This window comes from Cavia porcellus, unplaced genomic scaffold (genome assembly GCF_034190915.1).
Source record: "Cavia porcellus strain 051 isolate PalLab524CR breed Dunkin Hartley unplaced genomic scaffold, mCavPor4.1 scaffold_18, whole genome shotgun sequence".
Lineage (NCBI taxonomy): Eukaryota > Metazoa > Chordata > Mammalia > Rodentia > Caviidae > Cavia > Cavia porcellus.
Window position 1 is genome coordinate 39,208,630 of NW_026947501.1, and position 71,262 is coordinate 39,279,891.

At 47.0% G+C, this 71,262-nt stretch overlaps 1 protein-coding gene and 1 long non-coding RNA gene across 2 annotated transcripts; one reads left to right on the forward strand and one right to left on the reverse strand.

The window, feature by feature from the left end:
* Positions 1–32,175: 32,175 nt before the first annotated feature.
* On the reverse strand, positions 32,176–37,670 carry Foxi3 (forkhead box I3). Its single transcript, XM_063229697.1, has 2 exons — positions 36,886–37,670; positions 32,176–33,493 (listed from the first exon to the last, which is right to left on the reverse strand). Exons 1-2 carry the CDS (start codon positions 37,583–37,585, stop codon positions 32,889–32,891), a joined length of 1,305 nt encoding a protein of 434 aa, XP_063085767.1. The 5' UTR covers positions 37,586–37,670; the 3' UTR covers positions 32,176–32,888.
* Positions 37,671–39,847: 2,177 nt separating this feature from the next.
* On the forward strand, positions 39,848–47,915 carry LOC134471321 (uncharacterized). Its single transcript, XR_010040699.1, has 3 exons — positions 39,848–42,285; positions 44,787–44,899; positions 47,436–47,915. It is a non-coding gene; the product is annotated as an uncharacterized LOC134471321 (long non-coding RNA).
* The last annotated feature ends 23,347 nt before the right edge of the window (positions 47,916–71,262 follow it).

Sequence of the window (71,262 nt, forward strand, 5' to 3'; positions counted from 1 at the left end):
GAGCTCTGAGCCAGGGCACCATGGAGACTCGGAGTGGTCCTGGGGCCCCGTGTCTGGTGGCCCTGCTGACAGTGGTCCCGGTCCTGTAAGAGAATGAAACCTTCCCAGGGCCTCCTAGGGAAGGACCGCCTGGCCAGTGTGCACACCTGTAGTCCCAGCCCTGAGGGAAGCTGAGGCAGGAGGGTCACAAGTTCAAGTCCCACCTGCCAACTTGAGGCAATGTAATGAGACGCTGTGTCAAAATGAAGTCCGAAGAGTAGCAGATGTAGCTCATTTCGAAGGCCCTGGGTCACATCTCCACAATGTGGGAGCGCACACAAGTAAGGAACAAGAGCTTGAGGCCAGGTCTGTGTGCTCTTGCAGGGCTCCCACCACCACTGGGGGCAGCACAGAGCTCAAAGTTCACTGCCTGCAGCCTGCAGTGCCTGAAGGGAGCACAGGGCACTCGAGGGGACCTGGCCCGGCCACCAGGGCTGGGTGATGCAGGACAGGAGGCAGGACCCTCATCAAGGGCAAAGCCCCGTGCTGTCCTTGGTGCTAGGTACACACAATATGCGGAAGCCCCAGCACAATCCCAAAGGTGCAAGGACCGCCATTTCTATATGAAGAGAGAAAACAGCGGCACACAGGCGCACACAGGGTCATCCTGGCACTTGGAAGGCTGAGGCAGGAGGATCGCTGAGAGTTTGAGGCCAGCCTGAACTACACAGTGAGATCCTGTCTCAAAAACCAGACCAAAACAAAACAGAAAGCGAAAGAGAAGAAAAGAAGGAGAAAAAAGCAAAGCAAGGATCTTGCCCAGGCCACAGTGATCCGTGGGAGCCCCAGGTTTCCCTCACGGAGGTGCAGGCATCACACAGCCAGGGCCACAGCAGGTGAGTGCAGAGGACCGGGCCCGGCACACCCTGGGACGGGTGACCCCGGAACCAGGCTCCGATCCAAATCAGTGATTGTGCAAATGGGAGAGCCCGGCCTGGGCCTGTCACCCACATCCGGTTAAGCAGTGGGAAGTGAGTGGGTTTGGAAGAACACGGCTTCCACGCGGAAGAGTTTCCCGAGCACCCACCATCTGCTTCCTGTGGCCCGTCACTGTCCATACCCCACAAGACCACCTGATGTAACAACTATAAGCACACACGTCACAGCTGGACCCGTTGCACCTAAAACAACTACAAACTCCCTTTAACTACAAATGCTCTTTAATTATGCTTACGTGGTCGTCCTTCTGAGTCTGCTGTAAACACTTCTAGAAAGCAGTAAATGGGAACAGCCATCATGTATGCAGTGCGTAACCTACACAACCATTCCTGCCCAGCCTGCCTGTGCGGTTAGTGTTATAGGTGCAGAGAAAAAGGCTTCGCTGGTGATGCTCTTTCTGTATGGACCATCGGGATTATCTGATCTGGCTGCCTTTAAGGATGCACAAGGAAACACCTCGCTTCTCAGGAAGGCGGATGCTATTGCATCACCTTTCAAGCAGACTCCTGGGCATTCCTTCATTTATTAAATAACTCATTTAATGAACACTACCTGGATAACAGCCATGGCTCGGGCTCTGCGCTCGGCCCAGGGAAAGATCCAGACAAAAATAAAGACAACTTGAAATTAGCCTCCTAGAGGAGGCTTAGACAAGTAAGAGTGTCAGAGAAAACCTTGATTTTCTTCTTCTTTTTTTTTCTTTCTTTTTTTGGCACCAGGGATAGAACTCACGACTGCGCACTTGCCAGGCAGGCGCTTATGCCGCTGAGCTAAATCCCCAGCCCAAAACCTTGACTTTCTATGCGGAGTAATACACAAACCTCCTACTATTTTCCTCTTCTTTCATCCACAAAGTGATGGCAGCACCCAAATCCCCTGCATGGCAGGGGGACCCTCACAGCCAAAGCTGTCCTCTCCGGCCTGGCCGCGCCCACAGCCGCTCACCTAGAAAAGGGCTGGATGTGGTGCTTTCAGCTCTGGCTAATCCAGTTCCCAAAACACAGCCGACCGTGCAAACTCTCCTTTTTCCTCCCATAGACTATTTTCCAGTACTAACTTTGGGGACCAGAGCTCCCAGACCACCTGGGGTGAAACCAGAGTCACGGGGCACCACGGCAATGTCCCTGTCTGCAGCTCAGGACGATCCAATCGGTCACACGAACCACGCGTCTTGGTTCTCTGCTGCCTCCCCTGGACTCTCCGTCCCCCTCTGTTTGGCAACGGATCCACCTCCCCATTCGCCACTGTCTCACCTTGTGTTTTGCTCTTTGTTTGTACTCTGGGTCCCTGGGAAGCAGGGGGCTGGTGGCAAAGTCCTGAACTGAGACTCAAGCAGCTACACGCTGGCCCTGGTGTCCCCTGGGGCTCACCTGTGAGGTTGAGGACACCCTCCCAGGACCATCTGTCAGGCCGGGTGTGGGTTACCCCGGACCTCACCACCCAGAGGGCACCATGGCAGTACCCGTACCCGAGGGCAGCTTTGCTTGGAAATCATTGGAGTCACTGCTGATGAGAAGCAGGCAGGGACGGGGGTGCCACCGTGCCAGCATGCAGGGAAGTGGCCTACCTTGAGGGTCACGATAATCTATTTTTAAAGGTCGTTTTTGATATTATTTTGTTTTTTGAGACACGGTCTTGCTAGTAGCCCAGGCTGGTCTCGAACTTGGGGCAACCCTTCCACCTCAGCCTCCCCTGAGTGCTGCATGATGGGTATGCACCACTGAGCCTGATTGGCAGTTTTCAAAGCTTATTTGTGCATCAGCTAAACTTTGTAGCTGTACCTTCTTCACCCAGTTACAGGGCTCCCAAGTCACCGTGAGAAGCCGGTGCTGTTCTGTGGAGGGGACAGCTCAAGGCCTCTCCTGGCCCAGGGGACAAGCAGGGGACACAGCCTCGGCCCTCAGCCCAGAGCTGGCCGGCTGGGCTCCCCGACTGGGCCCTGACGCCCCAGGTCCCGCCGGGCACCCCGCCCACACCCGGGAGGCCCTGACTTGGTTTGACAGAATCAGCTCACAGCCCCTGCCCACGCTCTTCACAAACAGGCCGTTTGCACATCTTTTTCATGGGATCCGACAAGCGGAAAAATAATTAATGTTACCTCGGCCCCACGGTGACCCTGGCCCCGGTGCAGAACCAAGGCGCGCTGCATAGATGCCTCTAATGAGGGCGGGCCAAACCCGGTTCTCCGGCCTCTGTCTCCCAGTCAGGGTGCTCAGGCCTATGCCCCGACACTGCACTGCACCCCAGGGAATCCCCTGTGTGTGGAGTCCAGCAGGCGGGGACCCCTTGATACTGTTCCATATGTTGATGAAAACTGACTCCACGACTAGGATTCAATATGCTCTTTTTCTTTCGATTTCTTGGAGAGAAATAGAAGACAGTGGTGTTGTGCAGGTTGATCTTGCATTCACTGTGTAGCCCAAACTGTCCTTTGAACTCACAGTGATCCTCCTGCCTCAGCCTCCTGAGTTCCGGGATTACAGGCATGGGCCACCATACCTGGCTTTCCTTTTCTTTCTTAAGAAAAGGAAAATACAGTTTTGTTTTGTTTTGAAATCATAGATGTCTAGATGATTCATGATCCTGATCTGAACCTCAACAAGGATAACCACTCTGCAAAAGGATCTAGAAGTTTCTCAAATGGTTAAATACAGTTACCATTTTACCCAGAAATACCTACATCTTAGTTCTGAGACTGGAAAGCATACGCCAGCACCAAAGGTTGTTCAAAGCTGCACTGCTCAGAATAACCAGGAAATGAAAGGAGCCCAGCTGTTTATACAATGTGTGCTATACCCATGCCTTGGAGTATTATTCAGCCATGAAAAGGACAGAACACTGATACATAAAATAACACGAATGAACTTTGAAAACATGCTAACAAGCCAGTCACACACAAAATGTGTATTATATTATTTTTTGTTTATATGAAACACTCAGGCTGGGCAAATACATAGTTTAGTGGTTGCTCAGAGCTAAGGAGACCAGGAGGCTGGGCATAAATAGCTAAGCGTGTGGGCTTTCTTTTTAAAGTGATGAAAATATTCTAATTTTTTAAGACAAAGTCTCAGTATGTAGTGTAGGCTGGTTTCAAACTTGCTACATAGCCCCGGCTGGCCTCAAAGTGTTGGGAATATCCTAAAATTGATTGTGCTACTGGTTGTACATGGATCTATAGTAAAAGCCATTGATTTTTACTCTTTTTGTTGTTGTTGTACCAGAAATCAAACTCAGGACCTAGTGCTTGACAGGCAGGCGCTGTGCCCCTGTGCTGTATCCCCAGCCCTGTCAACTGTTTTAAGTACCCAGAAGGCTGAGGCAAGAGGATCACTGCACGTTCAAAGCCAGCTTAGGTTACATAATGAGTTCAAGGCCAACATGAACTACATAGCAAGACCTTGTCTCAAAACAACAAAAAATAAGTAGATTTTTTTGAGCATGATGGCAGAAAATTGTAACTCCAGAACTGAGGAAGCTGAGGCAGGACTTTGAGGGGTCTGGATTATACAATTTCAAGACCAATCTGAACTACACAGTGAGAGCCTGTTTTTAAAACAAAAACAAAAGAACGCAGATTTGCAGTGAAATTGTTATTGTGTGATTCCTTCTAAAAGTGGTTCACCGAATAAAGGTCACGGGGTTTTGCGGCACTGATGTCTCCGCTGGAGCTGGTTCTTCTCGCCTCAAACCAAAAGACTGAATGAAACAAGAAAAAAGCAGTGGCAAACTCTGTCTGAAAAAGTGGAGAGCGAAGGAGAAACTGGTTCTGCAGAGGGAGGTTGGCCGGCCCAGTAAAAGCAGAAAAAACAAGATAAAAGCGCACCCTAGAGAAAGCAGGGAGCCCACGCCTCAGGCTGACACCAGACCCCGCCCATCCTGAAAACCTGCTCGCCTTCTCCCATAAGCCCCTGTGCAGGCTTCAGGAACTGTTCTGCGCATGTGTCCGGGATCTTAACGGGTCACGCCCACTTCCCCAGCCAGTTTAGCCATGCCCTAACCTCTTTTTTTTTGGAGACAGGGTCTTCCTATGCAGTTCACGCTGGCCTTGAGCTCACTTTGTAGCCCAGGCTGGTTTTGAACTCACAATGATCCTCCTGCCTCAGCTTCCCGAGTGCTGGGATTACAGGTGTGAGCCACCATGCCCAGCTTACCTCTTTTGTTAATAAAGTAGAAGTCAATTAAAGGCATACATACTGGAAAGGAAGAAAAATCCTAAGAACTTTACCAAGAAATAAAATGCCTGGAATAAGTGAGGTTAATAGATGCTCAGGATTCAAAGTCAATACACAAAAAGCAATCAATCAAATGATTGCTGGCAATGAACAACTGGAAACAAATCAAAAGCACTGTTTATAACTTCAAAAAAACACAAAGGAGGAAATACTGGGTATAAATCTAACAGAATATGTACAGGAATCTGCATGCTAACAATTACAAAACACTGATTGTGAGTTAATCTCTTTAGTTTGGGCGATTTTTTTTTTTTTTTTTTTTTTTTGAGATAGGGTCTCACTATGTCACCCAGGCTGACCGTGAACTTGCATCGATCCTCCTGGCTCAACCTCCCAAGGGCTGGCATTCTAGACGTGCACCACCATGCCTGGCTCTGCATTTGTTTTTTGAGACAGACTGGCCTATGAAGTTCAGACTCGCCCTGAAGTCATGGTGATCTTCCTGCTTCATCCTCCTGAGTGCTGGGATCACAGGCATGGGCCACCAGGCCCGGCTGTGATGGTTAGTCAGTCTTGCTCATTTCATGGGTTTGAGAGCTACCTAGAGATTAGTGGAGTGTGTCTGGGTGGGCATTGGAGGGATGCGTGGTCCTGGAGACTCCATCTGGTCTCACCCCTTCCTTCCTGGACTCCTGTCCCCTGCTCTGCCCCCAGCCACCCTAGGACAGGCAGCTTTCCTCCACCGTGCCCTTTTGGATCTAAACCTTTGAACCTGTGAGTCAAAATAAGCACCTCCTCCTTGAATTCACATCAGGTATTTTGTAGCAACAACAGGAAAGATGATTAATACGTTATTTTTTTTTTTAAAGTAAAACAGCAACAATAAACAACTAAGTAAATGGAGAGGTGTAGCACGTTTGTGAACTGGAAGACTCTACGTGGAAAATGTCGGTTTCCCCAAACTGCTCTACCAGAGTCCTGGCAGGAGTCTTCGCAGATACAGCCACACTGATTCTGGAACTTGGCAGGCAAAGGAACTAGAGCACCAAGAGCAAATTTGGAGACAGGATAACCTGGGAGGCCTCGGGCCACCTGATTATACGGCTCACACATCTTTGGGTAAGTATTTCTTATCCAAAATAGTTGGGACCAGAAATGCTTCAAATTTTGAATTTTGTTAACATTTTGGAATATTTTTGTACATCTAATGAGATATCCTGGGGATAGGACCCAAGTGTAAACGTGAAATTCATTTGTGTTTCTGACACATGGCCTGACGGTAGTTTTATACAAGATTTTGTGTTGGACCTTCGTTGTGATGTCAAAGGTGCAATTTTGCACTTCTGTAATCTCAGTACTTGGGAGGCTGAGGCAGGAGGACTGGTGTGAGTTTGAGGCCAGCCTGGACTATACCAAGAGAAGGAAAATTTTACATGTTAACATTCAAAATGTTTCAGATTTTTAAATTAGGGTTAATCTCCCTGTATATCTCTCAGGAAGTAACAGTGTGATGCTGGCCAAAGGAGAGACATTTATGACTAATGATCCAGAAGAGTCCAGAGATAGCCCCACAGAGTGTCACCAACAGAGTTTTTTGTTTGCCTCAAACTCATGGCATTCATCCTTCCTCAGCCTCCCAACTGCCAGGGTTACAGGCCAGGGTTACCATGCCCAGCTTTACCAAGTGACCCATCACTGAATTGCAAGAGCAATTGAATGGAGGAAAGATAATCTTTATAATAAATGTTGAAACAATTGAATATTCATGGGCAAAAAAGGAATCTCGAGTTAACCCTTTTATTTTATTAATGTATTAAGATAAATCAGACCTAGTATCAAGTTTGAGGGTATAGGCAACTACTATGAAGGCAATAAGATTCACTAAGATGCCCATTCTGGTTTGACTATTGTCTCCTTTGGAAGTCCTGTAATGTTCACAATGCCTAAGTTTTATTGGTCTTGTTCTCCACTGTTTTGTCCAACTTTATAATATCTAATGAGATAGACAATTCTTTTTAAGGAAACAAGAGACATTGTTGACAACCTTGTAGTCTGTTTTACATCATGTGCTATGTCTATCCTTTGACTGACAGCTTTGTTTTGCCATATTTGACTTTATTCTCTCCCCCCCCCAAAAAAAAAGTAATAAGAACTAAGGAGTAATAAAACCCAAAATGTGTAAATTTTGTTGTAAAAAAGAGATGGAAGAAAAGATCTCTAAAGGATACAACAGCAAGTGTGTTTAGGGGTGTTAAATAGCTGACCATATTAATGTTTTTGGTTGGATCATTGAACACAAGTGTTTGCAGTCTCACTGTTTGAAAGTCCACTTTGTATACTTTGATACTGTGATTTGAGCAACTATCTCTAAGATGATAATATGTAATCTATTAACTGGTGATTTCTTACTGTTTGTTTTTTTTTTTTTTTTTTTTGTAGTTCTGTATTACTTGTACCCTTACACCGCTTTGTTTTGTTTTGTTTTTTCTCTTTTTCCTTTTTAAATAAAATTAAAAAAAAAAAGATAAATCAGACCTAAGTGTCAGATGCAAAACTATTGAACTCTTAGAAGAAAACAGAATAAAATGTTTATAATCTAGGACTAGTTGAAGAGTTCTTAGACATGACAACACATGATACCCAAGATTTAAAAAATTGATAAATTGTCTTCATCATCAAAATTAGAAACTTTTTATTTCACTTATTTTAAAGAGAATAAAAATAAAAATAAAACAAGGTTTCAAAACAGGCTAGTAGGAGAGTAATAATACACTGCATACTGTTATCTTCATAGTAGTCACTCAGAGTACAATATATAGATATGAAATATTGTCCAAGAAAATTAGAAATGTTTGCTCTGTGGAAATGTTCCTGGGTTTGGGGGTGCCGTGGTCTCCTTCTAGAAGTGGTTTCTAGGTTCTTTTTGTCCTGAACAAAGAATTGGTCAAGGCAAGCGCAAAAGGCAGCGAGCTTTTACACTTACTAAAGGTGTGGAAAGAAAAGAAGCAGACATGGGTCAATTAAAAGTAGGAAAAGTACACACTAAAGGGTGGGATCGGACCACTGTGAAGAGAGCACGGTGGCCCTGAGCCCAGTGGCGACCATTGTTAGTATCCCCCACTCCTCAGGTTGACCAGACCTAGGCTGACCCATCCCAAACCCGCTCAAATTCTCGCGAGAACTGAGATAGCACTCTCTGATTGGTTCCAAGTGCAGGGATTTGGGAACCGCTCTGTGCGCACATCCTGTAGTTTTGTAATTGAGAGGCTACATCCACTTCCATGGCCATCACGCATCCAAAAAACTGTGTCAAGGATGTATAAAGAATATTCTAGGCCAGGATTTAGCTTAGTGGTTCAAGTGCTTGCCTGGTAACCGCGAAGTTGTGAGTCCGATCCTCGTACCAAAAAAAAAAAAAAAAAAAAAAAAAAAAAAATCCAACCCCCCCAAAAAAACTCTTAAGTGCAATAGTAAGAAAAAATCCAATCAGTAAACCAAACACTTGAAAAGACACTTTACCAAAGTAAACAGTGGCAGAGAAGACATAAAAAGATGTTTAACATTAGTCAGTAGGGCAAAAGAGAATAACAGTATAATGAGATATCACTACCAACCACTTAGAGTGATTTCAAGAAAAAAACACTAAAAGGCATGTTGGTACACATCTGTAATCTCATCATTAGGGAGGCTGAGAAAGATGATCTTTCTGAGTTCAAGGCCCACCGGGACCACAAAGTGAGTCCAAGGCCATCCTGGACTCATAACAAGACCCTCTAAAAAAATAAAATAAAATGAAACAAACAAACAAAAAGATGGAAACTGAACCAAGCCAAAGAACAGAAACTACGGTTCCCAAAGTCTCACATGATCTGCCCACATACTAGAAGCATTGTGTGGAAACTGTGGTGGCTACAGACCTTTCAGGTAAGGTTGGAACTTGCTGTATTAAATTTTCAAGTAGAGAATTTAGCTTAGAGGCATAAGCGCCTGCCTGGCAAGTGTAAGGTTGTGAGTTTGATCCCCAGTACAAAAAAAAAATCTTAAATTTTTGGATACAAACTTGACATCTGCACAAAAAATAAATAGGACTTATTATATTTTTAAAAATAAATTTTCAGATGGAATTCTAGATGGAATTTTCTGATGGAATTCTTGAAGTGAAATAAATTAGACACACATGTGTAAGTATTGCACTGTTCCTCCGATGGGAGAAACCAGAAGCGTAAATAAGGACTTGAAATATATAATAGATATTGTGAAATAGGAAGAAATGGTTCAAATGGGGAGGAAAAGTAGGGGTGGTTGGAGGTGGAAAGGAAGGAAGAGAAAAGAAAAGCATGAGAAAGAAGGAAAAAGTGGAAGAAGGCTTTTGTAAATAGGGAGGAGAAGTTGAAAGGAGGAGAGGAAGATGGGGGAAAAGGAAGCCACAAGATCTATCACATACAGGTACAAATCCCCTGTGAGGAATCTGATCACTATGTATACCTAAAATGTACCAATAAGCTTAATTAATTAAAGGAAAATTTCAGGTTGAGCTGGGCACGGCGGTGCACACATGTAATCCCAGCACTCAAGAGGCAGCTGAGGCAGCCTGGACTACATTACAAGACTCTGTCTCCAAAAAAAAAAAAGTTTTCAGATGACTCAGATCCCAAACTACCCGACTATATTCAGCTGGGTGTAGCGGTACACATTTGCAAACTCAGCAGTCTGGAGGCTGAGACAGGAGGATTGCCATGAGTTTAAGGCCAGGCTGAGCTGTATAGTGAGTTCATGGTCAGCCTGGACTACACAGCAAGACCCTTTCTAAATGTTATGCATTAAAAACTGGTGGTCAACTTAATACCAGCTAAATTAAATCAGCATGATGCTGAGGGTAGGTGGCCCACCTGAGGAAAGTTGCCAGCATAAATAAGAAGAGCAAAGCATTGTGGGTTCTCCAAAGTGTTGCTGTTTTGAGCTGTTGTTTCTCCTGGAGGAGCTCATGATGGCTATCCTCCCCAGAGTGAGTTTGACCACTGTCATAGGAGGAGCTCGGGACCTTGTCGGTGAGAGTGGCTGTGGTTCAGTTTGGGGGAGCTCTGGCCCTTACATCCAGCATTGCTTCTTGGCTCTGGAGGGGAAGACCTGAACCCCTTAATCTCCAGGACAAACTTGTCATGCTGGCTTCCCAGCATGTACTCAACCATTCTTATCATTGGAGGAGCTTAGGACCTCTCTGTCACTGAGGATGGCTGTGGTGATTTTCAGAACAGCCCTGGTCTTTACTATGAGCTTAACTTCTCAGCTCCAGTGTAGAACCCTCATCCCACCAGCACAGCTCCTTCACCCCGCCGTCACAGACTTTCTAGCTTCCACCGCTGACCTTTGGGGCTTCCCAGCAGATCCATAAAACAGACTGGCCTGAGTCATCCTCGTGGGCTCTAGACCTCCAGTTGGACTTGTGGGAGGCGTTATCATGGGCTCTAGGTCTTCAGTTGCACTCATGCAGGACATTGCTGTGGGATCCAGGCCCTTGGCTGAATATTATGGGTCTTTAGTGTTGTGGACAGATTTCCTGTCCTTTTTGTGTTAAACTCTGGGTGGCCATAATAAAATAATATTATAAATTCTTTGTCCTGATTCTAATTGTTTTCATAACCCCTGACTATAACACTACAAGAAAAAAAGAAAAGAAACCACTGTACCCAAAGCCACTATGTTACAGGGCAAGTCTGTGGGTAAATTCATACATGGCCACCTTGTTCCTGCCCACAATAAGTACTAATTTCATATCCCAAATGAGCGGCATCCCCTGAAGTGTAATTCCATAAACACTGCGCTCAACGGTGCCTCCGGAGGATCAGAATTCATCAGCTCCCTGAGTCAGTCCTCAAGAATGTCTCTTTCATTGATAAAATAGAAAGTATTTCATTGAAAAACCTGAATGGAAATAATTCCCACCAGCAAGGCTGCTCCTTTATCTGGTGGTGAAAGCCGCAGATATTAAGGCTCTCATTAAGATGCCTCCTTCCCTCCAGGCTTGCTTATCTCTCCCGCCTCACTGCCGCCCAGGGGTAGAGATCTCTGCTGCAGATGTGCAGATTGAGCAGCGCTTCCAGACACTTGAGGAAACCCACTCCCTGTGCACATCGCTTCCTCCCAGAATCCTCAAGTCCTGCTGTCCTAGACTGCAAGGCTCCTCTGGCTGGGGTGAGAGGTGGGCATTTCCTGAAGAGCAGAGTCATTTTTGGCCTTGGAAAGTGGGCTTGTCATGTGAGAAGGTAGCTTTATTCCCAGAGTCAGGGGACTCTCCCAGTACTGATTTCTGGTCATCCAGTGGGACCACCTCTGCTGATCACAGTTGGGCTTTTACAGAGCTGGTCTTGTTGGGGCTGTTGCCCCCTACAGCAGTTTTCCTCCTGGGTGCGTTGTGTGTCGCCTGCCGAGACCCTCAGCCGCATCTCCCTCCTGGACCTCCTCCGGTCCTTTAGTTGAAACTGGTCATCCAGTTGATCTTTCCCCAGAGGTTGTGGTTCCACCCTTCATTGCTTGGCTGATTATTCATTTGACCCTAGTCATAGCAGGTTAAATTAATAAGATTTGTGGTGGACATGATGGTGCGCACTTGTAAGCCCAGCACTCAGGAGGCTGAGGCAGGAGGGTTGCACCAAATTAGAGGCCAGCCTGAACAACACAGTGCCCAGGGGATTGTCCCAACCCTCACAGCACTCCTGGGAGGCAGGCTGACTTGTCTCCATTAAACACAAGAGAACAGAAACCAAGAGACTACAAAATTAGAAGGCAGGAGATGCAGGATGAGAAGGAACAGTCTGCTCCCAGGGCCGCACCTGTCAGTGGATCTCACGAGATTTCACAACTTCCTGCATGCCCCATGCTACCACTCTGCACCCCACTGCCTTAGTATCAGGTACCTGGGGAAAAACAACCTTTTTCTTTTCCTTTATCTCACAGTACTGGGGATTGAACCCAGAGCCTCTCTGAACAACCTCCACAGCCCTTTTGTTATTTTTTCTTTTGAGATCAGGTCATGGTAAATTGCTTAGGCCGGGCTTGAACCAGCCACCCTCCTGCCTCAGCCTCCCAGAGTGCTAGGATGACAGGTGTGCAATGCCATACCCTCCCAGAAAGCATCATTTAAGGTGTTATTTCCCCAGATTGGTTAATGGTAATAGCTGATCTGCAGATCAAATTAAAAATATGGGCTCTGGGTCCTGAATCTGTATCTCCAGTGCGCAGGCCCAGGTGGCTGCACTTTTCTTTCGGGACACTTGCTCTAGGGAATGGCCTGTCCCCGGGAAGGAGCCGCTTATCTGGGTGGTGGATCTCCACCAGCTCTGAGCCAGGGAAGGTCAGCCGTGGGGGGGCGCAGGGGAGTTCGGAGGAAGGAATGGCAACTATCCGGGCAGATGCGTCCCCTCCCACAGGCCAGGCACTGGGGAGGAGACCAGGAGATGGAAAGCAGAGCAAAGGTGCAGGCCGCCCACTGGCCACCTCGCTTGCAACCCTGCAGATGAGTAAATGCAGAGCTTCCCGGGAAGGAGCATTATCGCATCGGATGCTTTGCATCCTGGCTCCTGCACTTGCTGGGCAAGTGAGCTGATTCTCTGCGTCCAGGTTTCCTGTTTGTAACAGGGATAGGAATCATTAAGGATGCTGTCAGAATTTACAAATATGGTGCCTAGTACCTAAAATGGTTCCCAGGACACAGCGTGCATTCAATGAATATTATTAGCTATCATGACAGGAAGGAATAATAAAGCCCAAGCTTACAGCACAGAGACAATACGCTTCTAAGGCAGGCTGGCATTTTAGCGCTTGGCTTAAAGGCTTTGCATATGAATTTTAAAACCTTTTTTGTTTTGAAGTACTCATAGACTCACAGAAAGTTGCAAAAAGAGTGAGGAGAGGGGCTGGGGATATAGCTCAGCGGCAAAAGTATCTGCCTGGCAAGTGCAAGGTCCTGAATTCAATTTCTGGTACCAAAAAAAGAAAATAGTGAAGAGCCAAGCATGGTGGCACACCCATGTGAATTCAGCATTCAGGAAGCTGAGGCAAGATGGTTGCTATGAGTTTGAGGCCGGCCTGGGCTACAAAGTGAGCCCTGTCTCAAAAAACGGTGGTGGGGGGAGGACAAGGCCTCCTTTCCTTAGTTTTATCAAGATATAATTGATAATAAAAATGGGATATGTTCAGGTGTACAATGGCGTACATTTATATTTTAAAACGATGGCTTCTGAGGTGACTTATGCATCATCCCACCTCATTACCACATCGTATGGTGCGGCGAGAACGCGTAGGAGCCAGTCTCTGAGCAAACCACAGCTGTAGGGTATGTTGTTCCTGCTTGGTCCATTTCACCTCTGTTTTACTAGTGCACGCTGGTGACACAGATTAACAGCTTCATCTGGGCAGGTCTGTGCTGTGCATGGCACGCTGGGGTCACCTGCTCCTCACTGCCTCTCTTGCCTCTCCCCAGCTTTGCATTTTTGGGGGGTTTCAATGCAGATGATGCATTTTAATCACATCCACCTCCTCCCCTATCACCCCCATTTCTACCCTCTCTTATTCCCTTCTTCTCATCTAGTAACAGTCTCCCTTTGACTTTCTCATCATCTATTTTAGACTCTTTGCCTATTAGGGAGACTCTAGTATTTTGTCTTCCTGTGCCTGGTTTATTTTGTTCCACGATTCACAAGTGACAGAATTCCCTCCTTCTTTATGGTCCAGTAATATCCATGGCCCCTTTATCCACGCATCTGCTGATGGGCCCCTGAGCTGGTTCCACCCCAGGGCTGCGGGGAACTGCACCGCGGCAGTGAACCTGGGGTCCCCGCAGCAGGCTATGCAGTGTTCTCATTTACTGCCATCAACTCGCTGGACCAAGTCTGCGGGACTCACTCCCGTTACCAAGTTTCTCCCTGTTGAATAGTAGCTCCCTTTTTGCCTGCTTTCAAGAGGCCCCCTTTGGGGCTGGGAGTGAGGCTAGGGGTAGGCCCTGGGGTCCACCCCCAGTGCAGGCAAGCAAAATAAAAAGCCTCCTTTGATAAAAGTGTTTTCACTTTCAAAATGCCCCTTCTTTTCAGAGATGGCAATGTCATTTATTGTTTTCAGTTCCTGCACAGAGCTCTAGGAATAATAGGAGGGCGGAAAATGTGTTATTCCAACATGACATACAAGGAATGTGATAGTGAAACAATTTGTCTAAAGTTGCATGGCAGCTGGGTGTGGTGACACAGCCTTAATCCTAGAACTCTGGAAGGGTAAAGCAGCATGACTCAAACTTTGAGCCCTGTCCAGGTAATTTTAGTGACTTAAGGGGATCCTGTCTTAATCACTCACCCAATCAATCAATCAGTCAACAGGGACTGTAACTCAGTAGGAAGGCCTTGGGTTCAATCACCAGTATTGGAAGAGGAGCATTCATATGACAGGCTCAAATGCAGTTGCCTTTTAAAATGTCCAGGGCTGAGGATTTAGCTCAGAGGCATAAGCGCCTGTCCAGCAAGCACAAGGTCGTGAGTTCAATCCCTGGAGCCAAAAAAAAGAATAAAATGTCCAGAAGATGGATATGGTAGCACATGTCTTGTGATCCCAGCACTTGGGAGGCTGAGACAGGAGGATTGTTGTGAATTCAAAGGCAGCCTAAACTGCATAGTGAGACCCTACCTCAAAAAAGACAAAATAAGTAAATAAATAAATATTAAAATAAATAAAATGTTCAGAAAAGCCCTGTGGGGTGAAGCACTTGGGAGGCTGAGGCAGAAGGATTGCTTCAAATTCAAGGCCAGCCTGGGCAACACAGCAAGACCTTGTCTCCGCAAATAAATAAAAAAAAATAAAAGGCTAGGTAATGGAATCTATCTTTTCACTCATTGTATCATCTCAATGCCACCTTGAAATAAAGAAAGCAAAGTAAGTGAACACGGTGGGGAGGGGAGATAGAAGCCTGGGTGTTATTACATGAAAACACTGGCCGATTCTCCTCCACGCCTCAGGAAGGACGGAAACCTCAGGAGACTGAGAGAGACCTCTGCAAACACCTGCTCACAGAGCAGAAGGCACAGCCCAAGCACCACAGGTAGGAAGAACTGCCCTGGGCTTTCGGTTGTCCAAAGAAACCTTCACACTGGGGATGGGGAAGCGAGTTTAGCTTCCTCTTTAAGACCGGTGTGCCTAATTGGAATTACCGTCTGAATGCAGGAAACCTTACCAAGATTATGGAAACAGAAAAGAATTCGAGATTAACACACACTGTACATTTCTGTACAGGTGGCAGGACAATTAGAAATCTAGTTAAGCTGTGGAGAATCTCCGTAAGTCTGGGAGGGATTTAGGTCTTGGTGTGCTCTGGTGTAACCCATCATCAGATGCGTGTTGGACTCCCTGTCGCGCAGCCAGGCTCCCCAGGTGCGGGGGAAATGATGCACGAGGAGGAAGAAACGAGCCGTTTTCTCTGATCCGCCTTTTGTGTGGAGAAAACGATCAGGTGGCCCTGGTGCCTGCAAGGGTAGCCCAGGAGCCTTTGAATGTGGCTGCCAGGCCTGCACGCCCATGTTGGAAAAATTGCTTATTTTCCTTTTCAAAATAATTAAGAGCTTTTTCATAAAAGTAAAAAATGGCTAAGAGAAAAGCTTTAAAAAAAAGTTGAAGGGGCTGGGAATTTAACCCAGTGATGTAAGCGCCTGCTTGGCAAGCGCAAGGTTGTAAGTTTGATCCCTACTGCCAAAACAAAAAAAAAAAAAAAAAAAAAGAAAAGAAATTTGAAAAGCAAAAACCATGGACTACCATCTTGTTGTCTTATTTTCTTAAATAAAAAGTATTAATGTTTTAATCAACTAATGCTTGAGTGGTAGCTCATGCCTGTAATCCCAGCACTCAGAGGCTGAGGCAGGAGGATTGTTGCAAGTTCGAGACCAGTCTGGGCTACAAAGCAAGTTCGAGACCAGCCTGAACGACATAGTGAGACCCTGTCTCAAGCAAAGACAGAAGGAAAGAAAGAAAGAAAGAAAGAAAAGACAAAATCATGTAAAAAAAATAGTGATATATCCTGAATACACTTATATCTTGAAAATGTGTGATCACTTTCATTTTGACTCTTAAGGAATGACACCATGCAATGCATATTTAAATGACAAACTTGGAAACTGTGGAGTGACAACTAATTTGGGACAATATACAAGAGGTTAAAAAAAATACATACGCAAGACCAGCCTAAAATAGCAGTCAGTGAAACCTTGTCTCAAAAGATAGATAAATTAAATTACTTGTCCCCCTCCTTTTAAATCAGTCTCCCTAAAAAAAAGAAAGAAAGAAAGAAAGAAAAGAGCCGTGCTTAATCTAGGTTCTGGCCCGGCCTTGCCACATCCTGTCTGCTGAGTGCCAGGCAAGGGTCTTGGTGACAGCTGCTTGGATCTGCAGAGGCAAAGCGGCAGGGAGCACACACAGAGAGCGGCGGGAGAGCAGGGTCCAGGCAGCACTTTGCCACAGCCACTGGCCCAGGACTGCAGGGGACTTTCCCTTCTTCCGCCTTTCAGTCAGGCTTGCAGTCAGCCCCGGTTGGATCTGCCAAGGGCTGCAGCTTGCAGGCTTCTGATAGAGGCAGCCTGAAGTCTCTTCCGGACAGACCCCAAGGGTTTGAGGGGCACCGGACTCCGAGAGGCTCTGTGGCATCTCTTTCCCCACTCCAGGGGCACAGATCTTTCTTCCAGGTGTACTGACCTCCTGCGCCAGCCTGGCCGACGCACTGCTGACCAAGTGACCTGTCCAGGGTCACTGGAACTCTTTCGCTAGGGCTCTCCCACTCTGCCATTCCTGCTCCCAAGCAAGCATAAACTGTAACAGAGGTAACAGACACACATGCTTGACTTGCTTATAAAGACGCGTTAAGCCTCAGATGTCAACCAGGCCATCTGTAATCCCAGCTACTGAGGAGGCTAAGGCAGGAAGGTGGGAAGTTCGAGGACAGCAAGGGCAACTTAGCAAGATGCTGTCACAAACAAATAAACACAAACAGGACTGGCATTGTAGCCCAGCAGCTGAGTGCTTGTGGCCCTGGGATCCATGCCCAGCAGGGCACAGAGGTGGGGAGGGTGACCGCATGCCTCTGGGCTCCGGACTCTCCTTAGAGCTCTGTGCCTGGAAATTGGCCAGCTTTCCAAAAGTCGCTTCCCAGCAAGGTCCCTGAGCTCTTTATCAGGGTTTCATGTGGGTGGAATGAGATCGCTTTAGGGTATTCGGGAATAGATTTTTATCTCCTGAATGAAATGCCAGAAAACACACCTTGGATGTCAGAGAACGGAGTTTCCTGCAGCACAGCTTTGCAAATTTTGTAAAATTCCAACCAAGCCCTGGGGATTCTGTGCAGTGCCCTAGAGAAGAAATCTACCCAGTGCTGTTGGAGATGTGGGGAAACCAATCTTCTGGGAGCTTCTAAGCTGAGGGGCAAAGGTAGGAGAAAAGAGTTAAAGGAAAACAAAAAGACCACAAGCCAGGAATGGTCATGCCTGCTGGTAATCCTGGCACTCAGGAGGCTGAGGCAGGAAGGTTGCTGAGTTTGAGGCCAGCTTGAACTACACGGTGGGACCTTGTCTGAAAAAAAAAAAAAAAAACCCCAAACCAACCACCCCAGGAAAAATAAAACGGAAGGGCCCACAGAGGCTAATGATAGGTGGCTGGCCAGGGAGCAAACTGATTTGCAGGAACTGTCTGTGCACCTTCCCCTGCGCCCTGGAGGGATTTCAAGGCAGGCCCCACGTGGCTTGGCTTGCAGGAAGGAGAGGGCATGGGGATCCAGTGGAGAGGCGCACAGAGGGCTCTGGTGCAGGGCTGGGGTTAGGTGATTCGGCCGTGTGTCTGGTCAGCTTGGTAGTGGGAAATGCACCCGAGCCTCAAAGGCAAGCCAAACCCCTGTTTCTTTGCAAAAGCCTGACAGGCAGTCAGAGGCCCAAACTCATTGTTCTGACAGAGACCAATTAGCAACAGAGGAAAAGCAAGAGCCAGGGGGAGGAGAGTGCTGGATCCAGAGGCTGAGGTGTGTGTGTGTGTGTGTGTGTGTGTGTGTGTGTGTGTGCGCACGCGCGTGCGCGTGCACATGTGCATGAGCCACACATACGCACAGGACCTTGGCACTGCATTGCATCCCAAGTCTTTTTCCAATTTTTTGTCATAAAATAGGATCTCATGAAGTCATTAAATTGCCTCAACTAGGCTCAAACTTGGAATCTTCCTGTCTCAGCCTCCTGGACTGATGGGATTACAGGCATGCACCACTGTGGTTGGCAATATTTACGGTTGTGGCCGGGCATGGTAATGCATGCCTGTAAAACCAGCACTCTGGAGGCTGAGGTAGGAAGATCACCTGGAGTTTGAGGCCAGCCTGGGTTATTACATAGCAAGACCTGCCTCTAAATAAATAAATAAATGATAAATTTTTAGCAAATGAATCGCCTCTACATGCTTCCTTGTCTCATTCTCCTACTATACTCGATTCCACTAACAGACTTTCTGACCTTGTTATCCTTGAATAAGGACAATAAACCTTGTGGTACCACAATCTGTGATCTGTAGTACATTACTGAATTCAACCTGACAATACAACTGCTGAAACTGTGAAGGCTCTGAGACTTGTACCACTTGAGCGCTAAGAAGTCACCTGCCGCCTCTGCCGTAGATCAGGTGTGCTCAGCGTGCATGACACTCCTGGATCAGAGACGAGGACTTTATTCCTCATAGCACAGTGCACCCCGTAAGAGTCCTGGCCCCTTGGTCTGCCTCATCCCTCATGTCTCTGAGAGACAAAGTGGAGGAGCCAAGAAGAAGCTGTCACATAGTGGCCTTGTGCCACAGTTGAGAGACTCCAAGCTTGGGGAACCTGAATCTTTTATAAAAAGAAATAAGCAGCCAGGTGATGACACAGGCCTGTAAACCCACACTTGGGAGGCTGAAGCAGGAGGATTGCCATGAGCTCAAGGCCAGCCCAAAATAACGTGAGTTCAAGGTCAGCCTGAACTGCACAGTGAAACTGTGTCTAAGAAAGAGAGAGAGAGAGACAGAGAGAGAGAGAGAGAGAGAGAGAGAGAGAGAGAGAGAGAGATGGAGACAGAGACAGCAATGGAGAAGAGAAGAGAACAGAAGAGGGGGGGGGGAGAGAAGGGAGGAGGGAAGGGAAGGGAAGAGAAGGGGAGGGGAGGGGAAGGGAGGAAGGCGGGCAAAACTACCTGTAGCACACCAGACGACAGTACACAGGACAGTAGACCTAGAGGGCCTATCACTGTCTTTGAAAACTGTTTGCAACATCACTGAAAGTATAGTCTAGAACAAAGGGCAGGTAGGATCCTTGTGCTTACTCATATATCTTTCTTAGATGTAGAGCTCTGACCAGCGTTCAGAGCTTTACCGTTTTCTTTGTGAGTGTTTCCTCTTTTTACCTTTTTCCGTCAGGTTCCTATACTGGGGATTCGGTCTGCTCTTGTCACGCGACCGAGAGCTATAGCCCACTTCCTTTTACTTATTCTGACACAGGGTCTCACCGAGTTGCTCCAACGTGTGGTGCTCCTGCCTCGGCCTCCCAAGTAGCTGCCACGGTAGGCATGTACCTTCCTGCCCAGCCTGTGTCAGTTTTATTAATTAAAATAGTCCTAGAAAATGTTCTATTTATTTAGCTTTCATGATTTTCTATTACCTAGTATTCAACATCCGGGAATTTATAATTTACATTTTTTTTTTTTTAATGGGGAATATTATAGTATTAGGTTTTCAGAGCAGAGCACAATTTCCTGTCCGGCTGAGGTCACTGATGAGGATACACTCACAGAGCACTGTCACTTGGTATGTGGTCCAGGGCGGCAGGCTGAGCCCACAGTAAATGACAAAGTAGCCTCGGAAACCCCGAATCCAGCTCGGACCCGCACTAAACAGTACCGAGCTGCTAGGAACCTTTGTCACCTGTGGAAAATCTCATGAAGTATGCTGCAAGGTGGGCCCTTATTTTCATAACCACAGCTAGTTTTCTAGTTAGGGAAGTGTAAAAAGCGAAGGATTCAGATAATTAATAATAATAATCAATTATAAATAGTCAGGTCACAACCAACAGCAATCCCCGTGCCAGATGTGGTTTCTTTACAGAGAAAATCAGCACAGACTTGATCTGCCCGCCGCCTTGGTCCCGCTCCTGTCCCCTCTTAGTGACACAGTTCCATCAGCGGGAAAAAGCTGCTGTGCAACACGGCCTTTAAAGACCTACACAGAAGACAAGTGGAAAACAGGGCTTCAAAAACCCAGCAGCGGGCCGCCCCCTAGCCAGGCTTGCCGGGGTCCCTCGATGCCCGCCCCCAGCCTGCAGCTTTGCTGCAACCGAGCACGCAGAGCGCATGTGTTCCTCCCAGCCCCGGCAGCTTAGTGACTCTAGTGAGACTGTCCCAGATTTTTAAAGAATTGGGAGGGGAGGGTTCGGGTGTGTAGGAAGAATTCGGATGTGTCACGTACACGTACGTAGGTACTGTACCCCTTGACAGTGATCATCATATACAGCAAACGGGGACGAATAAACACACATTTTTAAAAAAGAGAAGAGACCCGTACTGAAAAAGCAGCTGTATGATTTATTTCAGATAGAAAGAAAACACTTCTAAAGAAAAACTGGGCATGGTGGCACACACCTGTTTATTCTACCAATTTGGGAAGCTGAGGCAGGAGGATCAGGTTTGAGGCCAGCCTGGGGAACTTAGTGAGATCCTGTCTCAAAATGAGGGGAAAAAAAAAGGAAAGAAACTGGCCAAGGACGGAGCTCTGTGGTAGAGCCCTTGCCGGCATGTGCAAGGCCCTGGGTTCAATCCCAGTGCCCTACACCCAGCCCAAAAGAAATGAAGACACTACACAGAGAGAGTGATAAGCACTTAGAAAACCTAACCAAACGCTGTCATGGAAAATAATAAAAATACAGTTGAAATTCAACAAGTTTTCCATGCTACCCCCAGCCCTACAGCTTGTCCATCGAAATCTGCCTGGGAGCCTGGTATGACACACGACAGTAAAGTCCAGCCCTTGGAGGCTGAAGCAGGAGGATTACAAATTCGAGCCCAGCCTGGACAACTTAGATGCTTAGTGAGGACTCTATCTCAAACTAAAAACTAAACAGGCTGAGGATGTAGCTCAATGTGAAGGCTGGAGGACAAATGCATTAGTTAAGAAATTAATATGAAACTCTGCCTTGGAAGCCACCACACAGCTCCTCTTCTGTTTCCTGCCCACTTAGTCATCAGGAAGTCTAAGATCCCTCCCTCATCGAGACTCACCCCACACCCTGGCTCCTGTTGACTCTGTACAATCTTGCCGCACTTTGCATTAGCGTCACCTAAAAGCCTACATGTTTTTAAAGCTTTGGTTCAGGTCTAGAGTGTTACTGAGGGGTGATAGAGTAGTATATTAGGTAGAACTCACCAGGTACAAGGACTCACACCTATAATCTTAGCACTGAGGGAAGTTGAGGCAGGAGGGTTGCAAATGAAAGTTGTGGTGAGACCCTGTCTCAAAAGAATGTCTGTTCATTTTAATTTTTAAAATCACTGGGGATGTGGGTCAGTGGTAGAGCACCTTTGGGTTCTATCCCAAGGAACATACAGGTTTCAGTCATTTGCAAGGGAATATTAAGACTCTGGCCTCTTCCTGTCTCTCCCCTTCCCTTCCTAGCTGCCCTGTGCCAGGCAGCTTGCTCCCCACACACTCCCTGCACGTGCACTGCCTATCACACCACAGATCCAACAACGATCCCCCATGGACTGAAGCCTCCCAAATCGCGAGCCCAGAAAAACCTCTAATTTCTAAGCTGATCATCTCAGGTACTTTGCTATAGCCATGGAAGCTAACGTGATCCCCTAATCTGATCTGGTCCCTCTTTCTCCTTACACTGCTAACATTTCCTCTATCACGCTTTTTTCTCCTGACTCCTTTTAGTTAATGACTCAGGGAGCCTGTTATGACTTGTGGCTAGATGTCCCCCAAAGCTCAGGCAGACATAGGCAAAGCTCTTCAGAGGTGGCTGGACCTAGAGGTTGTGGTGCTTGGATTAAGGGCGTGTGATTTGCAAATGAGTCCACTGATTGGTTTGCCACTGCCCTAACCTGGGTAGCCTAGGGTCAAAAAGAAGCTGCAATTGTCCCCTGCTGGTTGCTACTTCACTGCTGCCTGCCCTCTGCCTGCCCTGCTGTGCCATGGACAGTTTCTCCTCTGCAGTGCCCCTCTGCCATGGCATTCTGCCTTGGAGCCAGCCAGACTGAAACCTCTACAAACTTTGAACCAAATAAATCTTTCTTTATTTAACCTCATGTGTTGAGTATTTTGTCTCAGCACCAAGGAAAGTAGCCAAGACAGAAGCCCCCTCTTTTTCTAAACACAGCTCCATAGTCCTATATCTCCAGTGATGAAATTGGAAACCTCTAAAAAGCACAAAGGAGGTGTGTGTGTGTGTGTGTATGTAAACTATCTGGCTGAAAAATATGATCTAAACTAGTGTGCAACAATTCATGTATTCAGGGCCAGGTGCAGAGATAAACATCTATAATCCCAGCACTCAGGGAGGCTGAGGCGGGAAGATCACAAGATCAAGTCCAGCTTGGACAATAGCGATTTAGTGAGACCTGATTCAGGAGGTACATGCTGGATGGGTCCCCCACATAGCAGAGCTAGAGCTGGCAGCTGTGCTCCAGGGGAGAGTGGTCACTGGTTTCTGCCTAGACTCTAGGTGCTTTCCTGCTCAGATCTTGGAGTGGCATAAAGCATAATTTCCCACAATAAATGTATTCTGTACTGCAAAAGTATCCAAAAAATAGATATAATTGCTGAATATGGGGTGTGAGAAAAAGGGCACTGGGATTGAACCCAGGGCCTTGCACATGCTGGCAAGGGCTCTACCACAGAGCTCCGTCCTTGGCCAGTTTCTTTCCTTTTTTTTTTTTCCTCATTTTGAGACAGGATCTCACTAAGTTCCCCAGGCTGGCCTCAAACCTGATCCTCCTGCCTCAGCTTCCCAAGTCGGTAGAATAAACAGGTGTGGGTTCCTGGGCACCCTATGAGAATGCATACTCTGTAAGAACGAGGTCTCTGTTTTCTTTTGTCCACTGGCAATTTCTAATGCCCAGAGAGTGCTTGATCTGTAGAACGGCTCGGTGATCATGCGTCAAGCAGATGAACTGATGTGCTGTCTACCTGCAGACCCATCCCCACTCCTGCTCACTGTGGCTTCCCAGTTGGACGCTTCCCCCTTGGAATTTGCATCTTGCCCTTCCCCCCTCCAGTGCTGGGGATTGAACCCAGGACTTCCTGTGTGCTAGGCAAACACTCTACCGTCTCTAGCTTCAATCTGCAGATCATAAATGAGGGACAGCTGAGGAGACTCGCTGCTGATACGCTCATAGCTAACACCATCCCCTCCTCTCCAAGACCCAGTGCTCCAGGGTTTCCTCCAGGGCTGCTGAGAAGAAGTCTGCTGCCGTCTAGTTGTCCTCCCTTGCTGTCCTTGGAGTTCCAGAGTTTTACCAACATGTTTATGGGTACATCTTTTCCCAGAGATTGTGCTTGAGCTTGACACCTGGTAACTGTCTTAGTTATTTTTGTCTCATTGCTGAGACAAAATACCCAATATCGAAAAATAATAGAGGAAAGGTTTATTTAGCTCACAGTTTGTAACGGTTTCAGTCCGTAATTGGCTGGTGCAAAGGCCGGGCAGCACATGGTAGAGGGGCCACCATTTATGGTGGCAGAAGATAGCAAAATCAATGACCAAACCTTAACAGCTTCTTTCTGCCCCTTTTACACTCAGTCCAGGTTACTGAGATTATGGATCAGTGAACTGATCCAGCAATCACCCATCCTTAATCCCAGCACCCTCAATCCCAGCATTGCCACCAATCAATCTCATGGTCTAGGAGGATAAAAATAAATGTTTGTCTAATGGAAAATAAAAACCAAAACCAAAATGCAGTCTAGATTTAGCCACCTCTGAAAAAACTCTATGACAAAAGCCTATTCCTTCTGAAGGTGATAACTTTCCATAAATTCATCATGAACAAAATGAGAAATAATCAAAATTAAAATGACTGAAGATCTTTTAATCGCTAGAAGCCTTCTTTCTGTTGCTTCTTCATTCTTGTTTTTGCTTTTTTGGGCAGTACTAGGGATCCACCCCAGGGCCTCACCGAGGTTAGGTATGTGCTTCACCTCTAAGCTGCATCCCCGGCACTGTTTGTATGTTATTTGCTGACAGGGTCTCACTAGGTTGCCCGGGCTGGTGTTGAACTTTTGGTCCTCCTGCCTCAGCCTCCTGAGCAGCTGGCATCACAGGCAGGTGTCACTGTGCCAGGCTGTGTTCACCTAGACTTGCTGGGGCTTGTTGGTCACTGCTGTGCAGGTTGGTTTGTTGTGGGCTTCGGGGCCCCACTCATGTCATCGGACTGCTCTAATCCCTCCCACTATTCTCCTGTTATACCGCATTGCACCTAGGGGACTTTTGTTTCTTTTTCTACTCGATTAATAATGTAAAAGGAATAAAATATGTCTTCATGCTTATTTTATAGCCAACTACTTACTGAATTTGTCAGTGAGGTCACCATATTGACCTCATTGTCACTCTTTTTTTTTTTTGGTACCAGGGATTGAACTTGACCTCACCTTTGCCAGGCAGGCACTTATGTCTGCAGAGCTAAACCCCCAGCCCCTCACTGTCAATCTTGTCTAAAACCCTTTGATGATCTGCTGGCATTTACAGACCGGGGTTCAAGATTCTCCTCCTGGCCTGCAGTGCAACCTGTGCCCAGATGCCCCCTGAGAGGCTGAGGCAGGAGGATCACAAGTTCAAGCCTAGCCTTGGTGACATAGTGAGACTCAGTCTCAAAATAACAAAGGGCTGGGGCTGGGGCTGAGGCTGGGACTAGGGATGTAGCTGAGTGACTGAGCATTTGCCTTGCATGTGGGGGACCCTGGGTTTGATACCCAGAATCATAAAACAAACAAACCCCTAAAATGTTTTAACCCAGAGGGGCTGTGCGTGAGGCCCAGTGGTAGCACACTTGCCTGGCATGCACAAGGCCCTGGGGTCCATCTTCAGCACTGCCTCCAAACTGGCATCGCCCACTATTTTGGGAGGACCATGGCCCTTACACCGGTGGTTGGAAAAGTTTTGGAAAACATTTGAAATGAACATTTCCGAGGTTCAGCCCGTGTCCCCCCGCCCCTCCTTCCTTTCACTCACTTTCCTTGGCTCCAGGAGGCATCAGCCTCCTCCTCTTCAGCTCCACTCACCCTTTCTGTGCCTTCTCCCTAGAGCCAGCACCATGGTCTTCTTCCTTCCCGGCAGAAAAATGCACCCAGGACCTCTCACGTCCTCGATCCCCTCTCACGCCTGTCTCCTCACAGGCGATTCCATGCACAGCCCCTGTCTCAGCAAGAGTTCATTCATCTTGGGGAAATTCTTACTCCGTGACATCCGGCATTTCTTCTGTTCCTCTCTCACTGCTGTGTCTTTCTGCTATTCCTAGTGTACGCAAAGTATCATTTTTGTAATTGTTTGACAGTGCCACCTGAAACATAAACTTTATTCTTAAAATAAGATTAGATTCTCTCTCTCTGTCTCTCTCAGTATAGGTTTGCAACACATGACACTTACCTTCACCTGGGGGAACGCTGCATCCCGCATCTCTGTCCCTTTCTCCAGTTTTACTTCCCCTTCCCCGCCCCTCCCTCCTGGCTCCTGGCTCCTGGCCCCGGGTCCCATCTTTGCCTTTTCTTTATTGGCACTGGTTCTGGCTACATAATGAATGTGCTCATCAGGAGAGTTGATATATGTCGTATCCTAACCCTCTTTTACTAGCATAGAAGATGTTGAAAAGGATTTTTTATTTGTTTTTGAGACAGAGTCTCACTGTGTAATTTAAGCCTGCGTTAAATTCACGATGTAGCCCTGGTTGGTCTCAAACTTCAAGTGATCCTCCTGTCTCAGCCTCACGAGTGCTGGGCTACAGGTGTGCACCACCGTGGAAAGGATTCTTGCCACCCCCAAGCCACCGCACTGCTATCTTAGGAATGGTAAACGCCCTGCACTGAGGGGACCTGTGTGTTCACTCTATCCTGCATCACAGAGGCAGCTCTATCTAGCAGGATGCGAAGCAGGCCAGCAGGAGCTGTTGGTTCATAAAGCCCTTGCAGCAGTCTCACATTCAGTCTGCAAAGGAAGGCACAGGTAACAGCTGCTACGGGGGTTTTCTTGCCTCCCAAAATCTAGGAAAGGGGGAGGACTTGAAAGGCTTCTGGAGTGCTGGGGGCAACTGAAGGGCGGAGGATCAAAGGCTGCAGGTGTTGGGCGGAGCATCTCAGCTCCAGGAGAGGGAAGGGAAGTCCTGGCAGGGAGAGGGATCGGCTGAGTTGTGAATCCTGGCTAAGCATAACAAAAATACTTGGGAGTTTGCCCACTTAAAATTGAAGAAGGGTGGGTTTTTCTATTTTTTTGTACCCAATGACGCATTTGGCAAGTGAGGTATATCATAAAGAAAAATCAGGGTAATGTGGGTACTGTGCCTCAGTTTCCCCAGAGATGAAGAAAATAATTATTTGACTGAGAGATGGGCTTTTCTTTTTAAAATAAAATGGAACAGCTGGGCATAGTAATGGCACACTTGTAATCCCAGTTACTTGGGAGACAGGCAGGAGAATCTCAAATTTGGGACCAGCCTGGGCAATTTAGCAAAATGTTGTCTCAAAAGTAAAATTTAGAAAAGGCTTAGGAGCTACCTGTAATCCCAGCACACTGGAAGGAAGAGGCAGAAGGATCACAAGTTCAAGTTCAGCCTTGGCAAGTTAGCAACTCAGTGAGAGACTCTGTCTCAGAATAAAAGAGAAAAGGCAGGGGTGAGGCTCAATACCAAGGCCCTGAGTTCAATCACCAGTAATCACCAAAAACATGGAGAGATAAAATGGGGTGGAGACAACAGAGTCCTTGGGCACTGATGCAGGACAAGTCTCTGTGCTGGTGATGCCCTGTTTGGATCCCGACTGGAGCAGAGAGGTCTTGCATTATCTTTGCTTAACGTGCTTCAGGAGAACAAACTGGGGAGGAGAAAACCCCAGCAACCTTGGCGCTGCGAAGCTCCTTTGAAGTGCAAGGGAAGAATGCAGGCTCCATGGCTTCTTCCCTACACTGTGGCCGGAAAGCGGGGAGTCAAGGGTGCACGTGAGCTGGGCATGGTGGTTCACATGTGTGGGCTGAGGCAGCAAGATCACTGCAAGTTCCAGCCCAGCCTGGCTACACAGTGAGACCCCGACCAGTCTGGTGGGCTTGGTAGAAAGTGAGCCCCACCAGACCTTGGTCAGCTCTGCTGGCTTTATGCACCTGCAACATCCCAGTCCCTCTCCTCCTAGCAGGAGCTGTAAGGAACAGAGGGAGCCTGGAGCTGTGACTCCGCCCAGGATGTAGAGCTGACTGCTGTTCCCCCCTGGAGGCAAAGCCAGTCTCCCTCCCTCTCCAGAGGCTCACAGGTCGGTGGGTGGTGATCAGCTAGCCTTGGAGTCCCTGCCATGTGCACTTCGAAGCTGACTTTCTCATTAGGAGTAAGCAAGCCTGAGGATGGTTCTAACTGCATTAGTTTCCTCAAAGCCTGGCACAGGGCATGGTGCCCAACAGGGATTTGCAGAGTTGGTGAATAAATTTCCAATGGAGCCCAAAGTTCCCAGCCATTGTTTCAAAGTCTGGCCTCCTTAGGCAGCTTCGGAGTCAAGATGTGGGCCTCTGCCCCAGCCGCTGGGAGTGCTGGCCAAGGCAGTGACTCCCCTTCCACATACCTTTCGGGGTGCTCAGCAAGGAGCCCCAGTTGCAAAACCCAATCCCAGGGAACACAGGAAAGGAACAGGAAGATGAATCACTGAGCAGCTGCAGGACGCTGGCTGCTAAGCCCAGGTCAGAACCTGTGGGCCTGGGGAAGCTGCTGAGCTCCTCCTGTTTGAAAGGGAGAGGCGGGTGGTAGATTTTTTTTTTTTTGCTTTTTCATTTCATTTTCATCGGTACCAGGGATCGAACTCACGACTGCCTGCTTTCAAGGCAGGCACTTATGCCGCTGAGCTAAATCCCCAGCCCCTGGCGGGTGGTAGATTAACGTACCTGTTGGCCCGAGTTTGAACCCTGCTTCCACTACTTACCCGCAATTTTGCCAACTCCCAGGCCTTGAGGTTCTCTCCTGGAGTTGGATAAGGGCAGAGTTTCCCTTGAGGATTAATTGGGCCACTTTAATATTTCATATAGGTATTTCAGGACAGTGCTCGGCATCTGCTAAGTGGGTTATTATTATTGTAATGCTTATCTTTTTTAAAATGATAAAGGCCTGTGCTCTATGCCTCCACAGGAGGAATTTGTCAAGTCGCTGGTCTTTTCTGGCCCGTTTTTGTTTTCGAATGAATCTCACATGAAATTCCTTTATTCTTCGGTGGTGGCCCCACCACCAGGCCCCACGCCTCAGCAGAGGGCTTTCCATGACAAAGGCCAGGCAGGCGCCAAGCCTGCAGCCTGAACCCTGATCCCCTGCCCCAGGGGGCACCAGGGGTCTCTTTCATTAACAACCTGAGAAGAGCCTTTGGGAGCCTCCTCCTCCACTGGGTTTGGCTCCGGAGGGACCTGCGAGTGCCTTTGCAGGGAGGGGAGGGTTGCAAGGACATGTCTCCAAAACTCCTGGGCTCCTCAGCTGCCTTTCCCCAGTGAGCTCAGGAACTGGATGCAGGATCTGAAAGTGTTGAGAGGGAAATCTGAAACCTGCTCATTAGTTCTTCACATGCTCCTCTGGCGGGGTCTTCCTCTGAATGGTGCACCAAGCCCCAGAGGGGCAGGAAGGCAGCGGCGCCCTGGAATCAGGCAGGGCCCGGAGGGGTGGAGGGGTGGGGGTGACCTGGTCTGCAATCGTGACACCAGCCCCAGCTCCTCCTGCTGCAGGGAAATCCCAAGGAAGGGCTCCCAATCCACAGTGCAGGACCACACCTTGTCCTCTGCGTGGTCCCAAGCTAAGCTGCATGAACAGCAATGTAGATCTAGGATTTCTGACCTGCTTCCCAGGCCAAAACAAAACATCCTTCACATATGCAGGAATCAGAGCCAACTGGGTGCTGCTGTAGTTCTGACCTGGAAGCATCCCTCACTCTAAAACCCACACCCAGTAGCAGCTGGTGGCCCAGTGCACTTGACAGAGCAGAGACTCTTTCCACGCTGGGCTGCAGCCACCCTGCTGACCCTTGGCAAGAGATTCTTCTCTTTACCTGCCCTCATTGCTTGCATGAATCTAGCATTTAACCTTCACCAACTACATTTTAATCACACATGTAGTTTAAAAATCTTTCCAAGATGCTGGGCAAGGTGGTACACACTTGCAATCCCAGTACTTAGGAGGCTGAGAGGCTATGAGTTCGAGGCCAGCCTGGGCTACATAGCAAGGGCCTGTCTCAAAGAAACCCACCTCCAGAAAAAATGGTTTCCAAGAAAGCTTCTTGGCTGACCCTCCCAAGAAATGTTTTAGTCAAAATTATTCCCAGCCCTGAGCCTGAATTAATAGAAATAATCAGATGTGAAGCAGGAAACTACCACAAGAAACTCTAATTAGGAACCAGAACACTCAAAGATTCTGCCTCCAGCATGCCAGGCTAACCAGATCTGAGTTCGGTTCACCTCCGACTTCTCTAGGAGAAAAGCCAGCACACAGGACAGGAACTGGTCTGTCTTACAGCCCCAAGCTGACCCAGCCAGGGCCCAATAGTGGCCATAAGTCCTGGGGCTCCAGAGAGGCTACTGCTGCGTTGGCATGTTGTGGGTATGGGGTACAATCAGTTCTCCCTGGGCTGGGCCCCCCACCCTCCCTCCTGGGGTTCACCAGGGTGGCTGTGCTCAAAGCATCACATGGGTAGGGGACAGGGACACTGCTGAGCCTGACACACAGGACAGGCTGGGTGACAAAGCCTCATCCAGCCCCGACCATGGCACAGGGCTAACACTGGGATTTTGTGTTCTTTCTAGCTGGGGCCAAGTTGAAGAGTCAGGAGTCTGGCAATTCCCTGGAGAACCAGGAACTGCCTGTGTCCCCTTCCCCCAGGACCATACCCAAAGATAAAGGAAGGAACTGTTACTGTTAAAAATAAACAGGCAGCATAGAGACCCTCCCCAACGAGTAACTGTTTTATTCCAGCTCTTTTAGAAACTAAGCTGCTCCAAGTCCATATCACATGATCCTTCTCTGCTCGCCCTGTGCGTTCGAGGAAAAAAAATGTTTTCTTTGCTGCCTCTGTTCACATTATAAATTAATTCACAAATATAGACTTGATAGAAACAATATAAAAGTCCATGATTTTTTTTCACATACAAAAATATTCATAGAAACAGGTTTGGAGATCCATGGGATGGGGGTGGGGAGTGTCTTTGGTTGTCTTTCTGCACAACAGTTAAAAGGCATTGGCATTTCTGTATTTCTTAAAAAAAAAAAAAGGGGTGACATAATCTGTATCTCACAAGCCACAGGAAAAATAATCTCCTCCTCTAAGTATCTCCTATGTGTATTTCAAAATAAATTGTGGGAGTCTTAAAAAAATACACAGGAATAAACAACTTTCTTTTACAATGTGTATGACAGTTTCTAAAAATCTTAAAAGCGGGGCCAAGGATTTAGCTCAATGTCACAGCACCTGCCTGGCAGGCGTGAGGTCCTGAGTTTAATCCTTAGTCCCTACCCCTCAAATTCTTAAAATGCCCCAACTATCCTTACATCAAAGGCTCAAAAACATGGCATGAAGGCAACTCATAGGACATTATCTTCATCTTACTGGAAAGCTGTTCATGTAAACCCAACAACTATTTGCATTTTTAATTAATACTTCTGGAATACATTGCTGTTCAACAATAATGGCTGAGTGATTACCACCTAACACCCGAGGGTCTCTACCCTCTACACTACCCGGAAGGAGACCATAAAAGTGATTCTAAGGAAGGTATCTCCGAGAAAAAGGGATCTAAAATAAATAAAGCGATACATGTATTTTTAAAAACCTGACCCTCATTTAAACTGTGTATAAAGTTCTAATAGTACTTTGTTAGAAAATGAAACATTTCAGGACACAGATAAGAGGGTTGGGATGCTGCTTGATACACCAGGGCCGTGCAGACACTGGACATCAGCAGCAGGGATAGATAAGACACAGGTGGTTTCTCAGATGACAAGGGCAGTGAAAAAGAAAAAAAAAGACAGAGGTGGCACTGCCTCTGCTGCCCAGGAAAACCATCTCAAATGACTCAGCCAGCTATGGTGGTGCGGACCGGCAATGCCAGCACACAGGAGGCTGAGGCAGGAGGATTCCAAGTTGGAAGCCAAAGGGCTACACAGAGTTCAACGACTGCCTGGGCTGCATAGCAAGACCTTGTCTCTTATGGTTTAGATCTAAAATGTTCCCTATAAAAGTGTCTCTCCCACCCACCCACCCTTCTTCTTCTTTTTTTTGTTTGTTTTTGGAGACAAGGTCTCATTGGGTATTTCAGGCTGACCTTGAACTCACTATGTAGTCCAGGCTAGCTTCATGGCAATCTTTCTGCCTCAGCCTTCCAAGTGCTGGGATTATAGAGGCACCCATCACTACACCCAGTTTGGAAGGGTATATTTTTGTTTCAGCTTCTCTCTCTGCTTGCCAGCCACCGTATCACGAGCAGCCTTCTTCCACCGTGCCCTCTTAGCATGCCATTTCTATCGTGAAGCCTGCCAACCGTGGACTGAAACCATGAACCAAAACCAAGCTCTCCTCTAGATTGCAGGTTTCAGGTATTTTGTCCCAGAAACAAGAAACTGACCTCCAAAAACAAAGACAGAAAAGAAAAGGAAAAAAAGAAAGGAAAGGAAAGGAGGCTGGGGATGTAGATCAGCAACATAAGTGCCTGCCTGGCAAGCACAAGGTCCTGAGTTCAATCCCCAATACCAAGAAGAAGAAGAAGAAAAAAAGACTTTCAATGGGAATCTTTGGTTAGGTGTGATCTAGCCCCATCCTTTTTTATTCTTACAGAAGTCTGCCCGTGAGGTTGGCTGGTTTTTAGGAGCTAAAACACAGAAGTTACAAGTTCTCCCTGGCTCCACAATGTTCAGTAGTTACCTAACGTCTCAGAGTTGTACTTCCTTCAAAATGAAAAGGAGGGCTGGGCATGCCTGTGTCCCACGGCTGCTGGGAGGATAGTGGGTTAAGAAGAGGTGGCCAGCCGTCGACAGAGCACTTGGAACACAGGGCTGCACCTACAGTTCAATTGCTACCGGTATCCACTGGATACCAGACAGAGAGGAGCTGGGAGCTGCTCAGAGTTCAAGGATTTGTGGCATTTCCTACAAAAACCCTTATTACCTGGCTTTTCTTGAAAAATCAGCACCCTGCCATGGAGAAGACAACCAGCTACTCAAGGCAGGCTTCCGCCGACCTCTCTCTACTGCTTCAGTGCCAGCTGCTGTGGTTTTCCCAGTCGGGAACCTGCTGGCTTATGTTTTGGAACAGTGGGACACACCTGGGCTTGCCACCCTGGGACACAGAGACAGAACAGATTGTCCCAGCCCACACAGGGCTCACAGGCTACCTGTGTCTGAGTAGACAGGTCCAGAGACACCTGGAAATGCTCGTTGGAGTTAAGATTAAGAGTTCTCTGCTTCTCCGGACCACAGACTACCCAGAAGCTCGATTCAGCTGCAGGGTCTGTCTCTACACCTCCGAGCCCTCCCGGGGGTAGACGAGGGTGTTGACCATGCTGAAGTTGTAGAAAGGGTTGCTGAAGGGGCTGCTCTGGCCCGTGCTGGTGCTGGCGGGCAAAGGGCTGTAGTAGGAAGATCGCTGGTTGCTGTTAGGGCCGCTACTCAGCTGCAAGGCGTCAGAAGAGGCCTCGGGGATGGAGGTGGAGGAGAACGGGCTGCTGGAGGGCAGCTGGGCGCCTTGGATGCCCAGGTGGCGGCTGCCGTGGAAGGCCCGCTGGGTGCCCCCACTGCCACCGCCACCAAGGGCGTTGAGGCTGCTGAAGAAGGTGCTGAGGCAGGGCGTGGAGCTGAGCAGGGAGGAGCCCGGGGAGGAGGCAGTACTCTTGGTGCCCTCGGGGGGCTCCGGGGACTGTGGGAGCCGCAGCAGGGAGGGGGGGCTGCCTCCTTCCACCTTCCTGCCTTCCCCGGCCCCCTGTCCTTCTTCTGATTTTGATGTCCCCAGGGCTGCCGAAGAGCTGTTGCCAGCTTCAGAGCGTCGCTTCCTCTTCCGGCGGAAGTTCCCGTTGTCAAACATTTTCTCACAGTTTGGATCCAGAGTCCAGTAGTTGCCTTTTCCTGTGGAAATAAAGACACGTTAGATAGAGGAGGACCTAGTTTATGAATAGATCCCTGAAACATGGATAGGGTGAAATCCTACACATGCTTTTCCGCACACACACACCTCTGATGCAGTATAGTCAATAAATTAGGCATAGTGAAAGATTAACAGTAATAAAATAGACATAAAAATGTACTGTAACAAAAGCTATGTGAAGATGGTGGTCTCTGCTTATTTCTGGAAATTTCCAGTTAAGTATTTTTGGGCTGCAGTTGATTTTAAACAAGTGAAACCAGAAAATAAAACTGAGGTAAAGAAAAGGTCACTGTACTAACTCTGCTCTCAATCTGAGACTTGTGAAACGCTGACAAAATTCTTGGTCTGTGAGTGTTTTAGCCATGTTTTGGAGGAGACACTTCTTGCGTTAGAGAGAAACCTGGAAATGTCTACAGCTTCAACCCTAAGACCTGAATCTATGCTGGAGGCACACACAATGCAATGAAGCAACGTGTTCTTTTATCCTAGATGTAAATGGTGTGGCCTAGCAAAGCCATCAGTTCTGCTGCCTTTTAAAATATGAGCTCCCATTTCTTTTATAAAATGGGGGTTAAAATGAAAAGGGAAAAGGATGGTACCCATCTAGTAGTCTGAGGTCTTAAATGCTATCTCAGCATAGAGGTTGGCACACAAGTGATGAAAACAGAGTTTTCTATTCTTCCCTAAAAATGCATGGCTCCTACCCCTGCAGAACATCCCACTGGGAAAGGGGCGGCGAGCTGTAAAATCAACCCACTGTTGGAGGCACGCATTTGGAGTACTAGGAAGCTTTGGAGCCAACATTCACACCTCATCTTGCACAGGACATGTTGCTGTTAATGCCCACTGGGCAAACGGGCACTCATTTAATGCATGCAGTGCTTGCCTTCTGCCTAGAAAATGTCCCTCACTGTCAACAGCTTAAGTACAAACAATTGTCATCACCAGTTCTCTGGGATTGGGAACTGGTACTCACCCCCAGTCCTTTTTATTTTTTATTTTGACATGGGGTCTTGTTAATTACTGGCTGGGCTAGAACTTTTTTTTTGATCCTCCTGCTTCAGCCTCGCAGCACAATGAGATTACAGGTGTGTACCACCATGCCAGGCTCAATACTTTTTTCTCACTACTGCCAAAAAGAATCCTTGGTGTTTGAAAGTATTATTAAGCATTAACCTTCTAGTGAGTCCCTTTACCTGGATAACCTGTTACTGCTCACAGGTCCATGGAGATAGGTATATTACTGGCGATACTTCTGAGATGGGAAAATGGTAGGGCACACCGGCTGGTTAGTACCATGTCACACAGTCATTTCGGAGGGAAAGCCACATTTAAGCAGGCTGGCTCCAGACTTTATCGGGAGTTGAGCCAGAACTTCCTTTCTGATCTATATACCCAACCCAGTTTTACTTTGAGATGGAGTCTTGCTAAATTGCCAAGGATCTCCTGAAATTTGCAGTCCTCCTGCCCTTTGCCTAGCTGGGATTACAGTAGAGTCTGTGTTCTTAATTTAACCATCCTGTGAAGATACCTTGGGAGTTGGGCACTCCTGTAAGCACAGTATCTCCAGTCAAATATTTTCTACAGATAGTTGCAGGAAAGAAAAAATTATATGACTACCATTTAGAGTAATATCTACCTAAAATCTGGATATGTGTATTAAGCTATCTGCATTCCAAATGTTTTTTTTCTTTCTATTTCCCTGCCACCAATTTTTTCTTTTGTTTTGTTTTGTTTTGTTTTGCAGGGACCCATAGCTTTCAAGATATCACCGTTAGCTGTGAACTTTTTAGAAAGTCACAGACAACTGACACAATAATCCTGGGTAATTCAAAGGCCAAATCAAGATGTCTTCAACAGCATGATTTGTGCAGCACGGTAATCACTGGCCACAGGTATCCATGGGCACTTGAAATGTGGCTGGCTCAAATCAAGATGTGGCATAAGACACACAAGATTTTTAGACTTATGTCCAAGAAAATAACATATGTCCAAGAAAATAACATAAGAAAAAGACCAAAAAAAAAAAAAAGAAAAGAAAAGAAAAGAGCTAGGTGTGGTGGGGCATGCTTGTAATCCCAGCACTCAGGAGGCCAGGTAGGTGGATCCTTGCAAGTTTAGAGATCAGCCTGGGCTACAAAGTAAGCTCAAGGCCAGCCTGAACTGCATAGTGAGACCTTGTCTCAAAAAGACAAACAAAAAAAAGAATCTCACTAGTAATTCTTATATGTTGAAATGACATTTTGGTTACTTAAAAATAATACAATTACCGTCTTTTTTAATGTGGCTACTAGAACACCTACAATCACACATGGCTTATACTCTAGTGATTCTATTAGCAATTGCTGCTCTAGGGTGACCTCGGGACTGGGGTGGTAACTCAGCGGCAGAGTTTTGATTAACATGCAAAATGCCCTGGGTTCAGGGCATTCTAAATATGCACACGCGCGCACAGTGCACATCCAAAATGTCTTAGGGACCAACTCATGCTGGGCGCCACAGTAAGGTAGGATTAAAATGATTAACTTCTTTTCCTGTTCCAACTTCCTCCCTGCCGTTCTCTTGTCCTGGACTTCTCCAGAAAACCTGTTGCAGGATTGTTTCTCTCCACCCCCACCTCTCAAGACCAGCTAGGAGATACAACCTTGCTTCGGGATTTAAGAACCAAGATGTGTTTTTGTACTCGTACTAACTCCCCACGAGGCATGTGATCGTTATATACTACAAGTATTAATTAATAATAAAAAAACTGAACAAGGACAAAACAAATTTGGAGTGTTCATTTAGAAATTTATGACTAGTTAAGGCGCCAACACCACAACTTGCAGGACGCACAGAGAATCTCCCAGCCCCATGCTGCAGGTCACGATGCCTGCGGCACTAGGATCCCCGTGAGCCGTGAGCCGTTTACCGATCCGATGGAGAAAGAGGCGCACGGTGCGCCGCGGCTCCGAGCTCTTTGTGAAAGACCTGGGATTCTCAGCTCACCTCATTCCCTTCAGAACCAGAGCTCGCCTGTCTGCGACCTTCCCCATCTACCCTTCTCTGTAACTAGCCCATTCCTTCGAATGGGCAGATGAACGCGGCTCGAAACGACACCCACTCGACCCTTCAACTGGTCGGCCTTAGTTTGTGGCTATAAGGGATGCGCTCCCCCACCTAATCGGGTCTTCCCTCTGAGCACCTCTGCTAATTTTTTGTCCACTGGTCACCCTCAATCCCATTCGATGAGATTGGGGAGCCTGTTCTCCACTTCTCCCCTGCAAAGTGCACAAGACCCTCGAGTTCTCCCAGCCGGCCACGCAAGATTCCGCCTGCGCCCTCGCGTCCTGCGCTCTCGCCAGCCGGGTGGCACCTGTCCGGCCGGCCTCACCTGGATCGTCCTCGTCGCGGGGCACCTTCTTGAAGCAGTCGTTGAGCGACAGGTTGTGGCGGATGGAGTTCTGCCAGCCGGCCTTGCTGCGCTGGTAGAAGGGGAAGCTGTCGGCCACGTACTGGTAGATGTGGCTGAGCGTGAGCTTGCGCTCAGGCGCGCTCTGGATGGCCATGGCGATGAGCGCCGAGTAGGAGTAGGGCGGCCGCACCATCTTCATCAGATCCTCGCGGCTGGCCATGGACAGCCAGCCCAGCTCCCCAGGCGCCCCGGCAGCCCCGGGCGCGGCGGCGGGCGAGGTGGGCGCGGGCTGCGCGAAGGGCCGCTGCGCACAGCCGAAGGTGCCCGCGCCGGGCGGCGGTTGCAGGAAGGGTCCGGCCGCGGCCCCGGGAGGCGGTGGCGGCGGCGGGGCGCCCAGGTAAGCGGCTGCAGGAGAGCCGCCCACGCTGGGCCCGTTGAGCCACAGGTAGGGGTTCGGAGTGCCCGGCGGCGGCGCGCCGTAGTCGGCCAGCGTATAGGGCGCGCGGGCGGCCGAGGACGCGCCAGGGGCGGCAGGGGCGGCGGGCGCGGCCAGGCCGGGCTGCGAGTACACGCCGAAGTTGTCGCCGCAGTACAGGGCCATGTCGCCGGCCGAGGGCGGGTGCGGCGCGGCCGCAGCCAGGGGCGAGCGGGGCTGGTCTCGCCGCTCGGGCGATTGCATCCCTTTGGGGGCCAACCTGGCAGCCCCGCCTCGGCTTAGCTCTACGCTCGGGGTTCCTGGCTGGGGTAGGACAGGTGCGCGCAGGGGGCGCGCGAACTTGGCTTTTATACCCAAGCGCACCGACAGGGCGGGGCTCGACACGCCCACCCTCAGACCACGCCCACTCTCCTGAACACGCCCACATGGCCGGCCACGCCCCTCCGCGCCCGCCCCGGGGCCAGGCGAGAACCGCACCGCCTGGTTTCAGGTGAAAGGCGCCACCCCGTTCCGAGGCTCCGGATCCTGAACCCCGTAACAAGTTTTAACGAACACGCAGCCGAGACGGTAACCCAAACTGCACACTCGCTTACTGAGAAGCCAATAAGTCAGTTTGGGGTGGCTGCTCGGGCCACCTGCCTAGTCGGTTGAGCCCTAATCCTTTGTGATCCGGTGACGGGGTTCGGGGCTGGCTCTCAGCCAATGGGCTCCGGATCCCGATCGAACCGATTGAGTGGATCCACGGAGATCTGCAGGCGCGGAGGGGACCGAGGAGTGGGGGAGGGAGAGGGAGGAATGAAGGCGCCGGCGTAGTGTCGGCTCCCCACCGTGAAGGCCCACGTAGCGTACTGCGGACGTGTGCTAATGCGACATTAAAAAAATTTTATTTTAGAGAAAAAAATACAGCAAAATTTCAAAGTGATAATAAGAGAATAACAATGGTTAATACATTGCGTATTATCTTTAAACTAGCTTCTCGAAGTAAAAGGTATAAACATTTAATTGTCCAAACAAAATTAGCACAAACCTTTCTTTTCAATGAATTAAGAGAAATTAGTAATTTAACTGTTTTAACTATCATATATAGATAGATATTTGCTCTTTTTTTTTTCTTGTTTCGCCCATCCCAGTTTCTCTTTCCTTTTGAACAATTCCTCCGCATTTCACAATATCAGTGTATATTCCGGATCTTTATTTACTCTTTCGGCTTCTCACACTAGGGAGACGGTACGATGATTACACATGTGAGTCTGGTTTATTTCACTTAGGAGTAGGGTCTCAAATTGATGGATTGACAGCTCTTTTGTGGAATGCAGTCCCGGGGACCTTCTGTTGTGGGCCTTTTTACTCCGGTTTACTTCAGAGCAACTGAAACCGGTGTTTCATTTTTCCAGCCAAACTCTGTTCACGGGCGGAAAACACCCGTCCGTCCTTTTACACCAGGTTTGTTCGGACTTTGGGTGTGATTTTGTTATCTATTCAAAGGTGAAAGTATTCGAAGGGAATTTAGGTAAGTGATTTTGGAATTAGCATTTTAAAGCCTAAAGCTTAAACTTTTGAGTTCAAGTTAATTTAAGCTATGCAAAAAGCACTCATTTAGAAACAGCCTCTCCTAATTTTGGTACTCAATTTCCCTCAATTTTGTGAGCTTTCAGATGGGGCTCCTTGCCTGGAAAAAAAAAATAATAGAATAGTGTGGTGACCTCATGTACCACACAGTCACTATTTTTGCCTCAAGACAATAGCAGCAAGAAACATGTTGTCTTCTATGCTTAGAAATATTCCTAAACGTGTTAGTAAGTGACAGGTCTGAGGTCCTCTATAACAGGTAACTTTCTCAGGGCCAGGGGTTTAGTTCAGCGGCCCTAAGTGCCCTTTTGGCAAATGCAAGGCCCTGAGTTCCATCCCTGGCACCAAAAAAAAAAAAAAAAAAAAAAAGTAACTTTTTCGCAGGAAGAGTGATTTGGGGGACTTAGAGGTGTTTTTAAGAACTGGGTTATTTTTCCTGTTTTGTTTGGTAGACTTAGTCACATTTTCTCGTCCAGTTCTTCTCTGTATACTGTTGCCCTAGTCACCTAGGCAATCTCTGTCATTTCTTATACAGCAAAATTATTCCACAAACTGAGAAAAAGAAAAAGAGAGAGAAAAGGGAAAAGAAAGAAGCTGTCTGACTTTGACAGTTGCAGGTCGAAGTCGTTTTCTGACAAGTCAGTAAGTCAATCTGGGGTAGCTGCTCAGGTGTGTAATAGGAAATATTTAATAGTTTGGAAATCCTTCTCTGGGGCATTTATTTTCATGATAAAAATAGTTCTGTACTTCAGCAGCTACCTCTTAAAAATGAAAATCTAAAATGTAAATTTCACTTCAAATTAATTGTGTAGTCATCTTTACTAGAAGCAGAAAAGAATTTTTGTCAACTCTAAAGCACACTATTTCTTTCTGTCTCCAGGAAGATGCTGTGGAAAGGAACACTGTTCATCTTAATATTTTGGATGAAAGGTTAAATATGCTCTTAATTTAGATAAACACGATGCTCTCCCTTGCCTCCCCCAAATGGGCTGAAAAGGAAGTGGCTTGGCTTGGTTTTGATGTTGCCCTGGAGTGTCACAATAGACAAAGGTGACCCAGGAAATTGACAAGCAATATTTAATGTTACAGTGTCAAATTTTATATTGGTCTTTAAATGAAAAGGCCTACACTAAAAAGAGAAAGTAGAAAAAGAAAGTTGGGGACCTAGAGGGTCTTAGATTATGAGAACTTTGAAGTCTGTGTCCTTTAGTGACAGATGTTCTTAAGAATATACCATACCAGCCAGGTGTGGAGGTTCACACCTGTGATCCCAGCACTCGGGAGGCTGAGGTGGGAGGATCTTTGCGAGTTCCAGACCAGCCTGGGCTACAAAGTGAGATCAAGGCCAGCCTGAACTGCATAACGAGACCCTGTCTCAAAAAAGATTAAAAAAAAGAGAAAAAAAAGAATATATTATACCTTCCCTTATCCATCAGTAGATTGTTCACCCATACATACTTTGCAGTTTTTCTTTAGAGTCTAATTTCTTTTTGAGACAGGATCTCACTATATGTAGCCCAAACTGACCTGGAAGTCTCAGGGATCTTCTTGCCTCAGTCTCCCAAGTACTGGGATTACAGGCATACACTACCACACCCAGCTGGGTTCTAGTTCTTAACCCATTGCTCCAAATTATTCCTAATGAGAAGCCATTCTTACAAATAATGATTTATTATTTTGACTAAAAGCTCTGCCTGGTAGGCATATTTTGTTCCTTAAGTGTATCTTTTGGGGACCTTAGTTCTATTTAAAAGGACAGAGCCACCTAGTGACTTTTTGCATCTATTACAGCACGCATTCCTGTCCTGGGGATCAGTGGGCTAAGCTCCCAGCTAGCTAGCTGAAACTTACATTTCTCTATTTTCAATCACATGTTGATTATATAAATTTAAAACTCTTGCCACTGTGGTGGTGCATGTCTGTAATCCTAGCACTCAGGAGGCTGAGGCAGGAGAATCACTGTAACTTAGAGACTTGCCAGGACTACATAGCAAGACCCTATCTCAAAGAAACAAAAACAAAACAAAACACACACACACACCAAAAAACTAAACAAAACAAAACCTACTATTGGTTATGGCTGGGAAAATTTACTGTTGAAATTTCTCCCTGCCTATGGCCGGCTTTCTGAGGCCAGGGTCTTGCTATGTAGTCTAGGCTGGCCTTGACCAGTTAAAGCCTTTTTAAAAAAATATAAATAAATATTAAAAGCATTTATACAGACTGCAAAGTATGCCTAAAATGCAAGTTTCCTGTAATAACGTGGTTCAGTTCCCTTTTCACATAATATATTTAAGGCAATTGATTAATGTTCTATGCCAGTATAAAAGGATAGACTGTTCTGTATTGTTATCACCAAAAAGGACAAATAAATAAAACGTTTTGGAAAATTATTCAACTCAAACAAAAGATCTCATTTTCCACTGCCAGTTGGTAATGCGCTTGTTGCATCTTTGAAGTGGCCAGTTTTTCTTTCCAGGGAAGGAAAAAGGCTATTAAATTGGAAATGGCCTCTGAGGTACTGTCTTTGAATGGCTGGTTACCTCAGTTCATCTCTGCAAACCCCCAACTACAAGTCTACCTGTGTTCCTAACCCTGCCTGCCACCCTGCAGTTAGTAAGCCCACTTATTCCTTTGAGGGAACCAAAAGTCTTGGAGGATGTATGAATCCCTGGATGTAATTCATTGTTTTACACCTCTTGAAAACCATAGGGTAAGCAAGAATCAATTTTTAAAAAATTTCACGTTGAACTAATGAACTCTACTTACAGGTGCCACAACTGGGGTGTAAATAAGCCCATTCAGGGGTATGTAAGCAGGAATACACACAAAACAAGCAAAAACCCAAAATGGGAATTGAGAAATCTTTCTCAAAAAAATGTACTGTGTGTGGTATTACACACCTGTAATCCCAGAATTTAGGAGGCTGAGGCAGGAGGATCATTGTGAATTCAAGGCCACCCTGGGTTTCATAGGGAGTTCAAGGCCAGCCTGAACCACATGGTGGGATCCTGTCTCAAAAACATGAAAAAGTATTGTTTAAAATATGGTGGTTTAGGAGCTCCTGTGGTGCAGTTTGAGAGCGTGTGGTATTTTCACGGTTTAAGATGTGCTTTGGAGCTGGGCGTGGTGGCTCATGCCTGTAATCCCAATAAGGAGAGGCCATTCACAGAGTCACACACGTGCAGAGGAAAGGCCGTAGGGAGACTCAGGAAGAAGCAGACCCTCTGCACGCCCAGGACAGAGGCCCGAAGAGGAAAGCAACCAGTTGGGACCTTGATCTCAGACTCCTCACCTCCAGAACCCTGAGGAAATCAATTTCTGTTCCTGAGGTCACCAGGGCTGGCTTTGATTTGGGAGCCTCAGTGAGCAAGGTAGGTGGGTGCAGGTTCCCTCCCTCACAAAAGGAAGTGTCGGGTGGGTGTGATGGGACACACAGGTAATCTTGGGATTTGGGAGGCTGAGGCAGAAGGATTACATCTTTGAAGCCAGCCTAGGGTTTGGGGGTTTAGCTCAGTGGCATAGCGCCTGCCTGGCAAGCACAAGGTCCTGGGTTTGATTCCCATGTCCCCTCCTCACCAAAAAAAAGAAGTCATGAAGCCAGCTGGTGCTGGTGACTCCAATTCAGACCTCAGCTCTTGTTCCCAAATTCAGTAGCTAAGGGACATTTCCACTTCGTATGACCCCAGTTCTCTTAGAACCTGCTTCCCCTTGTGTCCCCTTGTGCCCTCTGCAGAGCCAGCCACCTCACTGACACAGGCACCCAAGCCAGAAGCTGGAGGCTCGCTAATACCAGCCCTGGAGTCAGGCCGTGATAGCACTTTGCCCCATGGTCCAATGGGAGCCTGGCGGTTCCAACCACCATCGTGTCACCTGGGCTACTGTGGTCAGCCACTCACTGACCTCCCTCCCTCCTCCTGTGCCTCCCAATTCTCTGTCCCCTGCCCCTCAAAATGATCCCCCAAAGTCCAAATTCAATCACTGCATGCCCTAGCTTTCAACTTTTTTTAAGAGTGAAAATACAATGAAAGGTTACTATAGGAAAGCCGTGTATGGAGGCTCATGCCTAGAATCCCAGTGTGCAGGAGCAGAAGCCAGAGGATCACCACAAGTTCCAGGCCAGCTTGGGCTACATAGTGAGACCCTGTCTCAAAAAAAAAAAAAAAAAAAAAAGTACCATAGGAAAGAAACAGCTCAATAGACAAGAGGCTGAGAAAGAACAGCGCGTGGCCGCTGGGCACACACACAGCTCCTTTCATTCCAGCGGGTCCCACTGCCACCATTTGACACCAGCCACTGTGGGGAGAGCAGCTCACCCCGTCACCAGCCTTGTCCCATTCCACGGCAGTTTTATACCTTCCTAGAGTGCAGCATCCCCCAAATCTGGTCATTCGGATTAGCCCCTCGAGACCTTTGTTGTTCTCTATACCATGTGGATGCTTCTAAATATTGTTCCTAATATTTTATTGAGACAAGGTCTTGCTGTGTTGGATCCCTTGAGCTTAGGGTCTTATCCTGCTCATTATTTAATGTTGTACTTTTTTTTTTTTTTTAGTATTTTCTTTTTGATAACGGGAACCAAAATCAGGACCTCACGCTTTCCAGGCAGGTGCTGCACGGTTGAGCTACATCCCCAGCCCTTAACGTTGTACGTTTAAGTGATCCAGATTCAAGTTTTATACTTTAGTTTCTTTCTTTTTCTTTTTTTTTTTTTTTTTTTTTTTTTTTTTTTTTTTTTTGTTCTTTTTGAGACAAAGTCTCACTATGCAGTTTAGGCTGGCCTTGAGCTCATTTTATAGCCCAGGCTGGTCTCGAACTCACAATGATCCTCTTGCCTCAGCCTCCCTGGTGCTAGGATTACAGGCATGTACCACCATGCCTGGCCAATTTCTTTCTTTGGGAAGGAAACCACAGGGCTGGGTATAGCTCCCAGGTAAGGTACTTGCATAGCACACATCAGGCTCAATCTCTGGTATGGGGAAGAAGTCAGCTGAAGTCATTGTTAGAATCTCTGGCGGATTTAAGAAAATCTAATCCAAGATAATCTACAGCATAGAATGAAGGGTTCCCTGCATCCTGACACTAGACGAAGCTTAGCGACCTTGTCAAGTGCCTTCATGCCTTTAAAAAATATTTTCAGCAAATGTCTGAGGTCAGTTTGTAGCCACGTTCATTTATTTATTTATTTATTTATTTATTGTCTTTTTCATTTTTATCAGTACCAGAGATCGAACTCACGACTGCCTGCTTGCAAGGCAGGCGCTTATGCCGCTGAGCTAAACCCCCAGCCCGGCCATGTTCATTTATGAATTCAAGAGTGATTTACAGCCAGGTGTGGTAGCATCTTCCTGTCGCCCCAGCACTTGGGAAGCTGAGGCAGGAGGACTGACTTTGAGACTGACCTGGGAAAAATTATCAAGACCCTGACTTGGGAGGAAAAAAAGAGGAACTATTTATGGAGCATGCGGCCAGGGCTGTGCCTCCAGGCATGGATGATAAACAGTGAATGCCTGCTCCCAAGCTTCTGAACTGGAGAAGGGGTCCGTTCACTCCTTAGGACCCCATCGGACCCCAGACCAGCCTTCCAATGCAGGGCTGCTTTCTGTGTCCAGGAATCTAAAGGCAGTTTGCCTTTGCAGGGTCTATCTGGAGAGACCCTGGGAACTTATCTAAAGATGTGCTGATTTGCAAATCCCTACACTGTCATGTGCATGATCTCCACGGAGATATAGGGTTTCTTCTAGAAAGACTTAATTCTTCTCCTATCTCAGAAAAAGACAGGTGAGGAATTTGAATATGAAGTAGTCAAGCTGCCCAACGTGGCACAGAACTGAGGGAAGAGTGACGAATTCTCAAACCCGCTTGTCTTCTGCAGAGGCTGAGTTGGCAGGTCAGCCAGAACCATGGTCTTCACCCAGCCTGGGTCCAGCCAGCACACCGAGTCCCTGATCTTAGCTAGCAGAGGCCTCTCTGTTCTGCTGACTTCCGGTAAACCAAGTCTGTATCTGATGTATTTGCTAACAGTGCATCTTTTTTTCGCCAACCCCAATTGATTCCAAATTTTTGTGGTTTTTTTGAGACGGGATCTCATTAGGTAGCCCAGCGACCCTTCTGCCTCAGCCTCCCAAGTGCTGGAACCACCATGCCCCCCACCAGATAAATTCTCACCCCAGTTGTCCTCCCATAGCCCTTTGCTGAGCTTCTACTTCTTGAGGTCAGGTCCTGTCTCTTCTTGAACAGGCAGCCTTGGCTATTGTGACAGGGGCTGTGACGCAGCTGCTCATGCTGGGGTGGACCCTGGGGCCCTTGCAAATGCAGATGGTGGACTGAGCCCCACCTCACCACGGCTGGGGTTGCAAAGCTGACCTGATTACCAGGCTTCCCAGCCTACCGTGGAGTCACTCAAGGAGCCTGTCAAAACACAGAGACTAGCAGGAGGCTGAGGCAGACAGATGGGACAGTTTGAGGCAGTTACATAGTGAGTACTGTAGTGAGTTCAAAGCCAACATGGTTAACTTGAATTGCACAATGTGACCCTGTTTCCAAAAATAATACTTTAAAATAAAGCAAATTGCTTGGCCCCACCTAAGACACCGAGGTGTGAGAGCCTGAATCTCTAGGGTGGGGTGCCTGTAGGCTGTACGCTTTAGGGGTGCTGGGGGCTAAACCTGCTAATGCTAAGCCCTTGCTCCATTCCTGAGCTGCACCCCAGCCTCTGCTTCTGTTTTGGTTTTTGAGACAAGGTCTTGCTATGAAATTCAGGGTGGCCTTGAACTCACCATGGAGCCCAGAGGGGCCTCAGATTCATGGTGATCCTCCTGCCTCAGCCTCCCAAGTGCTGGGATCACAGGCTTGTGCCACCATACATGGAAACAGCCTCTGTACTTTTTGACCTCTACTGTCCCCTACCCCATCAGTCTGACCCTGTTGAGCTTCAAGTGCAATCACCTGTGGTAAACTTTAAACATGAAGAGAAATGTGACTTTACAGACACATAAATGTAAACCAATGATTCTCAAATTGGGGAGACCTAAGAGGGCCGTCAGAATCAATCAATGCCTTTTTTCCAAATCATAGGAGTCATCTGGAAAGCCGTGACCTTCAGAGGTGTGGGGACATGCGAGACAGTTAGAAATGATCAAGGCACCCTTCATATTAAGGCATTGTTCCATATTTAGGGAGGCAGGGAAATCTTATCCCTTTTATTCCGAGAACATAAGGATGGAGTGAACACTGAACAATTAATTAGCTGGATTGGAAGTAGGTTCTGTGGGAATTGTGCAAATATTTTCTTTTAAGATATTGATAATTTTCATACAGTTTCTAAGATCTGCATATATTTTGGAAGATTGAGCCTTTTGTCTACTGTAAGTTATAATTTTTTTTTTTTTTTTTGTCTTTTTCCTTTTTATCGGTACCGGGGATCGAACTCACGACTGCCTGCTTGCAAGGCAGGCGCTTATGCCGCTGAGCTAAATCCCCAGCCCCCAGTTATAATATTTTTTGCAGTGGTGCTCTTGACTTTGTTTAAGGTGATTTTTCCATGCAGATACCCTTTTAAAAGATTATCCAGGAGCTGGGGATTTAGCTCAGCGGCATAAGCGCCTTCCTTGTAAGTGTGTGGTGAGTTCGATTCCTGGTACCTATTAAAAAAAGAGAAAGTTACATCCTCAGCACCTACATCAAGCCTGGCACTCAAAGTGCTCAATAAATATTGCCGGGCGTGGTGGCTTACACCTGTAATCCCAGCACTGGGGAGGCTGAGGCAGGTGGATTGTTTCGAGTTTGAGACCAGCCTGGGCTACAAAGTGAGCTCAAAGGCCAGCTTGAACTGCATAGCGAGACCCCATCTCAAAAAAAAAAAAAAAAAGATTATCCAAATTATCAACTCTGCAACCCTGCATGGTAGAGCCCTTGAGAGGCTGAGGCAGTAGAATCTCTGTCAGTTCAAAGCCAACCTGGACTACATAGTGAGACCTTGTCTCAAAAAAAGAAAAAAATCCCATTGATTTAAACTCTGTTAAGAAATATAGAGCTCTAGAGCCACGTGTAGTGGCACATGCCTATAACCTTAGCACTCAGGTGGCTGAGGCAAGAGATCACGATGAGTTTGAGGCCACCCTGGGCTGCATAGTGAGTTCAAGGCCAGCCTGAACTATCTAGGGAGACCTTGTCTCAAAAAAACAAAACAACAACAAAAAAATCCAGAGCTCAAGGCTGGTTGTGATGGTGCACGCTTGTGATCTCAACACTCAGTTGACAGAGGCAAGAGAATCACTACATATTCAAGGCTAGCCTGAACTACAAGGCAAGACCTTGTCTCAAAAAAAGAAATCTCTAGGTTTTGAGCCAGGCGAGGTGGCACACAAGAGGCTGAGGCAGGAGGATCACTCTTGATTTTGAGGCCAGTCGACTATATTTTGAGACCCTATTATCAAAAAACAAAATTAAAAATTAAATCTGTAGGTTTTCAACCCTGTAAAACATCTGAAGGCCCAGCCTGCTAACTCTGTCTCTCTCCTAGTTTCCTCAAACAGGAGCACCTCCCCAGTGTCCGTGCATTCTAGACGGGCACATGTTTCAGAGGCGGCCTCTTTGGAGCAGTGATGCCATCAGGTCTCTGTGACAAAGGAAGGAGGCAGAGAAAAAGACGGAGACACAGGGTTAACTGGTAAGTCTTCCTCTAAGCACTATGAGCTGAACTGTGCGAGGATGTGGCTTTTTAATTTTTATTTATTTTTTGATCACTCCAGAAGTCCTGAGTCCTGGTGTGGAAAGGGGTACAGGGCTGTCACTGTGCCAGGTTCTCCTGCTGGGACAGGGACACGGGAGAAGTGGGCGGGAGTACGATGTAGTTACTGTCAGGCGTGAGCTTCCAGTTTGTGCAAGGTTTGCTTTTTGTTTTGTTTTTTGAGACAGGGTCTCCCTATGTGCCTTAGGCTGGCCCTGACCTCCCTCTGTAGCCCGGGCTGTCCTCAAAGTTGTGGAGAGCGCCAGGATGACAGATGTGTGCCACCACATCCAGCACAAGTGTTCAAGGTTAGGATTTTCATGGTCTGTGTTTGTAGATGGGGGAGACACTCAAGCTTGATGAAGGGTGAAAAGTGTGTCCTTTATTATGAGAATAAAAGAAATAGGACAGAAAATAAATCAGAACAGCAGCCCTAAAGCCAGTACTCTAAGCAAGGAAGGAGGTCACCCAAGCTCCGGGACTGATCCCAGGTCAGGACAGGGGACGCTAAACATGGAGATTTTTGTTTACTTGTGTCCTGTGGAAGAGCATGGCCAGTATTGCCATGGGTTCCGCAGCAGTGGTCATAGTTTGTGAACGTCTTAGTGAATCCTACCGCTTTTCGTTTTGTTGATTTTTGAAACAAGTCTCACTGTATAGCTCAGGATATCCTTGAACCCACTGGGCTTGAATTTTTTTTCTTTTGGCACCAAGAATTGAACTCACAACCTATGGGCTGAAATTCTTGGTGATCCTCCTGCCTCAGTCTCCTGAGGGCTGGGATTACAGGTGCGCACCACCATGACTCACTATTAGCTGCATTTTACAGATGAGAAAACCTAGACTGAAGGAGTTAAGTATGGTGATCCTCAGTTTATAAGAACTAAGTTATTATTTGAAGCTAGAACCCCTGGATTCAGAATGTACCAGGCTGCATAGTCTACGACTTTCCTGCCGAGGTGACACCACTGGAGATGGTCCCCAGGCACCTGCAAGCCACATGTCCCTCCTGAGGACATTTTAGTCTATGGCAGTAGAGCATCTTTCATGAAATATCACCTAAGGCAAGACGAAGGGGATGTCCTGGGTGAGATGAGAAAAGACACCAGGTTAGGCATAGTGGGGGCGCCGGTAATCCTGGCTCTCAGAAGCAGGATGACCCCAAGTTGAAGCTCAGCCTGGGCCATTTAGGGACTTACTGAGGTCATATCTCAAAACTAAAACTAAACTAAAATAAAATAAAATAAAGAGAGCTGGAAATGTAACTCAGTGCAAAGGTCCTGGGTTCAATATCCATTGCCACCAAGAGAGAGAGAGAGAGAGAGAGAGAGAGAGAGAGAGAGAGAGAGAGATCTTTAGAGGTGAAAATCCACTTTTAACTATTCTTTAATTTTTATTTTGAAACTTGTTCAGTGAGTGGTGTTCACCTTTACTGTTAGAACAAAACATAGCAATATGCCATGAAGAATGTTAATCACCCTTTTAATATGAAAACACATAATCACATGTCATTATTTTTATTTTTATTTTTTTGTCTTGTTAGATAGGGTCTTGCTTTGCAGTTCAAGTTGAATTTGAACTCACTTTGTAACCCATGCTGGCCTTGAACTCACAAGGATCTTCCTGTCTCGGCCTCCTGAGTTCTGGGATTATAGGTGTGTGTCACCACGCCCAGTTCTATGTCAAATTTAGCAGAAAAATTAGAAAATGAAGTTAAAATGACAGCTCACAGTGAATGTATTCATTATGTATCACAAATGTATACTGATAAAAAATAAATTTAAGTAGAAGGTTCAATATTCAATAATATAAATTTTGAAAATAACCAAGAAAGTGGAAGGCAGAACATATAAAGAAGTGATAGAGGGCTGGGGCTCTAGCTCAGCGCCATGAATGCCTGCCTGGCAGTGGCAAGGTCCTGAGTTCGATCACCAGTACCAAAAAAAAAAAAGAGTGATACAAGAAAATTGCCCATTGTTGGAGCCTCTGGTGTCTAAATTAAAGGATCTGTTTCATGGCTCAGTAACAGAGGACCTACTTAGCATGTAGAGGCCTCCAGGCTGTAGATTTTAGGGAAAGAAATATCTTCAAAATCTAGGCAGCTATCCAAAGATGGGCAAATGGCCCAAGGATCTATTCACAGATCCATGGATAAAAGTGGGATTGTCATTTAAAAGAAAAATGGAGCGGGCATGGTGGCACATGCCTATAATCCCAGCACTCAGGAGGCTGAGGCAGGAGGATCACTGTGAGTTCAGGGTCAGCCTGGGTATGTTTTGTTGCTTAGGATGCTGAAATCTCTTGCTTGCAAGAGTCATTGGATGACAGATGGGGCTGTAGCTCAATGGCGGAGCACTTGCCTAGCACACATGAGGAACTAGGTTCAAACCCCAACACTGCAAATAACAACAATCAGACTAAGAAACATCTCTGGGATGCGTTATCCCTAATCCACTGCCTAGTGGTGACCCTTGTGAGGATTAGCTAGCAAGCAGAAGGGGAGTCTCCTGGTGCCAGACACTCATGTAGCTCCCCACCTGTCCTCCAGAGGCTGAAGATGAGTTCTTTGCATGTGACATAGGAGCCGCCTTGCTGTTACTGCTGGGAGGTCACCGTGAGGCAGAGGGGGGCCCCTGTGGGCCTCAAACAGCAGCTCGTGTTCACCAAAAGCAGGGCTTTCACAAAGCCACGTCCTCCGTCTGTCATCAGCAGGACCAGGAGAGGGGACCCCACCTGTGCCATCCCTCTTCCTCCTGACGCTGGCCAGCCGGGCCTCTGAGAACCGTAAATAAAGCCCGCCTGGACGGCTGCACCGTCTGACCCTTTAACCTGCAATAAAAATAAAGCTTACGGAATGGACTCAGCCCGGCACCTGCTGACAGGTGCCTGCCAGGCCCGAGGTTACCTTCGATTCAGCTGGAATGGCATCTTCACCCTGCAATCCTCTGCGAAGAAGCTGTGGAAGGTTTATGCGGTAACCAGAGCTATTTCCTGCCCGTGGTCGCTGCGGGAACCACCGCCAAAGTCACCGGGACCACGGAGCTGCAGAATGCATGCAGAGCCCCAGCTGCCTACAAACAAATGCTCCTGAGGATTTTCAGAAGAGAAAAGAAGCTGTATTGCAGTATTCCCGTATACCTTTTGTGAATCCCTAGGTACTTTTTTTCAAAGAACCAAGAGTGGATTTTGGGTGAAATAAAAAATCTCCTCCTAAAGCTGGCCATAGTGATGCTCCTATAATTCCAGTACTCAGGAGGCTGAGACAGGAGGATCGCTGTTTGAGACCAACCTGAGCTACACAATGAGTTCAAGGCCACCCTGAGCTACAGAGTGAGAGTCTGTCTCCAAAAAACCACACATAGGAGCCAGATATATGGCTCAGCAGCACAGCACCTGTCTGGCAAGAATGAGGTCCTGAGTTTGATTCTAAAGAAAAGAAAAGAAAACATAAGGAGGCTAAGAGGCTTGAAGGGAGGAGAAGGAGGTGGGGGTAAAAAATGAATTGAGATAAATTATGTACAGCTACAAGGTCCCTGTAATAAAAGTGATCATTGTGTGTATGTGTGTGTGTGTGTATATATATATATATATATATATTTTTTTTTTTTTTTTTTTTTTTTTTTGTACTGGGGATCAAACTCAAACCTGCCAGGCAAATGCTTATGCCACTGAGCTAAATCCCCAGCCCATTATGTATATTTGAAATGCACCAGTAACTTATTTTAAAAAACAAGCATAAATAGCAAAAATTATGATCAGATTGTTAGGGAATCATTATGCTTCTGCAGAGGGGTGCATGTCTGTGCGTATGCATTTTACTTCATTTTAAGTGTGGGAAAATACAGCCAGGCATAGTGGCATAGACCTGTAATCCAAATACCTGGGAGGCTGAGGCAAGAGGGTTGGGAATTTGAGGCTAGCGTGGGATACATAGCAAGTTCAAATCTAGACTGGACTGTGTAGTGAGACTCTGTCTCAACAAACAAACAAACATGTGGCCGTCAGTTTTCTGAGTGTACCTAATTCCAAAATATCCAGGACCTCCTGCCCTACCTCATCTCTTATTGCTGCTGTAATAAGCTAGCACAGGGGCTGGGGATGTGGCTCAGGGTAGGATGTTTGCCAAGCATGCATGAGGCCCTGTGTTATGGTTGATACATTGGGTCAACCTGACCAATTTAGAGGCTTAACTAAGAGACTCAGCAGGGAGCCAAGGGTCCTTACTTTGTAAATATCCTCATCCTGTTTAAGAAGAGGGCGCAGAGCTTGTGAGTGCTATAGGGGAGGGGAGGAGCGGGGGTGGGGTGGCCTGTCTACAATATGACCAGAAGGGGAAAAGGCTTGCTCTTGTCCCTTTTTGTTCTGGCTACTGCCTTGAAGCATTGCCCCTGTGCCATGCTGCTCTGCCTTGAGCCAGCTGATTATGGACTGAAACCTCCTAAAACTATAAGCTAAACAAACCTTTCCCTCTTAATTTTGGGTGTTGGGTATTTTGTCCCAACAATGAGAGAAAAGTAACAGAGACACCCTGTATTTGATCCTCAGCTCCATTGCCCCCTCCATGAGTAAATTACCACACAGTTAGTAGGTGAGAAACACAAATGTAGCCAGGGGTGGTGATACACACCTGTCATCCCAGTACTGTGGAAGGCTGAGACAGGAGGATGGAAAGTTCAAGGCCATCCCAGAAAATTTGGCAGTTTAGTAATATACTGCCCCCAAACAAAAATGAAAAGGACAGGGAGTGTTTAATATGAAGGCCCTCAGTTAAATCCCTGTAAAAATGATGTTGCTGGTGATGATGACGATGGTAATCCCACAGATTTATTCTGTACAGTTCTGGGAGCCGGAAGCCCTAAATGGAGGTGTCCTGGAACTCACTCTTTGCTGAGAATTCTGGCAGAAGCCTCTTCCCTGCCCTCTCAGCTCCCAGAGCACCCTGGCTGGGGGTTCCTTTCTCCCCTTTAGGACCCAGGATGGCCCCCTCAGTTCCCACCTCCTGGCAGCTTCTGACTGCCCCCTATCTACCCCTGTGATTATCCTGCCAGTGCGGGATGATTTCCCATTTCAAGATTCTTAACTTGGCCCCAAATGCAAAGTCCCCTTTACCCTCCAAAAGGAGTCTGTGGGTGGCTCAGTCTGAGTCTCTAACACCAGTGTTTGAAGCCTGGGGCTACAGCAAGGCCACCTGAGCCCTGCTGAGGGGTAGAGGAGGTGAGTTCCCACCCTTCCCCAGAGCTGGGTGTTTCTACCTGACCTGGCCCAGAGCCTGCTTTCTCCCCGAGGATGAGCCCTGCAGAACCCCACTCTCAGAAAATGCAGTGGGTGCAGCTCAGTAGTAGAGCTCTTCTTGCCTGCCATGTGCCAGGCCCTAATTCAGTCTCCACTGGAGGTGGGAAGCAGCAAGTGTTGAACCAGGCGGGCTGGTACGCACCAGTAATCCTGGCTCTCTGGAGGCTGAGTCAGGAGGATCAGTCACTAATTCTAACCCAGCCTGGACAATTTAGGAAGATCTTATATCAAAGTAAAAATGTAAAAAGGGGCTGGGGATGAAGCTCAATGTAAAGACCCAGGATTCAGTTCCTAGTACAGGGGGGAAAAGCAGGCATTGAACCGGGTGTGGTGGCATATACCTGTAATCATACCACTTAGGAGGCTGAGGCAGGAGAATCACTGAGTTCAAGACCAGTCTTGGGCTACATAGTGAGCTGAAGGCAGCCTGAACTGCATAGTGAGATCCTGTCTCCAAATAAATAAATAAAATAAAATAAAAAATTCAAAGACCCTGTCATAAATAAGAAAGACACGGGAGCCACCATGCCCCTTGCTTTAGGAGGATTACGGGGCACTGACTATGGGTGACTTTATGAGAGACTAGTTGTCTTCTCCCCAGGCACTTTCCTGGGGTGTGAAAGGAGATGGCACACACTGTACAGTGCTTGCAGGGCCAGTGAGGCCAAGTGAACAGAGCTCTCTGACCTGCAGAGGACCGTGCACTGCGGATTCCAGTGCACCTCTGTTAGGGTGTAAATATGTATAACCAGGATTGGTGAGAGGCCGAAGAGACCTAAACCCGACCCTCTCAAAGCCTGAAACCTGGGTGCTGCCTCCTTCCATCGCAGTCCCAAGACTATAGTCCTAAGACTCAGGAGGCTGAGGCAAGAGGATCATTGAGAATTTGAATCCAGCATGGGATGCAAAGTGAACTCCAGGCCAGCCTGAAGTACACAGTGAGACTCTGTCTCAAAAAGACAAAGCAAAACAAATCAAAAACCCCAGCCGGCATTGTTCCGGTGGCCACCTCCCTTCCCGACAAACTTCACGTGGAACTGCTCTGATATTTATATGCCATGTTATTTTTTCTCTTTTCTCCCTCCCACCTTTCCTTTTGCATTTAAATAAATTTTATTACAGTACATGGTTAAGCTCAGTATTTTACTGTCCATTTCTATGATCTGGGTTTTTTTACTGTTTTTTGTAGTATTTATTTTTATTAGTACATTGCAATACATAATGATCACACCCATTGTGAGGAGTTGGTACACCTACACAGCACCTCTTAATTTTTTTTACATCCCCCTCTCCTCCCCTCCCACCCTCTACTCTCTATCTTTTGGTCCAGTTCTCACTTGCATAAGATCTCTCTCCCAGTTCTATGATTTTGAACACACACAGATGTGTTACAGTTGTGTAATCTCTGGCACAGTCAGGATGTAAACCCACTACTCTAGGAAGTACACTTCTGGTGTCATGTCTATGAACTCTTTGCCTATCCCAAAGTGACAGACATCTTCTCCTGGGCCAGGTGTGGTGGCCCAGGAATCCCGGCACTCAGGAGGCTGAATAGGAGGAGCCCCATGGGTTCAAGGTCAGCCTGAACTGCATAATGAGACACTGGCTCAAAAAAAAAAAAATCTTCTCTTATGCAGACATTCCTTGTTGAATGACCAAATTCCATCCCTGTGACTAGATTACTAAATGGAATTGATTGCTAGATGAGGAACTGTAGATATTATGTACATTACAATACTCAGAACAAAGAAACAGTCAAAGGAAACTGCAATTTGGTGATTTTGCTTGTATCTGTGTAACTCTTCCATTCAGTAGTGTGGTGTATAACAGAACAGAAACTACAGCACTGTACAGTACAGGACAATCAGCAAAAATTACAGTGCTGTATAAACAGGGTATACTGTACCCCAAAAAAGACACTGGGGCTCTATGAAAAAAGACATACAGAACTGTACAAATGGGTCCCAAGTCCAAACAGCTCACCTCAGTCATAAATGAACAGTAATTAAATAATTAGGTCATTAAATGAGAAACATCTATCTTTTTTAGTGTTAGATTTTTATGATCCATTCTGAGTGACTTTTGCATAAGGTATGAGGTTTAGATTGAGGTTTTGTGCTTCTTTATTTTTTGCATTTTAGTATCGAATTGTTTCAGCACCTTCTGTTGAGAAGTCTTTTGTTTCTCCACCAGTTTTCTTTGCAACTTTGTAGAAAACCAGTGGACTCCATAGAAATGTTTTCCATCTATTTCTGTGTTTGCTTTTCTGTTGCACTGATCCGTCTTAATTAGCATAGCTTCAGAGTGAGATTGGGATTGAATCATATAAATCACCGAGCTATGCTAGCTTCAAAACTGACTTTGGCTTTTTTGGTTCCTTTGCCTTTCCTTATAAGTTAAAAGGTGAGCTGGCTTCTTGAGTCTTACAGACTCTTTGCTGGGATTTCTATTAAAATTGCAATAAAGCTGCAGATCAGTTCCAGATCAGTTCAAGAGATTTGGCATTTTAATAGTACTGAGTCTTCAGATCCATGAATACAGAGTTTATCTCTATTTTAGATCTTTTTTTATTTCATTCGTTAGTGTTTTGTGGTTTTTGGCATACTGATGTTGTATATATTCTATTAAATTTTTTACCTAGTTTTAACTGATTTACTCAATCAGTTTTGATGCTGTTATAAATGGTAGTGTGTGTGTGTGTGTGTGTGTGTGTGTGTGTGTGTGTGTGTTGAAGGATTGAACACAGGGTCTTCAGACTGAACTACACTCCCAACGCTATTTTTGTTTTGTTTTTTTCATTTTGAGACTGAGTCTCTCTAAATCACCAAATTTCCCAGTCTGAGTTTGAATTTGGGATTTCCCCGCCTCAGCGTCGCAGGATGCTGGCATTTACAGGTGTGTACCACCATGCCTAGCTCATCCCTGATTTTTAACTATGGTATTTAGATGTTTGCCCCATATTTCTGTGTCAGACATTATGGTTGCTCTTTTGCCTGAAAGACGGAGCACCAACACGACACATTGCATAGAATGCCAAAAGTAACATGTTTTCAAAAGCTGCATTTCATGTTTGGAGTATTTATTTCGCCCTTTGATTTCAAATTTGAATGAGTACAAACATTACCAGGTTTTGAAATTTGAGTCCCTGGGCCTGGGTCTCACCCAGGAAAAGCCTGATATGGTAGCTCGTTCTGATCCTGGAATTCATGTTTTAGGACACATAGTCCTGTCACTTAGCATCACCCTGCTAACCACCAATGTGGGGGAGCTCTGACCATACCCCAAAGAGCATCAAGTATTTCCCTCCAGGTGGAAAACATCAGGGCCATTGGACATGCCATCACTTTTTTTTTTTTTTGAGTCAATAATATACATATATATTTGGAGACAGGGTCTTGCTGTGTAGTTTAGGCTGGCCTAGCCTGTAACTCACAGTAATCCTGCCTCAGCCATCCAAATGCTGGCATTATAGGTGTATGTCACCAGGCCTGGCTACACTATCAAAAATACTGAACAAATGCACTGAGGTTTTTCTTCTCAGTGTCTGAGGTTTCCATGAAACCCAAACTCACCAGTATCTACTGGTGTAAGTGAGGCCCTCCAAGGGAGGCAAATTTGTTTTTGATCTCTGTGCTTTAGCTGCAGATTCTGTGTTTAACAAGAAGTGGGAGAAAAAAGCAGCTTCTCCAATCCACTCTGAATCACAGGAAAATGAAAGCCGGGCATGGTGGCACACACCTATAATCCCAGCATGCAATGAGTAGGAAGATAGGCATGAATTTAAGGTCAGCGAGGGCTGCATGAGCAAGTTCAAGGCCAGCCTGCAGCACATAGTGAGATCCCATCTCAAAGAAAGAAGAAAGAAAATGAACAGTTTATAATTGCAGCAATAAAAGCATATGTAACAAGAAGAAAGTATTTTAGGCCAGGCATGGTGGCAGAAGGGATTTGTAATCCCAAAACTCCGGAGGCTGAGTCAGGAGGATCACTATGGGTTCAAGGGAAGCCTAGGCTACGCAGTGGAATCAAGACCAGTCTGGACTCTGTTTTACCCACAAGGAGCTTGATATGGGAGGCCTGAGTCTGGCTCTGGAAATGGTATTTTATTCCCAGATGCTGTCTCAAAAAATCAAACAAGAAAAGTATTCTGCGTTTACTTAGGATCTACTTTGAAAGCACTTTTCCTTCCTTTTGGGGGAAGGAGAGAAGGGGAGAGGAAGAATTGGAGATTCCAAGCAAAAGGAACTGTTTTCTGCTCATGCTGTGTGCTTCTCCTAGACATCTGCCTCTCCCCAAAGTGCTCACCCAGGTCTTGCCCCATCTTTGAGACCCAGCCTCAGAAACAAACATCTTTTCACCAGACCTGCTACAGAGCCAACTCGGCAGATGGATTGTGTAGGGAAGCAATTATGAAGCTGTTGACTTGCAGGATGCAAAACTGTAGAACAAATCCACCTTAAAGGCCGGGAGTCAAATGAGAAGGAAAAATTACATCCCAGTCCAATGAAAAGAAAGGTGATTATCAAACATCAGTTTCCGAGCTGCTGGGACACACAGAAAATCCTGCCTAACACCAAGGGTCAGTAAGAAGGAGCCCTAGGTGTGAGAAAGGGTGCTGCTGACTGCAGACCAAAAGAGAAATTGGGCTGGGGTGCAGCTCGGGGCAGAGTGCTTGTCTGGCAGGAACAAGGCCCAGGTTCCACACCCAGCACTGAGAACCTGTGAGGCTGGAAAGGTGGGAGATGGGGAAAATTCCTGAGCCCTAAGAATCCAAGGTCTTTCTGTTTACATGGGACCTGGTTCACGCTGCAAGGCCTCACAGGAGCCACATCGAGGTAATGTCCTGCATTGTTTGGCATCAGAGCCAGCACTTGCTTTACCCTCTGAGACCTGCTGAGGTTTCCAGGCCACATGACCCTGAGTGGGCAGTGGTCCATGCTCTCATCAAGCAGTGTGAGAAGACAGATTGCCCTTAGCAGGGGCTCTGTTTACCTACAAACACCTGGACGGGTGGTGGTGATGGAGAGGAGAGGTGGGTAAGGCAGGTAAGGCTCCGGGTGGAAGAGGCCACCGTGCCCTGGCCATGCCTCTGCGTCACTGTCCTGCTCACTGGCTCTCTTCCCTGTCACATTTCTCAGCAACATGACCATGCAGTTTTCTGGGTGAACAACACAAATGCAGAAATTACTTCAAGGCGTCCCTTTTGGGCAGAGCTGAATGTCCTACCAGTATAATCCAGTCAGCTTCAAATCTGGGAAGAGACACAGAAAGAGAGACAGGGGCATCAGAGTTTCTGATTTGCACTCCAAGTAGAGTTCCCTGGCAGTTGTACAGAACTGTGCGCATGACCTGCGATGCAGCGTGGTGGCGGATTTCTTGGCCTGGGTGCAGCAGGCCTTGGGTTGGATCCCCAGCTCTGCAAAAACAAAACCCAAAGAACTCTGCTCTAGGCTTTTCTGTTCTCGCATAACTCAATACATCTCCCCCATAGCACAAGTGTACAATATTCTTTTTTTGTACCAGAAACTGAACTCATAACCTCGGGCTCGCCGGGCAGGCACTGACACCACTGAGCTATATCCCTAGCCTTGCTTGATATTCATTTAAATTTAAAAAATCAGTCCTCTCATGGTGGTTATTTGAGTCTCTATGTGCTATTAGGATTCTCTAAAGGTAAATACAAACTGAGAAAGAGTGTGGAGAAAAGCACTGGGCAGAAAGGAGGTTTGCACACTGTAGGTACTTCGTTAAGGTGAATTCAGTCCTCGGTTAATTGTTTCTTCAAACGTAGAGCTTATTGAGCTGATGATGTGGCCCAGGGGTACAGCACGGGCTTAGAGAGGCCCTCAGTTTAACCCTCACCCAAAAACATAAAAAAGCTTATAATAGTTTTACAAACTACTTAGTGTATATTAACAGAAATAGTACATGCCATTCCACCAATCTAATGTTATTGCTATTCTCATCTTAGTGATTTCTTTTCAAACTTTTTCCACACACAGTTTTGAAATCTTTGAGGGTTTTTTTTTTTTGTTTGTTTCTTTGGTTTTTTTTTGTACTGGGGATCGAACTCAAGACCTTACACTTGCCAGGCAGATGTTCGTGGTGCTGAACTAAATCCTCAGGTCCTTGAAATCTTTTAATAAGAAGAAAAAAAACTTCTGTCCAAGGTGACAGGGAACAGTGCTCAGAGAGCATTTGGAATCTCCAAAATCTACTCTCAAAGGACCCTTCCTTTATGAGAAGGACCTCTCCCTTCCAAAAAAAGACCAAAACCCCTCTGGGCCTGATATTATCCAACTTCTGGATACACCTGGAGATTTGCTTTAAGATTCAGAGGATTACCATGAAAACAGGTGATTTTTTATTCCCTTAGCCAGCATTTATTAACACAAGATTATTTTACTTTTTTTTTCTTTTGGCGCAGGCATCGAACTCACAACCTCACTTTTGCCAAGCAGGGGCTGTGCCGCTGAGCTGAATCCTGGGCACAAGATTATTTCAAAGTCACACCTGTGCCAGGTCCCGGATGTGAAGCTCAGAAGTTGGGCTGAGTTGAGTTGGGCCAGGCTAGAATTCAAGGTGCTCCTGAGTCAAAGCCACTAGTTGACAGAGATTATGAATTGTCTGGAGATCAATCTGGAGAGAAATCTTGTAAAAAATGTTTTGAAGTAGAAGTCTGTGCCTGACAGCTTCCAGGGAGCATGGGTGGCAGAGGCCCAGGGCCGGAGGGAGCAGACCCGGCTTCCGCCCTGTGTAAGGATGGCGCCGCTCTCCTTAACGATGGCACCTGAAGTCCACAGAGGCCCAGGGATCTGTGCTACCCACACAGCCCAGCAGGCCAGATGCAAACGTGTCCCTGCTGCTCCAAGTGGAGTCTTGAACAAGGGATTAAGAAAATCAGTCACACTGTTCCCAGCACACCTCATCTGCAAATCAAAAAGCAACTTCACATGTTAGTCATATCTTTGAGGAATACCTGGATCAGTGTCACTTGCCAGTCATAATGGCAAATTTTGTTTGTTTTGTGCTTGTGTAAACTAAGCAACAGAAATCTCAAGTCCGAGAGAGCCCAGGCTTTGGTTATAGGCTGCTGAGCCAGGAAAAGTACAGCATTTCTGCTGGCAGGATTTCTCGTTGGGTTTTGTTTTGTTTTGCTTTTTGAGTCAGGGTCTGAGTTATGTTGCCCAGGCTGGACTTGAACTCCTGGCGATCCTCCTGCCTCAGCTTTGTGAGTGCTGGGGTTACAGGCAGGTGCCACCACGCCTGCTACTTTCCATTTATAAAATTAGGATGAAAATACTTTTGGTTTTAATCAACAGGGTGGGGAAGGAATTCCTGAGATAGCGTTTGAGTTGCCCCAGGCTTATCTCCTCTGCCTAATTACTTTGAAATTAATGGGGTCCCAGGGCCTTGCAGATGGAGCTCGCTACACATATGCGCAAAGAGAATTTCAAATCTTACTGCATTGCCAATGGAAAGAAAAGGAAAGATAAGGAGAAAACCTTAAGACTAAAGTAGCAGCAATCATCCCTATCAGCTGGCCCTTTGGGCTCCTTCACTGATTAAAGCCTGTATTTGCATACATGTAATCTGCAGTCTGCCATTCCTGGTGACAGAGGGAAGTTTGACTTTTAATTAATGGAGGTGATTGTGATTATGATACTCAATAGCACAGACATAGTATTTTTTTTTCTTGAGACAAGTACAAGGTCCTGGTGGCCTAGCATGTGTCAGGTCCCCAGTCCAATCCCCAGTACTACCAAAAAAAAAAAAAAAGACAAATTTCCACCGGAAGCGTTTTAAAAAGTGTTGAGTTTCTTGAAGTTTGGGGAAGGGCAGCTGAAGAATGTCGGGCACTTTCCTTAAGGAATAAGAGGGTAGATTTTCACCAGAGAGGAAGCAGGCTGAGATGACTGGGGGAAAACAAACACTTCCCACTTCAAGGTGGACTGAAATCTCTCCCTTGCCCTGGTCCTCTTCTCCCATGACCCTGGGGTCCGTGATGCACTTCGGCTGAAGCAGAGATCAAAGGGTGCAGGTGACTTGTGACACAAACCAAAATAGCTCCTTGGCTTAATTATCTCTTTATGCGAACGGCCAGGCCTTGCTTGGCCCGTCTGTCAGTACAGGCAGGTAGTTGACTGGTACCGTGGCTTTTATTTTCCGGACAGGTTTATGTTACCTAACAGAGCACAAGTGGGCTGATGGTAGAAGTCCTGGGAATTAATTTATCCTGTTAGAATCATTCATACAGACCAAAAAATTTGAGGCCTATGGAATGTCAACCCAGGTGTCTCCATTTGGCATCTGATGTTGACTGTGTGTTTAGATTTAAAAAAAAAAATTTGGGCGGCACAAATAAATGGCCCCAGACCTTTTGTAGGCTAAAACATGTGGCAGTGTTAAAGGCAATAACCTAATACAGTGATGGTAAACCTTTTAGAGATTGACTACCCAAACTGCAGCCCAAAACCCACTTATTTATTGCAAAGTATCAACACTGAGGTTAAATCTGAACACTGAGGTTTTAGTTTAGTAAAAACAACTCCTACACTTGGCACAAGTTTCAACGGAGAGGGCTCTGCGTGCCTCTCATGTGCCATAGGCTCGCCATTACTGACCTAAACATTCTCTGCTCATTTTCCTGAGCATCCTCTCTTGAATTTCAAGGACACGACAAGTTGTAGCAAATGCATCTCTGAAGGAAGGTGAAACTGCTCTCCATGAGGCCCCTGTGCGTATACCCGCAGAATTCACATCGAGGGCAGAGCCAGGAGGGCAGGAGGCTCCTGAAAAGTGACAGATTGAGGCACTGAGCAAATCACTGAACACTGCCTAGCTGAGCGACCTTGGGCAGGCTCTGGTTCTGTTTCCTGATTTGTAAAATTGATGCCGGGAGTTACGTCTGCACTCAAGGAGGCTGATGCAGGAGGATTGTGAGTTTGAGGCCAGTCTGGGCAACTTAATAAGTTAGTAAGACCTTGTCCCAAAATTTAAAAATACAATTGAAAAATGGCTAGAGATGTAGTTCTGTGCAAAAGCCTGGATTCTACCCCCAGTACCTACTCCCAATATGTGAGCATGCGTGTGTGTATGCATGTATGTGCATGTGTATGTGTGCTCTGGTACATGAAGGTTGTGATAAGGATTATACACTGTACACATGGTGTTAGCTCCACCTTTGGGCAAAACAACAGTACCACATTCTGGTTAATCAGTGAGCGCCTCAGTTTTAAATGCAAAGCCAATGAATTTAGGGATCATAAGAGTTGTTTCTGCCTTCTGGCCAAGTTTTTACCCACCAATTAGTTGTTCATCCAGTGTGTGTAAAACACTCTTGTTTGTTTTTATTTTTTGTTTTTTGGATTTTTGAAAAATTCTTTTGAATAGTTCTCACTGTATAGCTCGGGCTAATTTTAAACTCACTCTGTAGCTCAGGCTGACCTTGAACTCAAGGCAGCCCTCCTGCCTCAGCCTCCCAAATGCTGAGATTACAGGTGCACACACCACTCTTGACTTCCTGTGAGTTTTATGAACTGTGGGGCTGGGTATGATTCATTGCTTTAGGAAAAACAAATAAAATCCCCAAGTCTAGGGACCCCCAGCAGCAGGCCTGGGCTTCCTGGTTGCCCTTCTCAGCTGCAGTTCACGCTGGCTTCTGAACAACCAGGGCCAAGCAGTGCCCAGCTCAGCACTAGGTGGGTTCAGATCTCAGCACCATCACTCAGCTGAACTTTGTGACGATGCTGGAGGTGACAGAGCATATAGCTAAGTGAGCCCAGGTTAGACACGCAATGTGCAGCTAATTGTAATTTAGTGCAAGATGTTTAGCCCCTGACCCCAGGTGTCCTCACAGTGGTGTCAAGAGAACCAAAGTAGGCAGTTTACTTGTGGCACTAGGGATTGAACCCAGGGCCTTTGCACTAAACTACATTCCCAGCCCATTTTTATTTTTTGAGACAGGGTCTCACTAAATTATTAAATTGCCCAGGCTGGGCTCTAACTTTCCATCCTCCTGCCTCTACCTCTAAAGTAGCTAGGATTACAGACTCTCACCACCAGGGGGCCTCGGAGGTCACACCTGTTCGACCCTAGTGTTCATTGACAGATGTTGAATAGTTTAAATCCTTACTGCCTTGTGTGTATTTTGTATCTGAATGACTCTTGCTGAGTACCCCTGAGAAAGATGCTAACACTTTTCTTTATTATAAACGAGACTTTGAGATTTTTGCCCAAGGCAGGCAGCTAGACGGGGACAGATCCTTCTGCACTGTAAGCCCTGCATGGCTGGCCTGGGTGTGCTCAGCGAGTACAAGGTTCTGGGTTAGATCCCAGCGCTGGGTAGGGGGGAAGGGAGAGAGCAGACCCCTTGATCTGGGAAACTATTCACAGACCACTCAGCTCAGGACCTGGGCGGGGTACTGATGCCTGGATCTTCTGGATGGAGCCTGGGGAAAATTGCATAAGGTGCACAGACGTCAACGGGCCTGTGGTCACGGTAGCAGATTATTCTGAGTTACCGAGGGGGCTTTTGCATTAGGCACGTCCGCACCTGTGGGCTGTCAGACAGAAGCTCAAGGGGCGCTGCGAGGGGAGGAAGGGTTACAGACACGGACCCTGACTGGAAGGAGCATCAGCCTGCAGCGAGCCGCCGCCCCCCCCCCCCCAGGCTTCCCTAGGTGATTCCGACTGCCTCAGGCTCTTTTCGAAGCACGTTTCACGGCCTTGACGTCTCAGGGCCCCCACCCCTTTCTGCAGTCAGTTACCCCGGCTTGGTGTCTTTGGCCCCATCAGTGCCCTGAGTTAACCATAGGGGGCGCCACTTTCGTGCCGCCTCCCAGTCCAGCAGCCCTACCGCTACCGGCTGTTAGTGGAAGCACCAGTGTCTCTGGGCCCAAGGCCGATGGCACTGTCATTGGTCAGCAGGGAGAGCGGAGCCAGGAGATCCGGAACGGGGAGTGGCGCCCGCTCAGGTAGGAGCAGCACTGTCGCCTCCAAAACGCCCACAGCTGCAGACGCGGACACCCTGGACACCCACTCCTCTACCGGACTGTGCTCCAAGTGACTGCTCTGGAAACATGTACCAAAAGAAACTACATTTCAGGCTTCGCAAGTTGTAGAGTGAAATAAAGGAAACAGCAGTGCCAACGAGGTCTCTGCAGCTAGCCCTAAAGGGCTCACCATTTATAACACTGAAGCCCAGAGAAGGGATTGGCCTACAGGATCCGAAGATCCTGCCGAAGGCACTGAAGAGTTTGCGTCCTGCTAGTACTGAGAGTGGAACCTGTGGCTTTGTACTGAGTCATATCCTGTCCTTTTTATTTTTGTTTTGAGACAGGGTCTTACCAAGTTGCCCAGGCAGGATGCATATTGCCGCCTCCTGCCTCAAACTCCTGAGTGCTACGATTACCCGCTTCGAAGAAAAATTAGAGATCTTTGGATTCAAATGCCCATGTGGATGTCTTACAGTGTCTCACACCATAAGAGCCAGTGCATATCAAGTGGTTACACTAGAAAAAAATCAAGGCTGTAATTACTTTTTTTTTTTCAGACAGGGTCTCGCTATGCAGTTCAGGCTGGCCTTGAGCTCCCTTTGTAGCCCAGGCTGGTCTCAAACTCGCAAGGATCCTCCTGCCTCAGCCTCCCTAGTGCTGGGATTACAGGTGTGAGCCACCACACCCGGCTAAGGCTGTAATTACTCTAAAAATCACCGCTGACCTTTAGTTTTCTCCTCCTCCTCCTCCTCCTCCTTCTTCTTTTTCTTCTTCTTCTTCTTCGACAGGGTCCAAAGTGACTTCAGATTGGCCTTGAACTCAATTATGGAATCCAACCAAAGCTAGAACATCTCTTTCTTTATGTGAACTTTTTCACAGCGATAACAAAAATGTCTGTCACCCACACAAGCCTGCCCTTCCCTTCAGTCACTAAGTTATTAAGTTCCTTAGTTGCTAAGCCTGAGGCCTGGGCCTTCCTTCTCCTCCTCCCCTTCTCTCCATTCTGTGGGCTGCACCCCAACTCCTCTCTTCCCGCATCCCCCCTCCACTGCTGTCATCCTGGGCTCCCCACCTATACTTCCTCCCCATGTAAACTGTGAATGTTTTAAAAAGAGCTTTGCTTGCTTTCTTGCTTTCTTTCTTTCTTTCTTTCTTTCTTTCTTTCTTTCTTTCTTTTTTTTGAGGTAGGATGTCACTGTGTAATTCAGGCTGGCCTTGAACTCCCTTGTGTAGCTCAGGCTGGCCTCCAACGTGTGACAATCCTCCTGCCTCAGCCTCCCGGGTAATGGGATTACAGGCATGCTCTTCTATGCTCAGCTAACTTTGATCACCTCCTGAAGATAGCTTTTAGTCACCATGCCTTCTCGAAGCACCTGTGACAGGCAGGGTCTCCTAGATGCCCTAGCGGGGCTGTGGGCAATGTAGCTCGGGGCTGCTTGGCTGTGTTGATAGCCAGGGCATGACTCTAAGGGCTGTAGTTGAACAGAGTTCTGCTCAAACTCACATCCACCCACAAGGAGCCTCAGACTGGAGTGGGTCCCGGAGAGGCAGCCTTGATAGACTCTATTGTTCGCGTTTATGATGATGCTGGGCCTTAAACCCAGGGAGCACTGAGTTACATCCCAGCTCATTTTACTTTATTTTGAGACAGAAACTTGACCTTTTTGATCCACCAAGTGGCAGGGCTCAGAGGTGTGTGTCCCTGCACCTGACCCTTTCATCTGCCTCCTCTGTGAGTGGAAGCAGCACTAAGCAAACTGCCTAGGAGATGCATTCGTAAATGGCAAAGTCTACACTGATGTGAGCCTGCTTCCCCCGGCCACGGCCACCATGATTGCCCACGGCCACCATGATTGGCCACGGCAGAGCAGGGATATTCACTCAGTGGAGGACTAATCCCAGAGAATCACCAAGCACAGGGCCTGGCCTTTTCTCACTTGCACTCCCACAGTTTCTGGCATAAGCAGGTGCTCAACGAACGTTTGCAAGAAGAGGGAAAGAAAGAAGCCTGGAAATGGTGTCTGTTTCCAGGTGCTACTGTGTATAGGAGGCCACCGTTACACTCAAGATTTTGTTACAAAGAACAGGAAAGTAACAAAGTTTACCTGGGTATGAGTATCACAAATGAATACAGAGACAGGAAATCTCTGCGAGCTGAAGGCAGTTCTTTATATCTCTGAGCTATTTGCTAAATATTCACTAATAAAGGTGACTCGGTAAAGGGCATGTGTACTGGTATCTGTGATATTTGTCTTGAAGTTTTTTTTTTTTTTAGCATCATTGCTGCTGTATTTGGCACTATCTTCTGTCTCATGTTGCTGGAATACACACAGGAATCCATTTAAAACTAACCTTTATTTGTTTTCCAGTTATTTTCTATACCAGTGTCATAGGATGAATCCAGGGTCATCGATTGCTTGCAGGATGTCATCAGGCATAATGGACTCCTGAAAGACATGCCTACGGGGAAAATATCACCAAGTCCTCCTTAGTTGTTCCCAAACAGGGATCTAAAGAATTCTCTGAAGAACTTTTTAAAGAAAATGCTAATTCCTGGGTCCTATGGAACTCTGATTTGGAAGACCTTAGGGTCTGTATTCTTCGAGGTCGTCCCCAGAGGGACAGGGACCACACATTAAGAGCCACCACCTCATGGCTATGAAATTCTCTTTTTCTCTGCCTCTTGTGGCCAGGTTTGCCTTCGGAGGCTGGAGGGGCTGACCTCACAGTGACTGCCCGGCCTGTCAGCGCGGTGCCTAGGGAAGACGGCACTCTCTCTGCACTTCATTCCTGTGTGATGGCAAGCAGGGAGATGCCCCCGGAGATTACGCCTGCAGTGCCAGGTCAGCCAGGGAGCGGCCGAGGTGTGACTTACTCATCTCCTGGCCCTTTCAACATCTAAATGGCTCGACCCAGCGCTGACCCGGCACGCATGTGAGGCAAGCATCTGAGGATTTTAGGAAAGTTGACAGGGGGACAAGAAGCAAAATAAACTCAGCTTAGGCGTTTCAGGAACTGCTCAGGCAGAGTGAGATCTTTCAGGGGCAGTGTCCTTCGTTAAACTCTTTTGGGCATGGATTCTTCACCACCATCATTCTGATCATCATCAACGACACAACAGCTGCCGACAGTGACTGAGCGCAGGGGTTCATCCTGGACTCGTGATGGGGAGACCCTACAGGCTGCTATTTCCCAGGCCTTTGGACAGAAGGCGATTCCTCCGGTCTCCAAGGTGTCCAAGTTACTCTTTAACATCTCAGGAATGGTTTCTTTCTTTCTTTTTTTTTTTTCAACAGCTTTGTTATATGAAGGAATGGTTTCTTCTCCTCATGGACATGGACATTTTTCCGTTTCACTTCGTGTGAAAATTCTATCTTAATTCCTTTCAAAAGATACAATATTTCATGCCTGCTCCAATCGTTGCTTAATCAATCTATTGAGGAAAACATACATTGTTACGGGTTTTGACAGTTTGAGCATGGCAGTGAACCATACCAGACCGTATTTGCAGAAGTGAGCAATCACTGGTGTAAGGCTTACACCTACAAGTGTAATTGCTAGGTCAAAAGGTACAGGCATTGACATTTTTGACAGATGCTTCTAATGCTGCTTAAAAAATTGTGACAACTTATACTTTTTTTTTGTCTTTTTTGAGATAGAGTCTCACTATACAGTTAGGAGTTCAGGCTGGCCTTAAACTCACTTTATAGCCCAGGCTGGCTTTGAACTTACAGTGAGACTTTTTGCCTCAGCCTCTCAAATGCTGGGATTACAGGCAGGTACCAGTGTGCCTGGCTGACAATTTATACTCTTAACAATAGTGTGAGCAAGAGCTTGTGTGCTCAGGTCAGTAGTGGAAACTATGTTGAGAGGCAGGCATGGCTCTAACTATCTTGACAACACTTATTTGTGAGCAGGAAGAATAAACTGAAGAGAAGGAATCAGCAGTCAACATCAGCAGGGCAGGGAGGGGTCCATCGCTGTGGGCTCTGTCTCAGGTAGGCTGCACACTTTCTGCCCGCAGGGATGTGGTTATGGAAGCGTCTCCTTTCTGTCTTCCTCTTTCATGGACACAAGGGTCTTGTCTGATGGTGGTGCTCTGTGAAACTGTCCATGCTCAGTAGAAGAACATCACAGATCTGAAGTCATTTCCTCAGCCAAGCTCAGGACCTTGTTTAAAATAAAGGCTGTGCCCAGGTCTCAGCCCATCGGCCGCCCTCCTTAAAGGTCTTTTTTCTTACAAGCATACGAAGCCCAGGTAGATGCTTTGCAAACTTCTGGGTGTGTCGCAGGGAGATTAGCATGTGACTGTGAAGGGTGCGTGGAGAAGATGACCCTTCCCAATGCAGGCGACATCCAGTCCCTGAGCACTGCACACAGCAAAAACACAGAGAAAGTGTGCATTCATCCTCTCTGCCAGAGCTGGGCCCTCTGCCTTGGCCACCAGGGCTCCTGGTTCTTAGACCTTCAAAGTCAGGCTGAAATACATCGTGGTTCCCTGGTCCTCCAGCTTACAGACTGCAAATGGTGGAACTTGTCTATCTCTATGATGATAAATACTGATTTCTGATAAATCTCTCCAAAGCTACAGGGCCCACCTGGAAAGTGTATACACATTTCAACAGTTCACCATATGAATAAATGATGACACCGCTTTGAACGCCTCCTACAGTTGTAGAGCCAAAGGTAACTTGTATTTATCTCATGTCTCAAAAAATTTAGTATTAAAATATCTGTACAAGTTTTTCTTTTCCTGATGTGTACATTTTCTTGACAGACCTTGTATACCTCTATATATCTAAATAACTCTATTGCCATCCATTATCTATCTATCTATCTAACCTTAACTAATACACTGATCCTTTCCATACCCCACTTCCCTTGTTTACATAAAAGGCAGCATAAGAAGGATCCCTGTTATGGTTTGTGGCTGGGTGTCCTCCAAAGGCTCATGAAGTCATGGAGGAGGCTGAGTCTAACATTTGTGATTGGGTCATTCTCTAGCGCTAGGATTGGTGGTGTGAGTGCTGCACCTGCCCACAAGCAGGGAAGCCACCTACAACATAAGTGAGGGGAGGAGACTTACTTTTCCCTTTTTTGCCCTTTCACTTTTGCTGCTTACATCTGCTATGAATGGCTGCCCTCAGCCACACCACCCTGCCTTGGAGCCAGCTGAATACAGACTGAAACATCCACAAACTGTAAGCTAAATATAAACTTCCCTTCCTTCATTTTGAGCCTCAAGTATTTTATCTCAGCTGTGAGAAAAAGTAACCAAGACAGCCGCTGCTGTTCAGTTAGGGTGGTGAGTAAACAAAGTGAATCCACAGACAGCTATCAAAAGAGCGTCCAGCATGGATGCACCACGTGGTTAGTTAGGACCCCATCACCCAGTCTGGCCCATTCTCAGGTGCAACAGGGTGATCGGAGGAGCCCCTGGCTGTTGGCATTTCTTCTGTTTTTCTCTTTCCTGTCCTCCTGCACACCTCTCCCACACTGGTCTTTGCTCCTGTTACCATGTGACTGCTGACATGTTCTATACTTATTCTTGCTTATGGAGAATTTATTTTCCCATACTGGGGATTTAACTCACTGTGCCATGAGCTATATCACCAGACCCACTCACACTACTCTTTCCTTATTTTCAGACAGAGTTTTACTAAATTGCTGAGTTGCCCACGCTGGGGTTGAATTTGACTTGAGGTTCTCTTGCCTCAGCCTCCCTCAGCACTGTGATTGCAGGTGTGCACCACCACGCCTGGCCCAGCACGTTGTATGTCAGGCATTGGTCTTAGGAGGGCACCGAGGGGTTCTACTCTATTTTTCTGCTAAGCAGGCATTTTCTCCACCTTGAATGGAAAAAGGAAAATACAACTCACCCAAAGACATAGAACATGCAAATGGGCGAGCTGAGTTCAAGGGCACAATTGTGTCACTGTAAAACCCCTCTCAGCACCCAGCCCTGCCCATGGACATCCACATCACTTAGGCCAGCACTGATGGGCTTCAATGGTCAACCTCTGCCTTTTAAAAGTCCCTCAGACAACCAAGTATGTGAGTGAGAACCCAGCATGGTGCCGGGCGTGGAGGCATGCATGTGCCACCCAGTACCTGAAGACTGAAGCCAGAAGATCACTGCAAGTTTGAGACCAGTCCGGCTACATAGTGAGGTCAGGCCAGCCGGAGCCACCTGCTTCAAAAAACCACACACACACACAAAATCTTTCTTGGGAAGTTTAAAAAAAAAATGTATAACACACAGGAGCAGAATCAAGAAAGTAACAAACGCTGCTGTTGGAGTGTCTTGAATATTCAGAGAAAGGGAGGAGAGTCCGAAAGTGCCCGAGCCCCAGGGATGGCCTGCTTTTGGACAAGAGAACGCTCTCCATTTAGCAGCTACGTCCATCGCTCCCTCTCCTCTGCCTTTTCTCCAGTGCCCTCAACACTGATGACCGCGCTGTGCCCTCGCACCCCTGCTTGGTGCTCATCCCTGTCATGGGTGCTTCCTCTGCTGTCATTTGTCAAATCCTTGTCACTTTGTAAAGTGCTGGGTGGCAGGAACCTCCTGGGTCCCATCTTTAATCATCGTCTCACCAGCACCATCCTTCCTATCTCGGGCACACACAAGCACACACAAGCACACACACACACAGCACCTCGTCTCAAGTCCTACTCTCCCGAGGGACAGTGTCACTGTTCCTCCTCACTCATGGTTACACTTTCTATGGTTTCAATCCCCCAAGGCCAGCCAAAATTTTATTAACGGGAAACCACTTTTATCAGAGCATATTATTCTATTATTATTTTTTATTTCTTACTAATTTATAAATTACACGGTGTCATTGGTAGATATAGAGAAAAACATGGTGCATATAGGTCTGGGTCCTCAACTGTGATTTTAGGCATCCGGTGGTGGTCTTGGAGTGTAGATCCCAGGGATAACAGGAGCTGCTGAAGGCTGTATACGTTCAATGAGTGGTTAAACAAAAGGCTGTAATCATTTTTTTGTTTTGGTTTTCTTTTTGTTTTTGAGACAGGGTCTCACTGTGTAGCCCAGACTGGTCTCAAACTCACTGTGTAACCCAGACTGGCCTCGAACTCGCAGCGATCCTCCTGCCTCAGCCTCCTGAGTGGGATTACACTCCTGTGCCACCTGATCCTGCAAGGGTTGAGTTCTTATCCCAACGAAACAATTTCCCGGGCTCTGCAATACCATTTCTGCTGTACTGCGCATGTGCACGGTCCAGGAAGCTCCCCGCCAGCCCTGGTCCCTCTCCAAGCCTTGGAAGGCTCTGGGCTGCTGCTCGGTCCTCTTTCACGCGCGAGAATCT

Bases quoted from the DNA above. Each gene is read 5' to 3' on its own strand.
- Foxi3 (XM_063229697.1), bottom strand. From the start codon at position 37,585: ATGCAATCGCCCGAGCGGCGAGACCAGCCCCGCTCGCCCCTGGCTGCG. The intron at 33,494-36,885 runs GTGAGGCCGGCC...TTATTTCCACAG, and splicing joins CCGCGACGAGGACGATCCAG to GAAAAGGCAACTACTGGACT.